Source organism: Pituophis catenifer, unplaced genomic scaffold (genome assembly GCF_029215685.1).
Source record: "Pituophis catenifer annectens isolate HBS135680 unplaced genomic scaffold, rPitCat1.0.hap2 SCAF_1, whole genome shotgun sequence".
NCBI lineage: Eukaryota > Metazoa > Chordata > Lepidosauria > Squamata > Colubridae > Pituophis > Pituophis catenifer.
In genome coordinates, this window is record NW_027256881.1 from 208,709,096 (window position 1) to 208,781,184 (window position 72,089).

The 72,089-nt window shown below is 38.8% G+C and overlaps 1 protein-coding gene across 1 annotated transcript; it reads left to right on the forward strand.

The window, feature by feature from the left end:
* The first annotated feature begins 7,241 nt into the window (after positions 1 to 7,241).
* RND3 (Rho family GTPase 3) lies at positions 7,242 to 34,626 on the forward strand. Its single transcript, XM_070944522.1, has 5 exons — positions 7,242 to 7,607; positions 8,795 to 8,882; positions 23,613 to 23,722; positions 28,711 to 28,845; positions 32,696 to 34,626. Exons 1-5 carry the CDS (start codon positions 7,458 to 7,460, stop codon positions 32,945 to 32,947), a joined length of 735 nt encoding a protein of 244 aa, XP_070800623.1. The 5' UTR covers positions 7,242 to 7,457; the 3' UTR covers positions 32,948 to 34,626.
* The last annotated feature ends 37,463 nt before the right edge of the window (positions 34,627 to 72,089 follow it).

Consider the following 72,089-nt stretch of genomic DNA (forward strand, 5'->3'; position numbering starts at 1 on the left):
AATTCAAAGCAGAGTACTAAGATGTCAGCATTTACCCGGCGAATCTGTAATTGGCCTCTTGTGAAACATCCTTCAGTAACAAGTTGACAGAATTGAACTCCAGCTTGTCGTTTGATCTGTAGTACTCGGAGGTGATCTGAAGACACTTCCTGGATGGGGTGAGGCCAACCGATTTTTCCTTATCTTCAGCAAGGTTGATTCCTTTCATTCATCTTGGCAGCGCTTCTTGTATGCATTGTCATGCCAACGAGATTGCTTCCTCCAAATACTAAAAACTAAAAAGCAAACAGTTCTTGGAAATGAAGCAGAGTGGTTTCTCTTGTGTTCTCCACCCCACCCCACTCAAAGTTGTTTCTTTGGGAGGAGAAAGGCAATCTATCTTCAGCTTCTGTATAAGATTTCCCTCTGCATTTCACAGCGTTTCTCATGCTTTTGACCATAATCAAACTTCAATTCTTTTTGATATGGGAACTCGGTTCAAAATCAACAGTGCAATCTTATCCTTTCGGAAACATTCCCACTGAGTTCAACTTTTGAGGACAGAGAATGGCAACTTTCAATTGCTAGAGTCTCTCTAGCATAAATGTCAGCAGACCTCATGTTTCCCCTTTGACCACAGTTTCTGTTTTAATTTGTTTATGATATGGAAACAGAGGGAAAAAAGAGAGAAATCCATAAAAGAAAGATCTCTCTCTCTCTCTCTCTCTCTCTCTCTCTCTCTCTCTCTCTATCTATCTATCTATCTCTCTTCCTCTCCCTCTCTCCCTCCCTCTCCCTCTCCTATATCAGTTACCTTAAAAATAGTCAAAAAGAAGAAAACAACTCTACAAATTAGTTTATATTGCCTTAATTTCCTCCAAATGGGATTCTGAGCCATAGAATTGTTGTTTAAATATGTAGAGGTGAGCTTGATAGAAAACAGACAGCCTCTCACTGTATTCATATAATATTTACTGCAATCATAAAAACATACGATATACATTTATGTTATCTCCTCTTTCATTTCTCAATTTTTGGCATGTTCAAAAGGGAACCACTATAAGTAAAGAAGCATATCGTAAAAACCAATGTTACATTTCAAATAAGGAACTAAATCTACCATTTTTTTCCATAAAGTTTCCAATATCCTCCAATTAATTTTGGATTGAATTGTACTTTTAAATTTACAGTATAGTACTGTGGCTATAGGAGATGACCAGGCTGAAACAGAGGGAGGAATCAAGGACATCATCAGTTTGGAGTCCCTTCACATCCACAAAACATCTAAGTCCAACCCTCCTTGAATTCCATTGACTCTTATCTACCGCTAATTTGCCCTGACTGCTAGTAGTTCAGATTCTTGTAGTGAGCTAATATAGATTAAATTTGTACTCACTTGAACGGCTTTGGTTCCTGATTATTTGTACCTACATTGGCCTATTAATGGTAACTGTTAATTCATTTGTTGTAATTCTTCATTCTATTCTTCTCTATCCTTTAAAATCTAGATTAATTTAATGCATTACATATCACACATAAATAGTGCAGCTCTGCAGCTCTCTGAGGGAAATTTTGTTACATCTCTGTAGGTGCACCATCTAACCAACCATGTCTGGACTCAGAAATTAAGCAGGGTTAGGCCTGGTTGGTATTTGGCTGAGAGACCTCTTAGAAATGCCTGGACTAAATTGGGAAGTCCAAAAGACATCCCAGGAAAACTGAAGGACAAACTTATTTTGTAATTCTGCCAGCAAAAACAACATGGATATGAACATGAAGTCACTAGAATAAAAGGATTTTACTTCCTTTTATTTATTTATTTTTTTGTTTCATGAAGCAACAGAGTGCACTTCCGATATAAAACTGGTCTTCAAATGGTCACGTAATTCTCATTTCCCTGTTCTATTTTCTCCAGTAAATTCAATAACTGGAAGAGACTTTGTATACGTATTCCCAATTCCTCTTACAAGCCTTGAGTTATCTTCTAATCCAGAGGGGATCCTGAAACAGAGCTACCTGCCTATATATACCTGATTGGCTTCCCTTAAAGTAATAACCACACACCCCCGTTTCTCTTTTTAAAATCTAATACTGTAGCAGCTTCCCGGCTTTATAATCTTCTTGCTAAATCCAGCATTCTCACCCTCCCAACTCTAAGATTAGGCAAAGGTCTGCACCAGAAGCATTCCTCTTCCATCCTGCGCAGACGCACACACACACACACACACACACACACACACACACACACACACACACATGGTTTCCACATCACACTAAGAATATGATTTAATTTATTCTGGAAACCTAGTCATTGTGGTTTCTAAATCATGTTTGATGGCTTTAGTCCAAAGTATGCATCTAACTATTGTGGTTGAGTCAATGAACCACAGGCAGAATTATCAATGGCTTCATATTATGTGTAATGCTAGCTATTTTTTCCTTCCAGCCTCAATGAATCAGCTATAGTTTGACATTTAACCTATGTTCCAGAATTGTGATCCTCATACTTCACACAGGAGCCATGAATAAAATATTGAAAAGTCTCTGCCTTAGGAACATAGGCAGTAAATTGAATTCTAAAGGGGGAAACAATGCAACTGCTGACATTTCGATAACCTATCCTCTTTCAATAAATTTTGGAGAAGAAACTCTAGGAAAAAAAGTCTTGCTTTTATGGAGGTGGGACGACGAAGAATTTGGCAAGTAGTTTGAACTGGGTTCTGGCTTAAATAGGCAGCCTTGTGATGTAACAAAACATGATAATACCCCAGAAGGTCCAGAGCAGATTGAATGTATTTCAGACTAGGATCGAAAAAACAGAAAGGAGAATCAAGAACAATTGCCTGGAGACTATTGCAGTAGCATACAGTAATCTGATTTAGATTGCAGTAATATAAAATGTGATGCAGTCAAGGCATCACCAAATAAAGGACACATATTCCTCTCTCAAAGGTCTTTGGATCCTATGAGTTACTCATCAAATGAAAATTAGTGATTGATAAATAGATGCAATGTGAATTGATTACCAATCATGCCCTGAGATTGTGGGCAGAGAAAATTGAAAAAAAAAATCTGGAAATCTTAGAGACAGAAAATATGAAGGACAGTCAAGTCAAAAGATAACAATATGTACCTTATCCAGCTTCAATTTAAAATGATGACAGGACATGATAATCTAGTTGTCTAGAAGTTGTTACAAGTTGTCTAGAAGTTGTTACAATAATAACAAAAGGCATGTTGACCAAGGTACATAGAACAAACGTACACAATATTTTAAACACATTTGCTATGGCACCCACTTCTGTGTATTAGAAATCAACTGCAGATGACAATACCATCTTGTATATGTACTGCAGATGTATATGCACCAGGAACCTGGTGGTGCAGTGGACTAAACTACTGTTAAAGTAGTATTTAGCTGCCAGCTGCCTGCAATTACTGCAACTTCAATTCTCACCAGGCTCAAGGTTGACTCAGCCTTCCATCCTTCCGAGGTAGGTAAAATGAGGACCCGGTTTGTGGGGGCAATAAGCTGACTTTGTATAAAATAGAACACTGCTTGTGGGGGGGGGGCAAAAGCCCTACTAAGCGGGTATATACAAAAGTATGAAGGCTATTGCTTAAAAGCATTGTAAGCCACCCTGAGTCTCCAGAGAAGGGCGGCATGTAAATCAAACTAATAAATAAATAAATAAATAAATAAATAAATAAATAAATAAATAAATAAATAAATAAACAAACAAACCATCTTGTATAAGCAAGTGGTTCATTTAGCTGGTGTTGTCTGATCTTGAAAACTAAGCAAGATGCTTCTGGCTTAGAATTTGCAGGGGGGAACTACCCCAAAATCAGACTGATGATTTTCTTCTTGCTGTTTTCAGAATGTCTTCCAGAAAGACATTCTGGAAAGAAGCAATGGCAACTATTTCTGTAATGCTTCCTCAAAGTGTCATCTACTAGGAGCAATTTCCTCTAGCAAGGGTCTCACTCTCTCTCTCTATTGAGTGCAGCTGAAAAGGAGACTGGACTAGAAATCATTTAAGGATGATTTTAGCTCCAATTTTTGTGGATCCCTTTCTTTAAGATCTGGTTTTCATCTTGTCTAAGATGGAAATAAATTGGATAAATTGTTCTCCCTCCACGTCCACAAAATCAGCATATGTAGCTTTGGGGGAAAAAAATCTCAGTAAATAAAGGAAGAAGTATAATATTTTTGACTCATTTGTTCAGTTGGGGCTCTTTTCATCCACTTGTTTTAGGACTTGTGTGGATAACATATTCATTTTATATCATATTTATGCAGAAAATATTGAAAATTCAAAAGTCTACAAACTTTTAAGCACCACTGTAAGTTGAGCACACTCTCTGCAAGGGAATTTCTGGGATGTAATATGTGAACATTGAAAAGTCAGGTGTCTTCTGCCCCACTGCGCTTAGGATGCCAGCTGGGATGCATGGCTGTGTGATTTTGGCCCTGGTCTATCAACAATTATCTATATCGCTACAAGTATTTTTCCACTTACGACCACAATTAAGCCCCAAAATTTCCATTGGTAAGCAAGACAGTTATTAAATGAATTTGCTCCATTTCATGACCTTCCTTGCCACAGTTAAGTGCAGTTGTTAAGCTAGTAACACGGTTGTTAAATGAAGCTGGCTTCCCCATTGACTTTGCTTGTCAGAAGGTCACCAAAGGTGATGGTGTGACCCTGGACATAAATATGAACCAGTTGTCAAGCATCCAAATTTTGATCCCGTAACCATGGGGATGCTGCAACGGTCCTAAGCATGCAAAATGATCTTAAGCCACTTTTTCCAGTGCCGTTGTAACCAAGAGCCTTGGTAGTACAGTGGTCTAAGGCACCCTGTTATTAAGCTGGTTATTAAGACCAGCTGCCTGCAATTACTGCAGGTTCGAATCTCACCAAGGCTCAAGGTTGACTCCATCCTTTCTAAGGTAGGTAAATTGAGGACCCAGTTGTGGGGGCAATAAGCTGACTTTGTATAAATATACAAAAGGATGAAGGCTATTGCTGAGCACATTGTAAGCCGCCCTGAGTCTCCGGAGAAGGGCGGCATATAAATCAATTTAAAAAAAAAAATGGTCACTTAATGAATAGTTGTAAAGACTGCCTCTATTTTCATCCCTATGTGACCGCATGTAAAGAGACATGTACATTCAAGACAAAACTCCTTCCTCAAAGTCTCTAAATCAGGAGTGAAATCCAGCAGGTTCTAGAGAACTGGTAGCAGAAATTTTGAACAGTTCGGAGAACCAGCAAATACCACCTCTGGTTGGCCCCCGAGTGGGGTGGGAATGGAAATTTTGCAATATCCTTCCCCCAGGAGTGGGGGGGTGGGAAGATTTTGCAGTATCCTTGCCCTGCCATGCCCACCAAGCCACGCCCACCACACCACACCATGCCCACCAAGCCACACCCACAGAACCGGTAGTAAAAAAAAAGTTGAATTTCACACTGCTCTAAATCCATACTGAAAGGTGAAGAGCAAAACCTGCGGTCACTGAGCAAGGAAGGTAATCATACCATTGCTACCATATACTACAACATTTAAATTGAGATTCCAACCAACCAGATTCTGATTTTTTTTTTTTTTTTTTGGCCAGAAATATGCCAAGAATTTAAGCTCAACTCTGGGTTATTTCTGTAAACTCACTCCAGAGTGCAGGCAGATGATCCCTCTTGGTTGTACTTCGAGTTAAGTCACTGAAATCAATTCCGTTTTTTAAAAAAGGAAAATATAGGTAGTCCTGTACAATGGCACTGAAAAAAGTGACATGGCCATTTTTCATACTTATGACTGTTGTGGCATTGCCATGGTCATGTGGAGAAAATTCAAATGCTTGGCGACAGACTCATATTTATGACAATTGCAGCGTCCTGAGGTCATGTGATCTCCTTTTGCGACCTTCTGAAAAAAACAAAGTCAGATTCACTTAACAACCCTGTCACTAAATTAAAAACCAAAGTGGTTCGCTTAACAAATGTGACAAGAAAGATCATATAATGAGGAAAAACTCATTTGTCTTCATTTTATTAGACTCATTTTCATTTTTCATTTTATTAGATTTATATACCGCCCTACTCCCGAAGGACTCAGGGCAGTGAACAGCCAAAGAAATAAAACACCCAGACTACAAAATTTAAAAGACAATATAAAAACCCATTAAATAATTTGGCCCCAGACAGATTAAAACACCCCCAATGTTTTAAGACAAATTTAAAAATTTATAATTAAAAAGGGAAGTTAGGCCAGGCTAGCCTGTTGAAATAAAAAGGTCTTGAGGGCACAGCGGAAGGTGCGTAAATCCGTGATCCTCCATATCTCCAGGGGGAGCTCATTCCAGATAGCAGGTGCCACCACAGAGAAGGCTCTCCCCCTGGGGACCGCCAGTTGACACGTTTGGCCGACGGCACCCTGAGGAGCCCCCCTCTATGAGAGCATACTGACCGGTGAGAGGCTACTGGTGGCAGCAGGCGGTCCTGTAAGTCTTGCTGAATATAAAAAAAATTTGGGCTCAATTGTGGTCGTAAATCGAGGACAACTACTATAATTGGTACAGGTAATCCTCAATTTACAAACATTCGCTTAGTGACCATTCGAAGTTACAATGGCACTGAAACATGTGACTTATGACCGTTTTCCACACTTATGACCGTTACAGTATTCCCCACAATCACGTGATCAAAATTCAGGTGCTTGGCAGCCGGTTCACACTTACGACCGTTGCTGTGTCCCAAGGTCATGTGATCCCCTTTTGCGACCTTCTGAAAAAGCAAAGTCAGTGGGGAAGCCGCATTCACTTAACAACCGGGCTACTAACTTGTCCACTGCGGTGATTTGCTTAACAACGGTGGACAAGAGAGGTCGTAAAACGGGGCAGAAGTCCCTTGACAAATGTCTCGCTTAATAACCGAAATGTTGGGCTCAACATGTTGGTCGTAAGTCGAGGACCTTCTGTACTGAGCCGAGGTCCTTTGTCAAATAGCACCTGATCGCCGCTTCCTAGCGGGCTGAGGCGAGGTGATTTCTCCTTCCCGCGGTCGCCGCGTTACTCCCGGTGGTTTCTCCCCTAGAGGGCGCGTCTCGGCCGGTTGCCGTCGGTGCCTGGCCGGCTTCTAGCAACCATAAAAGGGCAGGGGGCGGATCGCTCCTTTCTTTCCTTGAGCCTCGGATTGGAAGGCGGCGGGGCATATAAATTCCGGCAGGGCGGAGTGAAACAAAGCAGTTTGCCTTAGGATCCGGCGCGGAGAGGTGGGAGCCGGAATAACTGCGATTCAAAGGATCGGCGAGCGAGCGCCCTTGTTTGGCAGGAGATTTCCTTTGGCGCTTTGGATCGTCTCCCCACCCCCGCCCCCTTCCTCGAAACTGGTAACTTGCGTGGTTGTTGGTTTTCTTTCTTTTTTTTTTTTATAATCAGAGAGAGAGGAGGAAATCAAAAGATTACGGACATCTCAATGAAGGAAAGAAGAGCTAGCCAGAAATTAACCAGCAAATCGATCATGGACCCTAATCAGAATGTGAAGTGCAAAATAGTGGTGGTGGGAGATACGCAATGTGGGAAGACGGCGTTGCTTCACGTCTTTGCCAAGGACTGCTTTCCCGAGGTAAGTTGCCACCCGCCAACCTCGGGGATCCCTCTCGAAGTTTTTTTTTTTTTTTTTTTTTTTTTTTAAAGCATCGGTTCGGCTGGGATTTCCTGGCGCTCGGTTAACGAGAAATGCCAAAAGAAATGCGACCTGATCCGGATCCCACGGTCGAGAAATTAGCCTGTCCCGAACCCGGGTTGGGGATAGTGAAGATGTGGGTCGGGGGAGACTGCGATCGTCAGGATCTCAGCTTTTCAATGAAGCGGCTCTCCAAGTCTTTCTTCTGAGAGACTTTAGTGTAGCTCTCGATCCCGATTGTGCTGTCCGGATTAAAGCCGCTTCCTCGCTCGGGATTGATAGTGTCACCCAGCCACCCCGGTGGTGACATAAAGCCTGTCTCCTTGGCTGATATATTACCCCGGGACTGCTTCATTGCCTTATAAATAAATCACTAGTGAGGAAATGGATTGGATGCCCGCAACTTCTAGCCTCTGTCCTTTATCCCTCCTCCACTCTTTAGAAACCATGCTCTGAGTAAAGCTTTGCTGAACTTATGTATTGAGTTAAATTTAGTAGACCCCTGGCCCCTTGATTTAGTACATTTAACTTGTTTAAGTGAGGGGCTGAAGCCCCAAGAATCTGTTTAAAGCATACTTGTGCATGCAGAAAAACTCTTAGCAGGACTTTGTCAAGCTACACTTATTGTATCTTTCTCTCCTGAAAAGATATTTTGTGAGGGATGAGGAAGGAAAGAACAATGGGGGGGGGAGGCATCCAGACCACTGCCCCATCTGCTACTGCAAAGGAGGCAAGATTCCTCGTTCAGGAACGGAATCCATTTTAATTTGTCCTTCCCCAAGCTGGTGCCCACGAAACGTTTTGAAGAATGACTCCTATTAGTCCCGTCTATCCTGACCTTTGACCAAGCGTGAACAACCTGAGAGGCTGGGTGGACTTTCAAGATCTGAGAAGTATAAAGTTGGTTGGAGGGAGGTGAACAGAGCCTGATGCCGCAATGTACATACATAAGGGAAAGTGGTATAGAATTAAAGGCATGGCCGGTGGCTGAGAGATCCCGGGAAAGATTTGTGTTCCTTTCCAAGTCTCTGAATCTTCCAGAAGGAGAAACAAAAAAAATGTTAAAAGCGATGTGGTGTTCACTTTCAAGCAACCATAACACTTTTCTTCTCTCTTTTGTTGCCTAGAATTATGTGCCCACTGTGTTTGAGAATTACACCGCCAGTTTTGAAATAGACACGCAGAGGATAGAGCTCAGTCTCTGGGACACTTCGGGTAAGAGCCTAACTGTGTAGCAGGAATTCTCTCCTTCTGTTTCCATGCCATTCCAGTGACTCATAGCTGCCTTGTGTCGTAATTATAAGGCTTCACTCAAACCTCTGTTAACACCCTGTTGATGAAATAATTACTTGCCATCTAGAAAGCTGCCTTTTTCAGAGGGATATGTGCGTGTCTGTGTGTATGTGTCAGATTTTGACATAAAGTATTGTGTCCCCTCCTCCCTCCTTCCTTTGTTTTAATTGTAACTCTTTCTGCAGTGTGGTTAATGCTTCCATCATGTTTACCTGACTTCCCCTCCTCCCTTCCCTCTTATTTTTAATTCTCTCAAGGGTCTTAGGGTAATTAGCTGAACAGATGGGAGAAGGTTATACTGGCCTATTGTGAGCCATTCTTTTTAATATTTGCCTCCACGGATGGGGGGAGCCGGCATGTGTTCTCCTTCTGGTAATATGTAATTTATACAGCCGCAAGAAAATGAGTAAATACACATATGCCAGCATAGATTGGAGAGGGGGGTGTACGTGTTTCTTGCTGAATTTTTTCCCCCCTGCCGTTTCGGCATGCATTTCCCACATATTTTCTTCCCCCAAATACTCTCCACCGCAAAATGTGTAGGAAGTCCTTCACTTAGTGGATATGAGGTGATTTTGGCACGGGGGTGTAATCCCTGGAGGATTTGACAATATATCCAGCAGGGGGTGGAAAAGCTTTTGAAATGGAATTTGACAAAAAGCTGAAAGAAGTTTAAAGGCAAACGTGAGTTTTATGCCTGAGCGTAGTTCAAGATCCAGTTAGGTAATTCTAGAAAAGGGGTAGTGACAAGATAGAGAATTGAGGAGTGGGTTGCTGAATTTCAGCAGCTGAACAAACTTTATACCTTCCAGTTGTTTAACCAACAGTTAAGAAAAGGGCTATTCTGTAAAAATTGTCTTGGGATCTCTAATAATTTGGATGTAGACTTGAAATTGTCATATTCAGGTCACGTCAGTTTGTAAGGTTTATTGAGGAAAATAAATGACAGGATTTCTTCTCAGCTGAGCCATTATTGTTGTGTACCTGATATAATTTGGTCACTTTTAGTTGCTGCTTAAAGTAAAGTAGGCCCAGGAATCCTGAAGTCTGGTTTGCCAAGTCTGGGAACCGTTGTTTTCTAGCAAGACAGATCGACATAGCTTGAATTGGCTAGCAATGATCCTATGGCTTTCAAACAAAAATCATTCCCACCCTACATGGGGATATCAGAGTTTGAACCATGGGCCTCTAGCGTCCATTGTTTGTACTTCTGAATGATGGTCCTTCTCTTTCCCTGCCCTCCACCTTGCTAAATTGCAGCACTGGAAACCATTGCTGTTTCCCCCCTTCTGCTGTGCACCAGATTGTCACACAGTCCTCCAAATGAATTTTCTGCCCCATAAATCATCCTCTTGAGACTTTGCCTTTCCGCTAGGCCATTCTGTGATTTAATGCTAGGTTTGCAGATACTGTCATCTCAGCCCATGTTCTATCCTAAGGCAATAACGTTGAGATGGTGGGAGAAATTAAAGAAAAAGTGTACCTGGATCATTTCTGAGAGACTGAGACAATAATCGTATAAAGAGAATAATCTGTGTTTTCTGGTGGTTGTATACATACATACATACATACATACATACATACATACATACATACCCTATTTCCCCTAAAATAAGACATCCCCTGATAATAAACCCAATCGGGCTTTTGAGTGCATGGCAATAAGGCCAAGCGCTTATTTCAGGGTTCAAAAAAATATAGGGTCTTATTTTCGGGAAAACACGGTATATATTTATTTCCATCGTGGTTTCTTGCTAAATGAGTATATTTCATGTAAATATAGAGCAAATTTATAACTTCTTTTGGACCTTCAGGCCAAATCTGTGAAGAGCTTTGCAATGAACTTTGCAAGGAGATAGATGCTAGAAGCATGTACACAGATACACTGATGCCCCTCAGGACTTGCATAAGGCTAAATTATCTTCTAAAAGAAGTGGCTGGATTTTGTATTCTCAGGAACCACTGCAAATCCTAGAGTCTGTAATGGCCTAATAAAATCATCTCCATTTAGCAATGAAATTCATTCAAGCACAGCATTCCATAAAGAGCAAAACCAGGGAATGTTGGAATGTGTTCCTTTTAGTATTTTACTTATTAAATTTATATGCGGGTGATGTAATTAGCAGAGTAGCTTAGAAGCCTCTTCTAAGGCCATAAGGAATGTTACTTCTCTCTCACCCTCTCTTCTGACTGATTTTATATATAAATCCAACCACTGAGATGAGACCTATAAAATCCTGCGTACAGAACAAATAAAATCTTCCTGGTTCACTGTCATTTATGATGATTAAAAAAAGATGCTACTGAAGAAGGCAAGGGGTGGGAGGCAAAGACGGGTACAGAATGATGAGAATGAATGGCGAGACAATCTAAACTCTTGCCTGTATTGCCTTAAGCCTGGTGTGTGTATAAGACCACCCAGTGGGTTAGTATTCTTCCGAGGCAAAGAAACCCAAAGAGTTGCTGAAGAGGACGCCTGTTTTACAGCCTAACACACAAAGTACAAAGTTCTTTCTGGTTTTAAAAACACTTTTAAGTATTAGAACAAATGTTTGTCTGCCGGTTGCAGGAAGCAACATTATGAAATCACATTGTGGCACAAAGAATGGTCCGATGGGGAAAGGATGTTAATAAAAGCCCCAAATGGCAAGTCTGCTTGTCTTGTACATTGGGCAACGTTTCTACAGCTCTTTTGAAGACACCACAATTAAGTCCTTTCTGCTTTAGCAATCTTCACAGCACATTACTGCTGTTGGCATCGTTGGAATGCAAGCTTCCAGATGTGGATGACAGCTGGGAGGCCCGCAGCTCTGATTCCCTTTCTCTTTCCTCCTCCCCCTACAGAGGAATGTGTGCTGATTTTCTCCCTCCACTGTGATAGAGCAAAATTAAATTCTCTCCTTCTGCCCCATAGCAGGAGAATGAGCATGAAATGGAGAAGGGCACTGAAGGAAAATTAACACAAAAATCTCAGAATTTGTGCTTTTATTCAAAGGTGGAGATCTCCTAAACTATGGTACATGTTTAGGGTGGTCTGTAGAAACATTTTGTTTTTAAAATTAATGATGAGTGAGAATTAAATTCCATTAAACCCAATGGGCCTTATTCTAAATCTAAGCAAACTACTTCAGATTAGGCTCCTACTGACATATTTTAGTTATTCTTGGAGTTATAAATTGGTTGTCAAGTATCAGCTGCCTAGATATTTTGGGCTGTGGTTCCCACTGTTCTTGGCCCGATGCCCTATTAGCTGGAGGCAAAGAGAATTAACAGTTTAAAAAACCCGGCATTTACTGGGTTAATTATCCCAGCATTTTTATAAACAAAATAGAACAATTTCTTCCTGGCATGAATCAAACATAGCCTTCTAATTCCAACAGGATATGATGAAACAGACTTCAAAAACTTTCATGGGATTGCCTTGACTCTTAATTATTATGTTTCTGTATCTTGAGTTCTTTTGCTCATCGGTGTCCTAAGATCTCTTCTACACTGCCCTCTGGTATTTTTTAGATGCACAATAAGCAGGGGCTATAACTCAGGAGGGGGGGGGGGAAATAATCTTCATCTGTATTACTCACACCTGTGAATTACTGGGTAGAGAAACCTTAGTCTGATATTATCCTTCTCATCTTCGTTAAAGATTAGCATATCTTTTGCAAGCCTATTATAGAGGAAAGGACTGTTCTGTTTGCTAGACTAATTCTCATCTAGAGATTATAGGATTGCAGCATGTCTCCAAGTCACAATCTAGGCCTGCTTTGAACTGCATAAACTTTGCATTAAAGTCTGACTGCTTGAGTAGGACACATCTCAAACATCAGAGTAATGATAAATATCAATATAATGGTCTGAAGTAGTCAACCTTTGATCCTCATAGTGGAATCCAACTTTCATCATCATCTTTATCACTTGGCTGTGCTGGCTAAGAAATTGGCTTTCAGCACCTACAGGGCTACATGGTTAACCTTGTTAATCACATAGGGGAAATGCTTGCTTGACTATAGATGATAATTGGGGCAAAACAGAATAAAAAGAACAAAAGGACAATTTCCCATTGGGAAATCCCAAAGTTGGTATGAGTTTATGTATGGGGAAAAATGTGATGTTCCATTATGTACTTTATTTACACCATACAACTAAGTAAATTGCTAAAATGCAGTCAATTTTTATAGACTTCGTGTCTACCAGAACTAGTCTACACAATTCAAGAAAATAATGCCTCACTTTTAATGATACCACTTGGGTAGTCTCATCCTTCAAATGTTAGTTGAGGCTCCCAAAACATTTCAATATGACTTAGCCTCTTGTGTTCTCATTAAGTGAGTGGGTCTACTTTATTTCACTGTACATTTGGGATGAGCATTCCTGAATAAGCAGTGTTCTCAATTAACGGGTTAATTGCTGTTTGACCAAATCTATCCATTTGGGGTTAAAATTCGTGGAAAGGTTTAGAAATCAACAAGTACAATAAATATCTGAATGTTTTATGCTTTAATCTATCCCTAGCTACTAGCTGCACAGGCCGCATACGGGCCACAACACCTGCTGGGATTGCAAACATTCAAATGGAAACCAATAGAGTTCCTTTAGAGCCATTTTTGTGAAAGCCAAGGTCTCATTTTTAAAATGTGAGAGAGTGCAGTCCAGCCTTCACAGTGTTTTTGTGTCATAAATCTAGTAAATTAGGGAATAGGCAGCACTGGTATTCTGACATGCTTAATAGAATAGAACAGAATTCTTTATTGGCCAAGTGTGATTGGGCACACAAAGAATTTGTCTTTAGTGTATATGCTCTCAGTGTAAAAACATCTATACTGTGAACAGGCAGCCTAACAACTCTCTCTTCCCATCAAGGTGGAACCCAGCTTCTGATTATGTGCTCCTGACTTGGATTGACCACTTACGACAGGGGTGGGCAATCCTTTAGAGACCGAGTATGGTGAGATATATCTATAGCAAAGTTGACGAGGCTCCATTATTCATCTGGGTGACCTTGATTTTTTTTTATGGGAATGCTATTGTTTATTTTTAAACCATCTTCTGCCTCTTTTATATCTTACTTTAAGGTTCTCATTATTTCCCAACTCAAAATTGTGCAGAATTGTGTTATCTTGCTCAGAGGAGACACCCCCACAAAAAATGGAGTTACATACAACCCTGAGGTTGAAAGTTGCCAATCTTGACTTTTGATATGCTGTTAGATGAGAGCCAGTTTGGTGTAATGGTTAAGGCATCAGGCTAGAAACTAGGAGACCTTCAGTTCTTGGCCCACTTGGCCCAAGTTGGGTGACCTTGGGTCCATCACTCTTTTTCTCAACCTTAGGAAGGTAATAAGGGCAAACCACTTCCAAAATCTTGCCAGAAAACTGGCAAGCTTTGCCCAGGCAGTTATGAGGAGTCAACATGATATACAAAGGTACCAAAAAGAGAGAAAAAAAACACCTGTGAACTGTATTAAAATGTATTAATTTTACACTCCACAAAGTACCCACCCTAGGAGAGCATTCTAATATTGTCTCATTAATCTAAATTGCACATGAAGTGTGCTAGCCAGATTGGACAAATGACTCTCTTCCTTGTTGCAGTTACTGGAAAATAATTTGCAGTAAATTATTTATTCTTCCATAGTCGTCTTATACAGCTTGTTGCCACAGAAAATGAACTCATTTTAGCAGCTTTATTTTGCTATACTTTATTAAGAATTCAAAGCACCTGAAAGGGGGAATCCAATGAAAATCATATGTATGTTTACTGGGTTTTTTTCTTATGTTAAATAGCCTATCCATTAGTTACCTAGTGCTAAATCATAGGACATTGAAGGTGGCTAATATGTGAATTTTGATTAAGTTTAATTACAAGAAAAACATGATGGCATACCAAGGGGCCTTGACAACTTTCAGATTAATTGATTTTGATATTAATCTGCTAGGGTAATCCAAACATAGTCTTCCTAGATAGGTTGAATTTCAATTCCCATAAATCCTCAAAGAATGTTATCATAGGTCGAAGTAATTTGTCTTCTGAAACATTCTGTGGCCTTTTGGAATGTTGGAGTAGCCTGCAAATATTGTATAATTTCAGGGAACATTTCATCTTCTTGATCAGATTAGCAATTAGCCAGTAGTTTCCCCAGATAAAATATTAATCACTATGGATTGTCAGTCTTCCAAAATGTTACCATATAGTCTTGGAGAAAGGGCTTAATAAACCCAAATTGGGTAACTCTTTCTGCTTCCTGAAAAGGATATGGTGAACACCATCTGATTCCTTTGCAATAATCAGGATTGTTATATGGGCTACATTTGATTATAAAAACCACCCATGATAACTTAATTGAGATTAAGAAGCTTTGTCATGAATGACATCTGGGAGATAAGTATATAAATTTATCACCACTCAGCTTAGGGAACTGGTACTGGAGGCAATGGGTCAACCTTCCATTCCTACATCAGTGGCAGATCCCTGATCAAAATAGTGATCAACAGTTATTACAAGTTACTGTTACACTATCATGCGCTACTTCTGCAGCAATGGTATTTTCTGCTGGTCTTAGTGCTCATTTTATATTTTGTGTTTAAAATTAAAGGTGGTGGCGCAGTGGTTAGAATGCAATATTACTGGCTGACTCTACCCACTGCCAGCAGTTCAATCTTGACCGGTTCAAGGTTGACTCAACCTTCCATCCTTCCAAGGTCAATAAAATGAGGACCCAATATGCTACGGCAATATGCTGACTCTGTAATAAGCTTAGAAAGGGTTGTAAAATGTTGTGAAGTGGTATATAAGTCTAAGTGCTTTTGCAATTGTGCTTATTAGACCAACTTTTCAATGGTCCTAAAATGATGGACAAGCTTTTGAATGTTTATTAGAAATATTGATCAGGCAACAAGGGAAACTTTTATCAGGCAGCAAGAAGGAAAACCTGGGTGAGAAATGGTTGGGATGAAGCTAGAGAACCTGCATTTAGCCACGTCAGGTTGACAGGTGGAATCAAGGTGTCAGCTATAGAGAAGCCTAAGTGTCCTTTCCTAATAACAAGGATATCAACCTATGGAATGCATGTTGTGATGTTGTGACATAAGATCTGCTCTCTCGCATTTGTGTTGCAACTTGTCATGCAAATACATAAAGAACAGAGTTTGTGCTGTGATGCCACGACACATTTCCTTGCCTCCCTTCCCTTTATGGATAACTTTCACTATCAAAAATTGTTCAGGTAGTAACTTTATTTATGACCAAAAGATCCAAACAGCAAAGTGCAAATCTGATCCAAAATTTAGCATTAGATAAAACAGTTTCAACGGATAAAATAATTGATAAATATTACAGAATGCGTTGAAAATTCTAGCTTGTTGATGTATTACAGTTGATATGTTAGCAACAGGGTTGTTAAGTGAATTTGGCTTCCCCGTTGACTTTGCTTGTCAGAAGGTTGCAAAAGGGGATCCCATGACCTTGGGACACAGCAATGGTCCTAAGTATGAATCAAGTATGGTCAAGTATCTGAATTTTGATCACATGATCGTGGGGATGCTGCAATGGTTGTAACTCTGAAAAATGGCCATAAGTCACTTTTTTCAGTGCCATTGTAACTTCGAAAGGTCACTAAATGAACTGTTGTAAGTCGAGGACTACCTGTAATAAGTAGTCTACAGCAGTGATGGCTAACCTTTTTGCCATCAGTAGTAGTCTACAGCAGTGATTGCATGCCAGGAGTGTGGGGGGGGGGTTTCACGCATGCGCATGTCCACACCATAATTCTATGCGCCCTGCCCCCTCGCGCGTGCAACCCTCCCCCCACTCCTGGCACGCGATGGCATGGTAGGCCCGTTTTTTGCTCTCCCCAGCCTCTAGAGCCTTTCTAGGAGTCTGGGGAGAGCAAAAACGGTCTTCCCCACCACTGGAGGCCCTCTGGAGCCCAAAAGCAGCCTGTTTCCCTACTTCTAGTGGGCCCAGAAGGCTCGAAAATCATGCATGCGCTGGAGCTGAGCTCACGTGCCCACCGATATGGCTACATGTGCCACCTGTGGCACGTGTGCCATAGGTTCGTCATCACGGGTCTACAGTATATGATGTAGATTGGACAGAGAATGATTTTTGCCTAGAGCAACCCTCTACCCCACCCCTTCCCCAAATGATTACTGAAACAAATGTGTTAAGGAGGCAAGCTTGACATGGAATGTTAGCTTCTCAGCAGTAAACTTTGACCTCAGAAGACCATATCAACACTGAACACAGATTCCTAATCTTTGTGAACTTCATTGATGTAATACATTCTGAATCCAAATATTCATCGGATGTACAGTGATCTACTCAATCTGTGCCATTTCTCTGTTTTGGGCAGGGTTTCAGGTTTCTTTAAACCATCTTGGGGAAAGATTGAACAGACTGCTATTGAGCTCTCTTGAAAAGAGACTTTTTAGATTTAGCACACATTCTCAAGATTCCTCAGCTCTGAGGATTTTGTGCTAAGTAAAAATGCCCTATTGAATTCCATCTTGATGCTTTTGTTCCTAACTGCTGACTTACTTGGGCAGAGATAAAAGATGGCTTTTTAAAAAAAAATACATTTCTTGGGAAGCAAAATGTAACTATATATTCTTAAAAGATGCAGCATACAGTAACATTCCTCAGGCATTCCCTCACATTTTTTCCCAGATAAGGACGCCCGATTGGTTTCCACTATCGTTGGATTCAGCAAATTTATAATTAAATAAGGTAACTCTAGCGTATCAGTATATCATTCATAGACATGTACATATATGGTGTGTAAATCTCCTGGGTGATGACTGAACACTTAGGTATGTGTCTAAAGAATTGTTATTATATTTTTGGGGCGAGGTGCTTCATTCTTCTCTTAGGCAAGCAATATCTCTATCCAAAGTTTAATGAACCTTAGAAGTTAAGGGTTCATCATGCCCGTGCCTGTCTTAGGAATGTTGAGAAGAGAAGGTGGCACCCATGCTAAGAGCTACACAATAGCTGTAGGTCGGAAATTAAAATATTGTGCATTTCCCCGAAGTTAGTCGAGTTTTTTTAAAGCATGATGATAAAGCATAATATCTGGTTATCAGTGGGTTGCACTTGAGAGAACAGTGGTGTTGGAATATCAGCTTAAAAATCTGTGATCATGGTTACATTCTTTAACTGACAGTAGGTGTGCCATAAAAGCATAACTCAGATTTTGGCCAGCTAATTAATGGTCACCAATCCACGGCCTTGCCAGGTAAAATATATCTAATATTGAGTTTTAGGTATGTTGCTTAAAGGCTCTTTTATCAGGAGAGGGCAGGTGGGATCAGTTACTTTGTCCTTTAAAGCAGGGGTGAAATCTACTTACCTTCCCAACCGGTTTGGAAGTGCAAACCCTTCTGCGCATGTGCAGAGGGTAAAAAACAGGTTACTTTCTGGTTAAAACCAGGAAGTATCGACGACTGGGTGGGTGGGCGGAGACTTGCGCCACCATCGCTCCCGGTTCTCCGAACCACCGGCCGCCATTGTTTCCGGTTTGACCGAACTGGTCCGAACCGGGAGCATTTCACTCCTGCTTTAAAGGTATGCAAAGCAGATTGTAATGGCCAAATCCAACAGTTTGTGCCTTTTTCTTGAGAGAAAGCCTTGGTAGGAGCAAAGAGTGATCTTCTGCTCTCTGATTATGGCTCAGGAAAGGTCAGCAGAAACTTTTCACAACTACACTACTGAAAAACAGACATGCGAGGCCACTTCAAGGCTGAGTTCGTCACAAGAAACCATGGTTTGACAGTGCATCTGAATACAATATAAGCATTTGTAGTATGTCAGTTGCAGGTGCCCGATGAGTATATCTCAGGAAGGGCCAGACAAGAACATTTTTGTCTTAAAAGTAGGTTCAGTACAGCACTAACTTAATTGCAAAAGACTTCAACTTTCATATCCCAGGGAAAAGAATTTGGTGGCATATTATAGAAAAGAACTTGGCAAGATGTCCTCGATAAATTTGTGCTAAGCAGGGTTAGTTATGGTTCTTTAGATCTGGAGTGGGGAACTATGGCCCTTTACAATTTATGCTGGTTTAGGAATTCTGGGAGTTGTAGTTCACAGATCATAAAACGGTCATAGTTCCCCACCCCTGGTTTAGATGGACAAATAATCTCATTTGATTTAAGACAATCTGTATACTCCAAGGGTAAATAACTTTTTTGGGGTGAGGGCTATATTTTAGCATGTCAGGTCATAAAATAGAGATGGGCATGTTGTCTGTCTCACTGTTCGCATTAAAGCTTTAAATAAATACATTATTCCACAGATGTTTAATGGCTATGAAACATTAAGAATTGTAATGTGGTAGGATCCTTTGGAGTTACTTTGGCATAGGCTTTCTTTCCTAGATGTGAATTCTTTGGCCAGCTTGATCATTCCTGAAAATTCTGGGAATTGTCTACACATCTGGACAACATCTAGATTTGGGATAAGTCACTCTAGAAGTTGCATCTGAAAGTCTAGCTTTGGGGAAAGTGCAGATGCGGTCATATTTTTCTCTTTAGCAACCCTCTTGCATTAATAACTCTTCTACCTCTGAAGTATTTGGCCATGTTGCCAGGTTCCAGCAGGAGCCAGTGAAGCAGCAGTGAGATGCTACAGGTTTATTGTTCCCATATAAAAGTTAGCTCTGGTGTTGACAGTATAAATACACATCTTGTAGAAGGTCATTTGAGATGTCCAATTTCATATGTTTCTCTTTTGGGGTACCTCTTCTCTGTTCCCTAATCCAAAACCTGGAGTAATACTACAAGAAATGATGAGAAAATTTTGCCATCAACTGTCCTCATTGTATGTAGTGTTTGTAGTGTCAACCATTTAAAAATACTTAAGCCATTGACTTAATGGAATTGTGTCATGTACAAAAAAATAACCCTAAGGAAATTTCTTCTTCCTCTAGAGCTTTAGCTTATTTATTTATTGTTTATTTATTGGTTCGATTTATATGCTGCCCTTCTCCGGAGACTCAGGGTGGCTTACAATGTGTTAAGCAATAGCCTTCATACTTTTGTATATACCTGCTTAGTAGGGCTTTCGGCCCTACCTAAGCTTGTTGAGCATTCGATTCCCACAATGGGAGTGGTGCCTTATATATTAGCTTATGTCCAGGAGCAACCTTCTCCAATCAATACATAGGTCCAAAATTAAACTTGAAAGGAAATTGCAGATCAGCTTTTCCTGGCCGGGGCTTTGCTCCATATGTTCCTGTTTTCTTCAAAAGCAGCATTCCTCAAATTCCTTCCTTCTGGTCCAGCTGCCCTTTTCCCCCCAGATGAGTTCCTTTTGCTGTTTACCTTAAACACCCTGAAACAGCAGGGAGGGGGGCATTTTGCAGAGTCCTCTTTATCCTGCTCAGTTATCATTTTATACAACCCCTAACTCATCTGCAGCATGCTGCAGATTTAAAATATTAAACATTGCTCGTTCCCCCAGAGCCAAAGGCGATCTGATCACCAAATGTTTGTGTGTCATCTTCCAGCAAACAGTATGCAGCCAACTCTCCAGCACATTGATAGAGAATGTCTGCCAAGAGAAGACCCCCCTGGTAGTCAGCCCGGCACCATCCCTGCTAAGATTTGGCTGGCTCTCAAAAACCCTAGGGTTTTTTATTTTATTTTTATTTCCCATACAAATAAATAAATAAATAAATAAGGAAAAATAAGGATCCATCAGGAAATAAAATATAGCTGGTCTAGGACTGAGCATATGCAGTAATCACCATATGCTGATTGTCATTTATTTATTTATTTTTTAAGAAAAAGGATCTGAGAGAGGTATGGAACAGATTATCCTGCTGGTTGAATGAGCTCCACAAAAGGACATTTCGTTTTTGCACCGTTTTGTGGCAGGTTAATGATAAGCAGGAGTAAATGTGTTTTTAAGGATGCAGTCTAATTCTTCAGATTCCTGGGGGAGAGACCACTCAACCATTTAAAAATACTTAAGCCATTGACTTCTTTAAGAAACAGCCAGTTTCTAGCAAGCTTTTAAATTTCATGGGAGCTGCTTGCAAAGACTGTGTGGCTGGAGGCGATGTGGAGTTCTGCATTCCAGAAGACCAATTCTCTCTAATGACCTACCATAGATTTGAGCAGGTCATTAAACTGCGGGTGCTCCAAAGGATTCTTTTACTGATGTATGATGGAAGTGACCCTACAGATAGGATGGAGAAAATTAATAGTTACATGTAAAGGCAGGCCAGACTTATGGCGACTGTGGCCAGATAACTGTAGTTAGTGTAGGGACTTAGTTACACCCTTGCTGCATATCTGGTGACCTGCAAAGCTGTGGGTAGCCTGATAATTCTATCAGTGTTATCATGATGACTGTATAGAGTCAACTGTACAGAGAGAAGCAACCTGGAATTAAGGAGAAACTTCCTAACAGTGAGAACAATTAACCAGTGGAACAGCTTCCCTTCAGAAGTTGTGGGTGCTTCATCACTGGAGGTTTTTCAAGAAAATACTAGATAGCCACTTGTCTGAAATAGTATAAGGTCTCCTGCTTGACTAGAAGACCTTCAAGGTCCCTTCGAGCTCTATTCTGATTGACTTTAATTGCTGAGCTTCAGCAGAAAAGTCCTATCGTCTGTGTCTCCAAACACATTGCTTCTTGTTGCCCAATCGGTGGAGATGGGATGCTCAGCTAAGTGAATGATGGCTTTGATCCAAGAGAGTTTTTCTCTTTTTGTAGACATCTCTACAAAAGGTTGATATCAGTTATAGGCAGGAAACATAAATGAGTTGTTTATTGAGTTTCTGGTGGTTGTATTATCGGGTCACAAGTTGTGACAAGCTAAAGGGGCAAGTGCCTAGAGCTTTACAAGGAAAAGTCTTTGTTTAGCAATGGCAACTGGTAGCAGCAGCTCCATCACTTAAGCAACACAGTTGTAAAGTGCAGGGTCACATGACTGCACCAACCTATGACAACAGTTGTAGCAGTCCCAGTTGATGTATTAGGTCAGTGTTTCTCAACCTTGGAAGCTTGAAGATGGGTGGACTTCAACTCCCCAGAGTTGAAGTCCACCCATCTTCAAGCTACCAAGGTTGAGAAACACTGTATTAGGTGAATCCCATGCAGTTGCAGCCTCTTGTGGTCATGTGATTGCTATTTGTGACCTCCTGCCAGCTTCCCTATTGACTTTGCTTGTCAGAAGCTGGCAGTGAAGGTTGCCAGTGGTAATCACATGACTGTGGGTTGCTGCAGCGGGACCCCTCGTTCAGTGCCATTGAACGGTCACTGTATGAATGAATGGCCATTCAACATGAAAACAGGGTACAGCTAATTAATCATCCAACTGATCTCTCAGTACTCGTCTTTGCAGCCACAAAGATCTGCAGAGTGATGAAAAGGTTGTCTGTCTCAGGAATTCTGGGAGTTTTAAGTGCACAGGTTGTAAAAGGGCCACATTTGCCCACCCCTGTCATAGGGAGATAATGCTTGGGAAGGATTTATGGGAACAGGCTAAAGCATTGTATATATTTTCCCATTTCGGAACATTAGGCTGTCTTGGGTATTGCGAAAGTAACGCTGAGCGTATATTTCTCTAGGGTTCAGACTTGAAGTGAACCTAATATAGAGTTTAGATCTAGAATTCAATCAAATTCTGAAAAATGCTGAGGTAACAAACTGAATCTTACTACATTAGTCATGGAACAGAAAATTAGAGGGGTGTGTCATTTTACTACAGCTGTAGACCTTTTAAAAGAAGGCAGACAGCTCCTGGGCTCTCTTGACATAAGTGTAAGAGATTTTAGTGAGCTTAATCATGTTTTAATTCTCCCGAGAGATGAGAACAATTTCAAATTGTTGTTTCCCTTCCAAACTGTATGTGAGAGCTGTTTCTGGGTAGCCGTGTAAGGACATGCTTCATTTATGGGTAGGTGACTTAACCATAAGAAATGGGCTGAAGAGGATCCGCACGCCCATTGGTTACCCTATGTGGTTAATCCTTCTCTATTAGTAAATGTAAAACATGTTCAAAAGATGGTGGCCGTTTCATCTGAAGCTAGCCTAAATGAAATGACCTTTAATATGGGGTTCTACTGAATCTAATGCAGGGGTGTCAAACTCAAGGCCCGGGGGGCGGATCCAGCCTGGGGGATGCTTAGATCTGGCCCGCGGAGCCACCCTGGAAACGGTGAAGGACTGGCCCTCAGTGCCTCTGTCAGCAAAAACAGAGCTCGGGAGGGCCACACACTGGCAGAGGGTTGCAGGAGGAGAGCCCGTTTTCTCTGGCAGAGTGCTCAGGCCACCACAGGTGCCCCCAACACGAGTGACATCAAGCTGGACATGCCCACTCTGGTCATTCCTATTCTGGGCCCCTGAGGTCAAACACAACCCTGATGAGGCCCTCAATGAAATTGAGTTTGTCACCCCTGTTCTAACGGATGAAAGAAACTTTTAAGTTGAGGATCAGGAAATCATGATACATGTGACATATGACAGTTCTCTAATCTTTCCAAATTGGGTTGGGTTGCATTGTCATCAGAGCTGAAATCTAATGCATTTGGGGAGCACAGGATTAGAAATGATTGTCATGTGCCTTGATTAAAACTCTTGGGGCACATACATTTGTGATATGTATGTGTTTTTCTACTGTATAACCCTGATTTAATTTATTCTTAACAGGGTCTCCTTATTATGATAATGTCCGCCCACTTTCCTATCCAGATTCTGATGCCGTCTTAATTTGCTTTGACATCAGCCGTCCAGAAACTCTTGACAGCGTATTGAAAAAGGTAGGTGTTTTAGAAATGTGCATATCTATGAAACGCTACTGTTTTCATTTTTATATATTTAAATATATCATCCAGGCTGGGGATTGCAAAAATGCAGCATCTACTGTATTTTTTGGACTATAAAATGCACCAGAGTATAAGACGCACCTTAGTTTTTGGGGAGGAAAATAAGAAAAAAGCTAATTGGGGGTGGATCTGCCTCCCAGAATACCCCCAATCAGCTTTTTCCCAGAGGTGAACTTTAACAACAGGTTCGTTAGTTGTGAGCTCTGTGCCTTACTTTTTTTTTCAGCCTCTGAAATCCCAGATTTAGAGGCTTTTTTTTTTCAGCCTCTCAAAAGGAGGTTTCAGAAGCTTTTTTCAGCCTCTGAAACCTCCGTTTCAGAGGCTGGGCGGGGCTACATTTGGTGTATAAGACACACCCAAATTTTCACCCTCTTTTAGGGGGGGGGGAAGAATAGTTCCTCAGTTTCTCAAGCATATTCAGTTCCTGATGGTAAACATTGGGCATCCACTTTTGTTTCTCTACTTGGGATTCAAACATTTAGCTTAGTGCTGAAAGGGATCAAGGAAGTATCTCTTGAGCTATATGTTGCTCAGGAATTATAGGTTAGTAGAGGAACATATAATCTGAATCTTGGAAAACTAGATTGTCAAAATCCCAGCATCCTTACCATTGGCCAAGCTGATAGGAACTGCTGTAGATTATCACTGAAGAACATTTGAAGGGGAACGGGTTCCCCACTGGTTCTGGTTTAGTGTAAAGCAATTTTATTGTTAAACTATTTATTGACAACAAAAAGAGTCACTGCCCTCAAAAGGAGGAGAATACTGAAATTAATATCTGACTCTTAATCAAATTACAACCCATGTCTTTTTTAATTGACTAATATAGTGAATTTTGTACAGCTGCTTACTTCTTAAAGTAAATTGCTTCTTCATCTTTCCTTCTTAAATATAACATTTGTTTTTAATTGTTTCCATATTTTATGATGTGTGCCACCCAGAGTCATTGTTTCAGATGGGTGGCTACAGAAATCAGATAAATAACTCATGAATTAAAGACTCAGAAGCTGAACTAATTTGGTTGACTCAAAGAAGGTGGTCAGTGTAGGCCCCAAATTAACCACTGTTAGATTTGGATAGAATTTTATCTATTAATTGCAGTATGATCTGACTTTTTTCTCATCCCATACAGTATGAAAAATTGACAATACATCGAATTTCATAATTTCCTATATTTCGATGCCTATCTTGTTTCTAACATTATGTAACATTTTAATATAATATTAGATCAGAGGTTTTCAAACTTGGCGGCTTTAAGACTTGTGGACTTCAACTCCCAGAATTCTCCAGCCAGCATAGCATAGCTGGCTGGAGAATTCTGAGAGTTGAAGTCCAAAAGTCTTAAAGCCGCCAAGTTTGGGGACCCCTGTATTAGACTAACTGGAAACGTGTGAATAAATAAAACATACTAAGGAATGTCTGCTTTTGGTGATTATTTAAAACAATTGAAGATGAATGAAGAAATGACACAAAAAAGATCTGAGCAGACAGAAATGTAATTGAAAGGGAGTAAAATTAGAAAGATCCATCTTCATTTCTTTGAATTATGGAGGAACCAAGAAACACTGTTTGAAGAACCTGTCTAAAAAAGATGGAACATTCTCCTCTTCTCTATGCTATTTATAAAGAGGAGGAGGATATCTAATCAAGCCTTTGTAAAACTATGAAGGTGGGATCTCAAGCCAATGAAATACAATGAAACATTATTTTCTAGTTTTCTTGGATGCTTTTGCCTAAGAACACTGTTTCCCTATATTTATGAATGCAACAGGATAATGGTTAAGAACCTGTGTCTTCCAAATGATATTCTGTTGAGATTCTCAGCAATCCTGGTCATAGTTGTCTCAAATATGCTTTTTTTTCTTCAAAAGGCAATTGGGACTGGGGTTTTTTTTCCCTTGAGGAGGAAGAAGAAAACATTTTGCTTCTCATCCAAGAAGCTTCATCAGTTCCATCCCCCTTCCATCACAACTGATGAAGCTTCTTGGATGAGAAGCAAAACATTTTCTTCTTCCTCCTCAAGGGGAAAAAAAACCCAGTCCCAATTGCCTTTTGAAGAAAAAAAAAGCACCTTTGTGGTTTCCAGATGATACTGAATTTCAACTTCCCAAAGCACTAAAAGCCAGCTGAACCGAGCAGTATGGTGAAGAATTCCAGTTCGACACCATCCAAGTTCCTCTTGCCTGATATATTACATGGAAAGTAGATCTCTCATTACTTTCCAGAAAGAAATATTTAGAGAAATGTTAGTGCTTAACTCCTATAAGTTATGACCCCCTCAATTGAATATATTTTTACTGGGAATGTAATCAAGCAAACTGAGCCTATTATATTCAATAGGCCTTACATATAAATAGATGGGAATCCCAGGAAGTAAAGGATTTGGAAAAGCAATATATTTGTGTGTATTAGGTATCCTTTAGTTTTAAACAAACCTTCAGCTATAGAGAGAAGTAGGAGAATGCACATATGATCTTCTACATATATTAAAAGAACAACTGCCCAGGCCTTGTATACAATTCAATTAACAAATGTTTCGCTTAGCAACAGAAATGTTGGGCTCAACTATGGTCGTAAGACGAGGAGTACCTGAACAGTGTTTTTCTGTGGTTAATTGTGACTAAATTGGATTACATTCTTTTTTTTCCCCTTGCTGATACGCATTTTGTAATGTAGCCCATTTCTAGAATTGCTGCTGATCTAACACATTCCACCTTCTGCTGCAGTGGGAGGAAGTATACACCTAGGCTTGGTGCTAAGCTGCTTTATATTAAAAATCAAGTCCGTTTTCCCACTTTACAGACCGCATTTTGTGTATGTGCGTGACACAGGTTAAGACCACAGTTTAATCTAACGATTACGGTACATGAAATTTAGGGAGCAGTTGAAACTTGCTCTCTCAGAAACTCCCTTGATTAGATCTGTGCTGTCGGTTTGATGTGATGACTCAAATGCAGGGCAGCTGGGCTATCTTCAGGGGATGCTGAGCTTCATGTTGCCAGCCTTTCCTCCTCAGCCCTCTGGAGTTGGATGGGTTTAAAATTAGCAGCACTAATTTTCATGTAAGACTTGTCCTGACAGGCCATTCGCCTTAAGATGGCTTCTGATCTTTGGTGAACCATAAGAGACAACTCTGCATTAAAACACACTGGTGGTGGTAGTGACAGGTAGTAAAGATATATAGATAGATACTAGATGTAAATATCATAAACACACATCCCTGCCTACTATGTGTGTGTGTGTGGAGTCCTTGGTGAACTCTGAGCTTGGTTGTTTGCTTGTAGACATTTCATTACCCAACTAGATAACATTATCAGAGCTAGTAGGTGTGGTATTTGCTCCCAGTTTATATACAGTAGTACCAAGATAGGATGGTAGCTTTTTAGATACAGTGAGCATCAAAGACTTCAGAGTTCAACCCTGAGCATAGCATTATCCTTAAGACATATGTACATCCAATAGCAGAGAATATATACGTATGTATGTATGTATGTATGTATGTATGTATGTATGTATGTATATGTATATATATGTATATATTCTCTGCTAATCGATGTACATATGTCTTAAGGATAATTAAAGAAACTGGAAGGTATTATAGACTAGTTCTCTTTCTGTCCTTCCCTCTCACACACATGTATATCTCTAACCTCCTGCTTATCTAAAGGTTCTCATCACATCATGATACAGTGGACACCTCTTGCCATCCTTCACTTTTCTTCCTGGGGCAAAAGTTAGGGAAATAAAATTCCCATTTCAGAAAGTGCTTGTTCCTCCAACATACAGCATGATCAAACTCAGCCAAGATTGCACCCTTTGGGGGGGGGAGCAAAAGAAAGAGGTATAATGACATCATCATACAGGGCTGCCTTGGAATTTTCAGTCCGTGTTTCTCATTTTTAGGGAGCTTTTTAAAAAAAAAAACTTTTCCAAATCTATATGAGGTTTTATACACCCCTTTGTTTCAGAGCCATCTGCTACTGTTATTGGGCATTGTGCATGGTTGGGAGATTTTACATTGTGGGGGGGAAAGGACGAAGAGGATGAGGATGAGGATGAGAAGAAAAAGATATTAGGGTCACATCTGTGGGATGAGAGGTAAAATAAAATGTTGAAAGGGAGATCTTGGCAAAGCAGTAGTATACTACTGTAAGCCACCCAGAGTCAGTCAAGATAATGTGATGGATGGCATATAAATTGAATAAAAAATAAATCAAAGTGCCACACTTTTTACATACATGTACCAAAGGGACAGGACTTTGTTCACCACCACTAGAAGACCTCCAAGGTCCCTTCCAACTCTTACTCTATTTATTCTTTTTATTACACAAAGCACACAATATTGATATACCATGCTGGGACTACTCTTTGATTTTTTAAAACCTCTGTACCTTCCCATGGATGCTACTGAGACCAAATACGGTCCATGGACTGTACTAAACCTTCACTCTTTTATATATCTGCAATTGAGAAGCTCAGTCTGTGGCGGGGGGGAGCTATTGGCATCTAGATCATATGTACTTAAGCATTCATATAAATTTGACTTGAATAAAAGGATTTAAATGATAGACATCTTCACATGCAGGTGATGTAAATGATGCAAAAATGATTGAATGTGCATCCTAACATCACAAGGCAGACATTTATGATTTGAGTCCAGAAGAGAGCTGAACCTTACAATCCTATGCATGTTTGCTCAGGAAAAAAAAAGTTTTATTACCTATGATTGATTTTTCTCACAGATAAGGGTGTGTAGGATTACAGTCCAACACTATTTAATACTTTAATTGGATGCTTTACTGTTACATAGCACTTCAAGTATACAACTAATCATGATAGGGATTAGCACTTTAAACTTCTCAGTGATGCAAGATGCTCTACTTTGTTATTATGGCACGATCATGAATGTCTTATTTTTACAGTGGAAAGGAGAAATTCAAGAGTTTTGCCCCAACACCAAAATGCTTTTGGTTGGTTGCAAGTCCGATCTGCGCACAGATGTTAGTACGCTTGTAGAGTTGTCTAATCACAGACAGACACCAGTGTCATATGATCAGGTAAGTTCTGATGATTCCATATTTTGCTTATTACTTTCAGATTTTTCTAATGATGCTTTCCATCACTGAATTTGTAATAAGAGTGTAGTAAAGACAGATATATATGCCAGACCGATTTTCACCATTCATAATTACTACAGGCACTGGGAATTTCATGAAACCAGAAAATGGGAATTATTGGCTCATGGTGCTCGTAGAGTCATTGCTTACTTGCAGAGCTCACCCTGCAATTAAGAAAGCCCCGGTTCAATTTGTAGAGTGTCCAGCTGAACTCTGAACTATTAGTGCAATAGTGGACAGTCTTTTTCATTTGGGCGGCTGCACATTTTCTTTGAGTTCTGCTTGGGAAACAGATATGGATATGGACCCCCATTGTCCTTTAAAGACTTCCCCCAAACATGAATGAAAGTCTACAATTTTGGTCCCGTTCATTCTGGTGGCGGCTGCAAATAAAATCCTGAAGGAGAGTAAATTTGAGCTTCAGGTTCCCCAAATGTTCCTAATGAAATGTTGCCCAGTCAGTTAGCAAAATGGACTAATGGTTTCACTCAGGGAAGGCAGTCCTATGCTACAGGCTCTACATTGGACCAGAAGACATGAGTGGATGATCTTTTGTAGGAAGGACTTACTTGAACAATGCTAGTATCGCTACATAGATTGTGAAGCTCAAATAAAATAGTCTATGTGTGAATGATTGCATGTTGCTATGCCAACACTCATTAGCATGTTAAGTGAAACCCAGTCATGGTGCTTAATATGAACCAACCCATTGCTGCTTATTCCATAACTCATGTTGAAATCAAGCTATGCAATATATAAAGGCAGCATAAATAGCAGAAATGTGTTTGCATGTATCCTACCGCAATCCAATTACTCACAACTGAGGTCTTCATGGAAGAGCTTTTGTGTGAACAGAACCCACTTCAAAAGGAATAGGGTTTGCTCCCCTTGATAACTCAGGGTATAATCTACAGAATATGTTATCAACAACTGCAGGCTTTCTGTCCCCCTCCCTCTTTTCTGTGTTGCTCAAACTGGATAGCTAAACCGGGCAGGGGTCCATTTGGCTTTAAAAGGTTCTCCTTCCTTTTGTGGAAAGAGTGAACTGAATGTGTATTTCCTTTTGTCATGATAAGCAATAAGGCAGAAACGGCTGTTTGTCTTTAAAGAAGCAAAAAAAGTCGGGAGTATGTCTAACAAATATCTCAAACTGGGAATTACCACCCTTCTCCCCCATGAAGATGGCAGAGGACTTTTCTGAATTGTTATAAAGCTGCATCAACCTAAATCTGATTTAACACAAGCATCAAATAACCCACTTCCAAAACATTTCCCTGAAGCAAATGGATTCAAACTGCATTGAAAACAGTAATTATACTTTTAAGAAAACTTGATTTCAGCCGGCATACAACTGGTTTACAATATGTGGATTTCTGTTTGTTGTTGAATGCCAAATCACATCAAGCCTAGCCAAATGGTTGATAGTGATGATGTTTGGAGCTGCAGTCCAGCTATGTCTGGAAAACAACATAGTTCCCTGCCAGTCTTCAGTTTCTTCAAATCCTACAGCCTCAGGATATTTGTCAACCTTCTTTAGGTCTATCACATCTGATGAGATCTTGGCAATATCATTACAAAATGATACAAAATATCATTCACAAAACTTTCACATGAAATGTTGGCATTTCCCCCCCTCCCCCAGTGTTTACATCTCAAAAGTGATACCTGCTAAAAGCAGAGAATCAAAGCAATAACATAGCTTATGTATTAGTCCTCCCTATTTATTTATTTTTTTAAATGCAGATGAAACCATTTTTGTCCCGAAGACACAAGAATTAGTTCCATTTGAATTGTCAAGGAAATAATCAGGGCTTTTTTTTTTTTTTCTTCACACAGCGTTTGCTTTCTAAATTTATCAAGCTGGGATTGAGTCTTATGAACAAATTTATTCCTCTACAGAATCTATAGAATAAATGGGAGTAAACACCTACAGTTGACAATATTGATGAATACTATGATAAAATGGGGGAAGGGTCTTTTTTTGGTTGATAGAGGTGGATTGATCTTGATAGTAGTTTCAAACTAGAATCATACGGTCTTGAATCAGGGCTTTATGGTGTACAGCATGACCACGATCTTATGCCTTTCAGAACTACATTTTTGTGGGCACCAAATTGGAGCTTTGTAAAATAACATATGAAACAAATACTTCTCTGTGGCTTCCCATGTAGCGCTGGTGAGTTTAACTTTCTCACTGCAGATTGATTCTCATGGATAATCCAGAAGCTATCTGGTTGCCCCTTCGGTTGTAATGAGACAAGCCATTTAATTATCTTGATTTATTTTTCTGCCAAAACATGTGAGTTTGCACAAAATTATCCAGCTTTCCTTCTGAGAGTCAACTCAAAGCTCCAGCTCTTATTATCTAAAGAACCGACAACCTTTGGTTTCTGAATGTCTTCCAGATCATTTCCATTAGGCATAAAGTGACAAAGTGCAAGAGACTGTTCCTAACGTCAGTAGTGAGACTTGTATTTGTACAACTGGAATATGCAAACTGTTCTAAGTTCTAGTTGAACAACATTTTTTCCCTGTCCAGGTTGAACAAATAAGCATTATTACCAAACAGGAAAGTCAAATATTTGTTTTTCTTCCAGTTTTAAGTGGCTTGTACCCCTCCCTGATGCTTTAGGGCACTAAACGGCTCAGAGGAATACAATTATAAACCTGATTGATAAACAACATATAGCTTTCTTATTAATTGCTGGCTTAGTGAAAGTTGAGGGTTTCCAGAAAACACTGTTCTTTGCCTACATAGTATAATGCTAGACTTTTCTATGTCGAAGCATATATGGGTGGTTTTAGAGTCAGGTTACAGGTTTTACCAGTTTACCAGACTAGTGATGAAAAAAGATGCCATCTGCTGTCCAGAATCTTAGCTCAAGGAGTTCTACCCTATTCCTTTAAGAGAACAGAAAAGGTGGCTTAACTTCACCACATTTGGATGGCTTGCTTCATCTTTTGAAGTCCGTTGGGTTTTTAAAGTCAACAACTATAGGTCATAATTTAAACTAGCTGAACTATTCAACCTTGTATTTAGGGGGAAAGGTAGCAGACATCCCAAACCCAAAAGCCTACATTGGTTACTACATAAAGAGCGGTCTGTACCGCAGTAGTTAAAACAATTTGCTCCTCATGGGAAGGAAAATGTATCCTGTCTGCTGTGTTGGGTTTATGTATATCGTACAAAATTGTGGTAGGAGTCTTTAGTTCTTTTTTTTTTCTCTCGCTGTTACTTGTTGCCAATCATATCTAATCCACTCCATAAACTCTGCTAATGAGAGGACACACAGACACGTCATTGTAGGACTGCTGAGAGGAACATGAAACATTCAGACCATTGAACCAGAATTTAGGACCTGATGATTATTGCCTATCATCTGACTTTGTTACTTCTCTATAAGTACATTCTCTTGAAATGGCTGTGGTTCAGTAAGAGCTTTTTTTTTAAAAAAAATGTGGCTATTGTTTGACTATCAAACTGCTTAAAGATTCCACTGTCCAAATTGCAGTCAAAGATCATTTAAGGCTGTGATGTGGACAATAAGACTAGGATCAGCCTTTATTGGTGGAATGATCTCCAGATTCATTGAGGTTAATATTCCTAGAATTGGCTGTGCTGGCTGGGATTCTGGGAATTGTAGTCCTAACCACATCTGAATGATATCCAGGTGTAGGAGTCTGTTTTTCTTTGGCTAAATGCTCTATCTAAAAGCAAATATGACTTTGTTTAGGTTTGAACTGACTTACTGAGGGCTAATATTTGCCTCTCCTTTGTCTTTCATCCTAGGGTGCAAACATGGCCAAACAGATTGGAGCAGCCACTTACATTGAATGCTCAGCCTTGCAGTCCGAAAACAGCGTACGAGACATTTTTCATGTGGCGACCCTAGCCTGTGTGAACAAAACTAATAAAAATGTTAAGCGGAACAAGTCGCAGAGGGCAACAAAACGAATTTCACACATGCCAGGCCGGCCAGAACTCACCACAGTCACCACAGATCTGCGGAAGGACAAAGCAAAGAGCTGTACAGTGATGTGAAGACTCAAATTTCTCACTCAAGATGGCCAAGGACCATGTGTTTGGGGGGATAGATGATAATTCAACAAGAAGTGTCCAGTGAAAATGGCCTATTGTATGGGCATGCCAATGCTTAAAGGCCACAGTTTCCCCTTAGTAGGCAAGAACTGTACTTGAGGGGTCAGTATGTAGGGAATCAGTGGGAAAAGATGGATCCTGAAGGGTTGTTGAAGCTACTTGGATGAAATACCAAATATTAATGAAGCTATTTGAATGTGCTAAAGGATTAAGTAGCACCCAAGGAAATGATGTTCTGGAGGAAGCTTATTTTCAGTCTATTTTGAATACCAACTTCAATTCTGATTACATTCTAAACAATACTCTCAGATCTAAAGTCAAGATTTTCCTACTCCTTTCATTGTGAATTTTGGCCTTGTGATGCAGTTTTAGTTTTTTCCAAAGAATATATCTTTGCCTTTTAGTTGAACCTTAAAAATAGGAAGAGTTATTCCGGAGAAGAATGCTCTTAGACTTTAAAAATATATGTTGTGTGAGAGGACTAGAGTGATGGAAGAAATTAAACACTTTTTAAAAGCTATTGTTATGAAAACACGGATGGATAAGGAAGAGGGTTTTAAGAATCTCTTTTTCAGAGCAGATCTTGGATATGACATCTTTCCCTTCATGCTTGACCCATCATTTTGGATAATGGGCTGAAAATTAATTTGGATTTCAATGGCTTCTTCAGGAGTTGTCTGCAACAAGAATGGCATAGGTGGAAGAGTAACATCCAACAAATGGTGCTAAGAGTTAGTTATAAAGGAGCTTAGTCTTATTGCCCTCCTAACCCTCTCTTTTAGTGTGAAGGAGGCCAACCACAGCACTGTGTGTAAGAGAGTAAGTGCTGTTTTGCTATATGACCTTTTCTACAGTTCTGTCCTGGGTATTTTCTGTTTCGGCTAGCACATGAGCCAACCTTCTCCAATTAGCTCCATTAAAATGTATCTCAGAGAGAGAGAGAAATGGCTGCGTATGGATGACCGTCTCTTATTACACATTTCTGTTTACTTGTAATGAGCACTCTGAGGAAATGGGGGAGGAGGGGCCCAAAGAATGGTGGAGCCTTAACAGGTCCCATGTGGAAACAGGATATTGCATTAATCCTGAAGGTCTAATGCAAGCATATCCAGACAGTGATCATTAAACATTACTTGGGCGACCCAGATTCTGTCAAATTCCTTTTCCCTGACTGATGACTATTGTTACATCCACTAAGCCAATCTCAAAAATAGTTTGCAGATGTTGTTGCGCTTTGGAAGACACTGCAGAGCTCTGCCGAGAAGGTCTCTCTGGCTTGTCAAAAGCCAGCGTTTTTCTCCAATGCTTCATTTTTGAAGTACTTCCACACGAAAGGTCCAGATCTATTGCCACCGTGATAACGCTTTTGATTGATGCAATGGTATGCTTATGGCAGTATTAAAACAAACAAACAAACAAACAAAAAAGCTGGCAAGTGCTTTCCGTATTTAAGTATTGTAAAATGAGAAATAAGTTAACTGTTTCAGCAGAACATCACTTTTTAACAAATGTTGGTCACTTTGTATGTTTGGTTATTGTTTCTGCAGTATTTATTTTTCTTTTAAATAAAAAAAAATGTTTAGTCGTTGATTACATCTGTGTTCCTATGTTATTTTGTACTGTCCACCACTGATATTTCTGAAGGGCAAAGAACAGAAAGAGTAATTTGGATGACCCGGAGATAAAAAAATCTTGGATCGGTGATCAAAGGGGAACTTATACATGTTTCAGTGTTTGAAGAGAGGTCAGGACGAAGGGTGAAAACAGTTGCAGTCTGGTTCCTTGTTACTTTATGTAAGAATGTTTAGATGGTACCAGAACACTTTAGTTAATTTGTGGTAAATGCCTGGCGTTTTTGCCTGACTTGCTGCGGCTTGGTACAGGATTTTTATAGATGCTGTTGAAAAGACACAGGCAGGAGAAAGAAAGAAGAAGAAAGAAATAAGGGAAGGGAAGGGAAGGGAAGGGAGGGGAGGGGAAGGGGAAGGAAGGAAGGAAGGAAGGAAGGAAGGAAGGAAGGAAGGAAGGAAGGAAGGAAGGACAGTGATATTGGGAAAAGGTAGAGAACCAAGCCTACAAGTGGATTTGGTTCTTTTTCCAGGGAACATTAAAAGTTTTCATCATAAATGATGATGATGATGACGATGATGGTAGCAAGTTGGGATTTTGAGATTTGTTGCTTTTACAATTCTGTAAAAACAGGTAATGTAGAGAAGGGGAATAAGGATTATTTTGCTACTGTGGGATTTTCCAAGGCAGAAGACAATGCTTCCTTAGTGCTATCCTAGCTCTGCTAAACTGAGTAGTAGAACTTTAGAGCGGGGAAGTTATGACAGCAAACACAATAGTATTTTGAGAAGCTGTAATTTTCCTGAATAGCTGCTTTGAACATACTAAGCCTAAAGTTACTTTTTAAAAATGTTCAGCTAATTGCATGAATTATGTATTGTCTTGGTTGGCTTAGTAGTACGGCTGTATTATGAAATAAGACTGGCTAGTGAAAAAGAAAAAATTGCTGATCTGTTGCAAATTATCAGTTTATTTACTTTGCTCATGACTTACTTCATCCGTGCAAGAAAAGTAACTTACATATTGAAAAGATTAGAAATGGCTATTACACATAGTTGACATTCGTAATTAAAATAATAATACTTATTATGCCTGAAATGTCAAGATCACCTTGTCCAAACTGGCCCTTTCAGATGTGCTCAGTCACAACTCCCTTCTGCCATAGTCATAAAGTCCCCGTGAACCATTGCTGGTTGTAAATGGAACTGATGATTTCTCACTGGAAACCCATTCTCTTAATTTATATTTTTTAGATCAACTTGATGGAGGCTTCCCCCCCCCCCCCAATGATTTTGAGTTGGGTGAGGGAGAGAAATGACTCATTGAGATTTAGTCTGTCAATTTTTTTGAAAAGAAAAGTGTCAGGGCCAAAGAACCAGGACTGTTTATAAGGTTGCAGCATAGAAGACTAGCCATGAAAGATTAGCCATTAGCCATGAAAGCCAGCTGAGTGATCTTGGACCAGTCATTCTCTCTCAGCCCACCCTGCCTCACAGGGTTGTTGTTATGGGGAAAATAGGAAGAGAGAGGTGTATGTTATATTTGTATAAATAATAAAGGTGGGATACAAATAAATAAAAATAAAATAGAAGATGTGTTCAAGTCTATACCCAAGAATCTGAGCAACTAAAGTTCAACACTAAATGGATGCTAGATAAGGATCAACGGAATCCAGAAGAGATTGGATATGGAGCGCTTGAGGGAATGCAAATTAGTTTAACGGTGTGCTTAACTCCCCCCCCCCGGGTTTGCCTGCTCTTCTACAAAGGGGAAGAAATGGCCTTTGGGGATTCCATTCCATCGATTTCCTTGCAAGGAAGTGGATTGCCACCCAGATTTTACAGCCTAAATCTGCAGCAAGCAAAAGGATATAAAAACAGGAAAGCTTGCCAACTCTGGGGACTGGCACTATTACCATCATAACAGCTTCCATCGCCAGATGCAGTATTAGATAGAGCAGTTGTGTGTTAGCCAATTAATCATAATCTACAGTGGGACTGCCTAATCATAGGTAATCACAGATGGCCAGACATTATTACTTTGCTTAGTAACCAAGGGATGCTTCTGGCTAAGTCAGAACAGACTTCATCAGGTACCACTTCTTTGGATGAAATGATGGAAACGTTTTGGAAAATGTTCTTCTCAAATCCTATTGTCAGCCCTGGAACCTATTACGAGTTTTGAATCTGATCCAGTTACAGCCTGTTGATAAGACATTTTCAGGCCTGCTACTTTACCCTTTTCCATTTGAGTCATTTGGGACAAAATCCTAAGTCTGATCCCGAGGGCGGAGACCATACTGAGTATACTATCTCTACACAAAGGCTTTCAAGGAAATAGATTTACGATGCTTTGTGAAACAAACAGCTATATCCCAATTATGCCGCTGGCAGAGAGAATACAAATACAACAAGAGGAAATAACATCTTCTTAACCTGAAGCTTTTTCCCATTAAGGAGCCAATTCAGCCATAAAAACAAGAAATGAGCAAAATGGTGAATAAAAGCCGAGGCCCTCAAGAGTTGATATGTAGCCTAAGGGGAAAGGAGATTTAAAGCAGAGGTGTATGAAAACCAACTGGACAAGGAAGAAAGCTTAAAAACTGGTTGTATACCAGAATGGAGGTTGAGCAGAAAGAGGAAGAAGAGCGTTCAAGATTAATTGGTCAGGGCAGGTCCTACCAACCAGCAAAATGTGGTTGGGTAATACTGGAAGTGTTGAGAAATAAGAGTATTTGTGTAATACCTTGTCTTCTTCAGGCTAGACCAAAGTCCGCAGGTGTGATGGGTGAATGTTGTGGTGCCACCAATCTTGACATGACATTCAGTTAGCAGTCTAGTCAGTTTCTATAGATAAGAGTGGGATGAGTTGATGCCACCTTGCCTTTTGCCTCACGCTGTACCTCAGATTAGGCTTTGATTTGGAAGGACTTTTAAGATGAAGGGTGTTTAGAACAGTCACTGAATGTACCTTTTCTAGAAGTTTTAGATTTTGAGTTCTACCGTATATTTTATTTATTTGTTTGTTTATACCACCATTATTTTTTTATCAGTATCTTAAGGTGGAAAACATATCTAGTTATTCCTTCCTCCTCCCTATTTTCCCCTTAATAACAACCCTGTGAGGTGAATTGGGCTGAGAGAGTGTGTTTGGCCCAAAGTCACCCAGTCAGCTTTCATTCTTTAAGTGGGACTAGAACTCCCAGTCTCCCAGTTTCTGGCCTGAAGCCTTAACCACTAGACCAAACTAGTTTTCTTTTGTCTTTCCCTTTATTTTTTATATTTTATACTTGATTCAATCAGCAAAGTGCCTCAATCTTGTAAAATAAAAACAAACAAACAGAGGAAGGCCTGAAGTGTAATCATTGTTTCACTCACTTTTCATAGAAAAACACACTGACATTTTAAAAATGCAGTCCACAAGCACATTTATTTTTTTATTCTCAATCCAAAAGAATTGATATACCGTAAACATGGGAAATTGACATTGGCAGTCATATTGTGAGGACATTTTTGGTCAACAAGGTTTTATAATGTATTGACCTGCTTTCTAAAATATAATCTGCTTGCAAATGGAAAGAGTTCTATAACAAGAGTCACAATTACTACAATACTAGAATTTTCTGAAACGTCCAACTGTTTTAATGTTGCTAATCGTTTATAATTAGAAAATCAGAGAAGCAACAATTGAGTTATGAAGTGTTTATGTGGATTCTTTGAAACTCAGAAATGTTTTTGTCAAGTCAAGAAAAACTATTTCTGCTCTATTTTTTTTTTTTTTTGGTTCTGTGCTAGAGGAACCAAAGAAGAAGCTATAACATCAACCATTTCCCTGCTTTTAAAGTTGAAAAAAAGTGCTTAATTTTCTTCTTCCAACTGAATGACCTGTCATTTTTTAAAAACTATTTTTAGGAGAAGAAAAAGAAATGCAAGAAACACATTTTTATTTTTAACATGAGAAGCTAGAGTGATTTTGGGATTCCCGTGCAAACTTGCAATTAAAGCATTGTGTTTGCCTTTTCCTTTGTCAGGAATTGGAAAATGAGACCTCCAGAATTCCCAGTGCAATCTTTAGCCTTGAGGGAACTGTCATGATTTTGTTTTTCTGCTTGTTTTCCTAATGCTAAGGAGAACAACTGTGCTAGGAACACATCCTTCTTACGCACTCACATCTGACTTTTTTATTGTTTTACTGGATCAAACAAGGTACGTAGCCAACTCTTTATCTTCAGTAACTGGCCAGAAGTTGGTGGGAAGATCATAATTGTATGAGATGAATATGATTGCCTAATGTTTGTTCCTAGTCTCTTATCTGGAGTTAGAACTATGACTTCCAACAATTGGAAGTCATCTGAGGACTATCATAACAACCCAATTTGGTCCTCCAGCTGCCTGTCCATCAAGATGCATTTTTGGTTGTTCGCTTGAGCCAGAAAAAGTATGGTTGAATAAGCTTGATCTGTTTTCAAAGTGGTTTCCGATATAATTAATTGCTGACCAGTGGCCAAAGTGCATTGAGTTTCTTTTCTTAGTCACATTGAAGTCTTACAAGACAAACAACTCAGAAAGCTAAATAATTTCTCCCTGATAGGAATATAATAGGAACTTCATGATTCCATGAATATACATTTAGATCTAATATCAACTACAGGTAGTATCCAAAATTACACAAATACTTTTTCTACACATAAACTGTTATAGATGTATAGCTATATATTAATGACTTGTGCATGTTTAATTGAATTCAGTAAGTTCACTTTGCTCCTAGCAAAGTGACGGAATCATATGAATTTCCCTATACATTATACTGCTATTATTTACAAATAGGCCAATTTTTTAAAAATGCAGATTTAATGAGCCAGGAAATAATTGTATACTCTCCTAGCTAGTGCTGATAGTCTAACTTTCAAAAGTATCTTTGCCACTCTTCCTCTCTTGAAGATAATTGATATCTGAAGACAGAGGATGAATCCCTGCCAATAATTCTCTTTCAGGCTGATGTTACCATCAATGTTCTATAAAGCTATTCTAGTGCAGATTTGGAAGAGACAAGATGGTTACCATGATGGCTTATTTGGATCTGGATTTCTCAGTTCAAAAATATGAAAGCCGTTGGGTGGGTTGGTGTGGGGATGTCCTTGGTGCTCTTTGAGTTTGGTTGTCTCAAAGTTCTTCAGTTCTTGGATGAGAAGTGAAACAACTTCAAAGAAAAACAAGAAAGTCCAGTTGCCTTTTGAAAAAGCACCTTTGGGACAACCATGACCTAGATGACTGAGAATCTCCATCGATATCTGGGCTTGGTTATTTTCTTGCAGACATTTCATTAACCAAAAACTAGGCAACATCATCAGGACTAGCACTGAACATCTACAAGAAACATCTGCAAGAAAACAACCAAGCTCAGAGAGCACCAATTACCTCTCATTTCAATCCTGGGGTACAAATATTTTCTTTTAAAGTGCAGGCGCTTTCCCCTACCATTGACATTAGTTATTTAAAACATTTATGCAGCAGTCCATTTTAGTTATAATTACACATCCACATTTAGGGGGAACATGGCAAATCTTTTCCTTAAAGATGGATTTTTTATCATTCAGCTGCTGCAAAGCAGACCTTTTGTACTACAGTACTGTGTGTATAAGCATCCTTTTAGATTCAGGTAACATAGAAAGATTTTAGTATATACATTTATTCAATTGTTAATACATTTAGATTTTAGATTCCATATGCACAGGGACTATCGTGGACGAAAAAAAAATGATTCACTCTAAATTGGCTGAGGCCTCTTTGATGTCACAACTCTCCTTAATTGGCTTTAGTTGTTTGGGGCTTCTCTCCAGGCATACATTTAGACAATTATCTGTAATGACAAAGATTTAAGCCAACCTGGTTCAGATCATCAATTGGTCATATTAGATAGGGATATGCTGAAGGGCTGCAAAGCCTGAAGATCAAACCTGAAGTAGTAATCAGAGATTACCAATCCCATAAAATCCCTCCATCCCATAGCCATAAGAAATAGCTGTTTTTTTTCATTGGGAAGTCAGGCCATCCTGGGGGAAGAGTGAGAAAGTTAGAGTAAAGGTAGAGTAAAAACAATTCTTCCCCCAATCCCTGCCCATTCTCTTGAATTCTAGATTACTGATCAGTTTGAGGCATAAAAGACACTTAACTTTAGAAGGACACGATCTTCAACTAGGTTGGCATGCTTTTTTATAGAATGGGAAGAATAAGATACATAGTTACTTTCAAAGACATTATGTTAGAAATGCACTGTTATCAGTATGGCTTAAAATTAAAGAACAACGCTACTTGAACGTCTGGCTTTCCACAATGGAAGCATTGATACATCCTAATGTTATTAACATGGAAAAAATTGTAAGATGTAAAGATATTTTGAATGTAAAAGGGGAATTAAAAACCAAGCAGGAACTTAGTCGTCAAGGGATGGACATCACATGGTGGCCACAAATGCAGATACAATCTCGATATGAGAAAGATGCTAAAATGTATGGTTTCAATAAAGAGTTAACAGAATTGGACCAGATATTAACTGGAATGGATGAAAAATGTATAAAGAAAACATATTGTTACTGATTAGGTATCAAACTTGAAAGTGAGCAGGTAAAAGAGACAATGATTATTTGGGCTAATTTTGAATATGCAATAGAACTAGACAAATGGCAGAAATTGCGGGATAGAAATGTTAAATTGACTATGTCAACTGCATATAAAGAAAATTTGTATAAAATGTTCTATAGATGGCATTTTGTACCAACAAGACTGGCTAAAATGTATAAGGATAGATCTGCTAAATATTGGAAATGCAACCAAATACCTGGTTCATATTACCATATGTGGTGGACATGTCCAAAAGCCAAAAAATTCTGGACGAAAATACATACTTGGTTGGAAAAAAATGATAAAACAACATATAGACATGAAACCAGAAATATTTGTATTGGGCATTCTGACGGGAAGATATGAGAAAGGGACTATATGCTTGATTTTACATGTATTAACTGAGGCTAGAATTGTATATGCTGAACAATGGAAGTATGACGAGATCCCAACAGATGAGAGTGTAATTAAGAAAATATTAGAATGTGCAGAAATGGATAGACTAACACTATTAAGGACAAAGAAGAAACTGAATACTTTTTGACATGGGACTTATTTTACCAATGGTTAGACAATAAAAATAGAAGTTAGAAATGCAGGGATATAAAAAGGATAAATGTTAAAATTTGATAAAATAGACAAACAAAATGTTATTGTTATTATATTATCAATGTTATTGTGATGAATGTTAAACATTTTGATTACGATTGCCTAAAAACAACTGTACCCACACAACATATTTTTTGATTGAAATGGATTTTTTATATATTATTCAAATAAAGTAAATAAAATGGAGGGGGAAAAAACACTTAACTCAGTGAACTCTTAAATTACTCCTGCTTGGCTTGTCCCTGGAGCATTTGGTCAGAAACAAACAAGGGTAAAATGTCAGGTAGAGGAGGAGGAGGAGGAGGAGGAGGAGGAGGAGAATCTATATCCTAAATTGGTATACTGAGATTGCAGTATTTTACCTACAGATAGATATTTGTAGGTCATTTTATACTGTATGTATCTCTCTCTCTTTGTCTCCCTCTCCCTCTCCCTCTCTATTATCTATCTTTGTATCTATCACCTCACTTTCTCTCTGCCTTATTTGTCTTCTATCTATCTGGTATCTATCTATGTCTATCTTTGCTACCTATGTATCAATCTATCTGTCTATCATCTTTATATCTTTCTATTTATAACCATATTTCATACATTAAGATTTGATTTACAGTATATATTCAGCTGAAACTTTCTAAAAGCAGGAAAAGGAGAAAAATATAAGAAGAAAATTTCAATAATTTTATCATGGTTTGGATATGCCATTTGCCTTATTGTTCAGTATAGGAATGCCCTGTCATTCTACCATCATCTGATCAGCAGTCTACAGTTTCATAGTCTTACTATACTTCAGATGGGTCCCAAAGAAAGATAGCAGGAAAAAAAATTTCTAAAAGGCTTTTTTGAGCTAGAGATTGTTGAAAGACATGGAGACTCCAGAAGACAGACAGGGATATAACAGAAAAAAAACAAAGCTACCTCCACATTTTTGTAGCAATAATGTTAACTCAATATCAGCTAAAGAAATTCTAATGTACCTCAAGAATTACTTGGCAATCTAAAGGAGACGAAAATAGCCCAAAGATCAAATTCAACAGAATATTCTTTTTCTCCCTCCCATACAGAATGTCTTTTTATTGGGGAGAGGGTGGGGTGGAACATAATGTAGTCCAGAGTGTCCAATTTTGGCAACTTTAAGACGTGTGTCTGGCTGGGGAATTCTGGGAGTTGAAGTCCACAGGTCTTAAAGTTGTCAAAGTTGTCCACAGGTCTTAAAGTTGTCAATGTAGACATTGTCTGTTTGCTGGAGTTGGATTGCCCTGGATTGGATTCTAGACATGTCACAACCCAACTATATTAATTGAGCATGGTAGAGATTTATCTGCTCAGATATGAAATAAAAATCTAATAATTCTTTCTGAGTTATTTTAGTAATATACATCATAATCACCCATTATTTATCATCTAATTCAGTTTCCTATACTCACCAAACTGCATTAATCATGCAGTTTCTTTTGAGCCATCGACACTCAAAGGATGACTGGAGAAAAGAAAGAGGCTATCAACCTTTATGCTATATTTAAAGGATCAAATGATGTATGAGACACTTTTAGTTCCTGTGGACCTTTTGAATTATTTTACCTATTCTCTCATCCACCATGCAGTGAATAATCAATTTCAATCAGCAACAGAGAATCACAAACAGGTGATCTTTTGCTTTTAAAGAGAAACTACAGTACATGTAATGATTTATATAATATTAATCCATCCAGGGCACTCCTATTAACCCCATCTCTATAGAGAGCAAATCTGTTCAAACAGGCAGCTCAATCCTTTTCAACGTTACTTTGAAATAGACCAATTTTACTTTCAAATAAAATTTCAATGGAGGTCTATGCAATATTCTTAACAATGGCATTCTCCTTGAGTTAGTACAGTAGTCTTAGTACAGGGGTGTCAAACTCACAGCCCGCTGGCCGGATACATCACGCACTGGGCACCCCCATCCCCAGTTAAGCAAAGGAACAAAAAGTCATGATATGTCATGTGATTTCAAGGTGATGCTGTGAATTTGACATCCCTGTCTTAGTATATAGTTTGGGGTGCTTTTGAATTTATCATTATCATTAGATGTTTGAGTAGCCTCCAAGAAATTAAGATTGTGTTAACTGCTCTGGAGTTGGTTGGATAATCTAGCTGTAGTGAACATTGTGTTAATTCTCTTCTACCTGGGTTACTGCAATAAGCTGGATATTGGACTCTTTTTGAAAGCAGTTTCAGAAACTCCATCCGGTACAGATGTTCAACTGATTCATATGTAAATCAAAAGAACAGGAAGCCTAGCCCAATATAATGCAGAAAACAATATGGCTGTGCATACTGTATTCTTCAAAGCAGATATAGGGAAATGGATACAAAGGAAGAAGTTCATCAACATTTACATATATACCAATTGTATAAAGCCAAAAAAATCTGGGAAACCTTAAAAAATCTGAAAAATCAGGAGCTGAAAAATGCAACTATATATAGAAGTCCTCAAAATGCTAGTTAAACAGGGTTAACCTTGCTTGCCTAATTTCAGTGAGAGAGTTTATTGGATGTTTGTACTGTGTTTTTAAAATATGCTGACTTTTATAAGTTTGCATCTTTTTATGTCTATGTAACACAGTAGAGTCGTGCAAGCTTTTAAATTGCTTCAGAAGAAAAATGTCTTGGGCTCAGAAGCTTGATAAAAGATGGACTACTTTAAAGAACAGATATGCAGTACTTATGCTTTACGAGTCTCGTAGTGTGTCTTCTGAATTGCTTTTGAAGCCAGCACAACCAAACAATGTATTATATAGGCGGTATGCTATCAAGCGTGTGATCATCTTGAAAACTGCTGTATTTGTATTTGTGGAATGCTAGAAGCCATGATATATGCATTCAAAGAGAATGGATAAGTTGAAGGGGAGGGGTTGGGTGGAAGACTAAAGTGTGCATTACTATCTGTGTTTGAGAGGAAGGTTTACTTTGATGGCAGTTTTCATCAATTAACTACATCGACTAGACTGCTACCCGAATGGACTCACAGCCCTGCAGCAAGATTGTAAATACCATTAGAAATAGTGCATAGTGATTACTGCCCAATACAACCTGTCTTGAGAAGAAATTAAGTTAAAGATGAATCCAATAGGAAGACGGTCTTGGAACAGATTCCAAGCAGTCAGCAAAACCCTTTCAGAATTCAGCCAAACAATGAAGAATGCATTGTCAAACCTCATGCATTATAACTAAATGGGCCAGGCTGCTAAGAATGAGAAGACAGATTAAATATTAGGTCCTAGGAATGGAGCCACTATGCAATCTAAGAAAAGTAGAATCGACAATAGAGAGGCTAATAATAACTTCTAAACTTTTCATTAAAGTGTTAGATCATGAGATTCGTTGGAAGCAAACCACCTCTGGGATATTATAATAAGAAAAGTACACTTGGGTTTGAAAATATATTGGGTTTTTTTTGTTTTTAACAGAATTTATACTAAAGAAAGATGCTTGATTTAATACTCATGTCAGATGTGTTGGGTTTTTTTTTTTTTAAATCATGGAGCTCACAAATACATACTTCCCCTCTTTATGCACATTAAAAAGGTCTGTAGCGGGTTGTTCTTTTTTCTTATGGGTATAATGGTAGATCAGAAATCTAAATTGGGTATCATAGAGGAAGCACTATCAAAATTCATTGATTCCAAAAAAGAAAAGCCACCATACAAGAAACCATACGAAAATGTAAACATTTTTGCTGGGGCTGTTGTAGCAATGCTGTAAAATGAACAAGCTAACAATCAAATGGCAGAAGAAAAATAAAAGATTTGGACATAATAAAATTAAAAGGGAAAAGTAGAACAACCACTAAAATATGTAAGTTTAATGGAACGCTTCACTGCTGGAAAAGAGAGACTAGTCCTCCTTTTGTTCTGAACCATCCTTCGTTATTCTTGAAGTTGCTCACCTCTTTTTTTTTTTTTTTGTTAAAAAGTTTTTTATTTTAAACACATTAAAAACAAAACATAGACATACAACATTTATAGAAAAATAAAAAAGAAACTATCACTTTTCTTTTCAGCTAAATGCAGTGATCCATTCTTTCTATATATCAATATTTACAGATATTTTAGTATTAACTCATTTAACATTCATTTTCTGCTTTCTATCATTCCTTCTATCCTATCAGTTGATCGAACACCTTTCCCCCCTCCTTTCTTCATTCATCTTATTTCCTTATTTTTCAACCATTCATACCATCTACTTCATACCTTATAGTATTTGGATTCTTCTTTTCCCTTAATTTCTTTAGTTAGTTTATCTAATTCCGCGCATTCTAGAATTTTCTTAATTAAATCCTCTTCGGATGGTGAGCTTTCTTTCTTCCAATATTGCGTGTATATAATACATGCTGCAGTCAGTATATGCAATATGAGGTACTGTATTTCTTTAGTATAATTTTCTATCGAGATTCCTAACAAAAACTGTTCCAGTTCTCCCTCAATTGAATTCTGAATTATTTCTTCTATCCAAGTTTTAATTTTCGTCCAGAATTCCTTTGCAATCAGGCATGTCCACCATTGATGGTAGAATGTTCCATAACTAGTCTTGCACTTCCAACACTTCGGGGAGTTGCTAGGGAACATTTTCGCAATTCTGGCTGGGGGAAGGTGCCATCTATGAAACATTTTCATCTGGTTTTCCTTGTATGCCATCGCGATAGTCAATTTCATATTCGTTCTCCACATCTTCTCCCACTTCTCTAATTCTATCACATGGTTAAAATTTTTTGCCCATTTGATCATCATGTCTTTCACTGTTTCCTCTTCCATTTTATACCATAATAGAAATTTATATAATCTACTGATTGGTTTTCGTTCATTCCCTAATAGAATTTTATTTAATTCAGTTTGTTCTAGTCGGACTTGATCCTTTTTTATCTTCTCTGTATACTTGTTCTTATATGTAGATATACTCACCATTGCACTTCCCTACCTAAATCCTGTTCCAGTTCGTATTTAGTTTTTAGTGTTCCCCTCTCATTTATTATGTCACTATATCTGATTATTTTAGTCCAATCTACTAAATTTGGGTGTGTTAGTGTTTCATCTGGGGAAATCCAAAATGGTACTTGTATATAATGTTGTTTTTTAATTTTATTCCAAATTATTAATAATGAATTCCTAATTGTATGTCTTTTAAAATATCCATGGGTATTTTGTTTCCCGCCCCCACAAAAATGCGTGCCACCCTATAGCCAAATCATGTCCTTCTAATATTAGCAGTCTTTTATTTTCTAACTCTATCCAATCCTTTATCCAGACTAATCCTGCTGCTTGATAATAGGATTCCCAGTCCGGGAAGGCAGCCCCCCCTCTATCTCTAGTGTCTTGTAGTACTTTTAGTCTAATTCTAGGCTTCTTCCCTTGCCAAATAAATTTTGTAGTCAATCTATTTAATAAGTCAAAAAAAAATTTCTATTCTATAACCTGGAAGAGGAATAAAATTTTGGGCAAGATGTTCATTTTTATCACTGCCACTCTTCCCATCCATGAGATCTGTAACTTTGTCCAGTTTTCCAGATCTTTTCCAATTTGCTCAATTAATTGATCATAGTTTTCTTTTTTAATTGAGGAGTTTCTTGCAGTCATCCAAATTCCCAAATATTTAATTTTTTTTGTTACTTGTATATTCATAATCTTTTCTAATTCTGTCTCCTGTTTTTTGTAAGGTTTTTAGTTAATAATTTCGATTTATTCTTATTAATTTTTAAGCCTGCTACTACACCGAATTCTTCTATTTTTCTGATCAATTTGGGGCCTGATTCTAAAGGTTCTTCAATTATAAATACCATATCGTCTGCATATGCCTGGACTCAAGAAATAAAGGGATTCTCAAACCCTTTATTTCTTGATCTTCCCTAATTCTATTTAAGAGTGGCTCCAGTGATAGAATAAAAAGAAATGGGGAGAGGAAGTTGCTCACCTCTTAGCCTTATCCAGAGGTGGTATTCAGCAGGTTCTGATCAGTTCTGGAGATCGGGTAGCGGAAATTTTGAGTAATTCAGAGAACCGGTAAATACCACCTCTGACTGGCCCCGCCCCCATCTATTCTCTGCCTCCCAAGTCCCAGCTGATTGGGAGGAAATGGGGATATTGCAAGAACCTTCCCCTGCAATGGGGAGGGAATGGAGATTTTACAGTATCCTTCCCCTGCCACGCCCACCATGCCACGCCCACAGAACCTGTAGTAAAAAATGTTGAAACCCACCACTGCCCTTATCTCTGTCCTTCATCCTTTTTCTTTTCCATCCATTGTTTAAAAAATAAGTCTATTTTCTTGTAGGCAAACCTATTTGTCCTCAGAAACAGCATATCAGGTTATTAAAAAAAAACCTCCTCGGGAGTTGCTCTTTGCTCTCTTTTATGACCTTCAGGGAAGAATATAAATCTTCTTCTTCACTCAGATCTTTTCAGTATAGTTAGTCATGTTTTAGTTTTGGAGTTTTTTTTTTCCTCAAGTGGATTTTAACTGTCACAGATATTACTGTTAACTGCTTTGAGTGTCCCATTAATGAAAGGGGAGTTATAGAACAAAACAACTCTGAATTGCTTCTAGAGGACATCTCTTTGGGTTAAGATAATTCAATCAGCTTTTTATCCTTATGTGAAGTTGTGAACTTGGTTCTCCAGGTTTAATATGTACACTTAGAAAAGAGTCAGTTTTTATTCCTTCTCTTTTCTCCTTTCCTCTTCTTGATCTCAGGAGATAATAATCTTGTTTATCTTGTTTATGGTTTGAATTTGGGGTCAGGCTGAGTTAGTACTTGGCTGAAGATACCAGGACTGTAGGCTAGGCAGCATGGCTGGCTGCAGAATTCTGGGAATTGAAATTCACAAGTATTAAAGTTGCCAAGTTTGAAGACCCCTGGGCCAGTGGTGGATTTCAAATTTTTTTACTACCGGTTCTGTGGGTGTGGCTTGGTGGGCGTGGCGTGGCATGGCTTGGTGGGCGTGGCAGGGGAAGGATCCTGTAAAATCTCCATTCCCTCCCCAATCCAGGGGAAGGTTACTGCAAAATCCCCATTTCCTCCCGATCAGATGATGGGGTGGAGCCAGTCAGAATTTTTACTATCGGTTCTCTGAACTACTCAAAATTTCCTCTACCAATTCTCCAGAACTGGTCAGAACTTGCTGCAACCCCCCTCTGCCCTGGGCTAGACTGAAGAATATCCCAGAAGGAGCAGGGATAGACCACTTCCACAGATGCCAAGAAAATGACATAATTATGTCCACATAATCATCAGAAATGAATGTGTTTCTATTCACTTTCAAGCTTCCTGAATAATCAAGGAGAAAAACATCTATCAGTGGAATTGCTCCACGCATCCATTAAGACCATCCCAGAATGAGACAGAATAATGTGTGTTAAATAGTGACAAAATGCTTAAATGAAGATGCCAAACTGAGGTCCTTTTCTTCCTGTCCATCAGCAAAACATGACAGCCAATTGCATTGGAATTTAAGGATTAGGATGATACATGATAGAATTGGTCAAAGAGAATGTAGGAACAAGGAGACCTTTCCTTATTAATAAAGTACATAAAATTTGATATCTGTCACAATATTGTTGCAGGGACCAATTTAAATCTCTGCTGAATTTCATGAAAATATGCTGTAAGTGTGTTTGGTTTGAAGTTTATCACTAACCATCACCCCAGATCAATTTTCTCCATTTTTATAGAATTGATGGTGTTATAATAAACATGGCTGAAGTGCTCATAAATATATTTTCTGACACCATAATATTTTGCCTGTTTTATTAAACCAGGAACTCTTACTTCCCAGTTTATGAATCCATCTTTTCAGAATGTCAGCAGATACTTACTATGGATGCTGAATGGGACACTGTGTTGACAATGTCTGAGCATCAGAAAAGCCTGGAGCATAATCGTATAGGAAATGTCACTGGACAAAAGGATGGCTGGCAAATACGAATCTAAGTAGATGGGTTTGTGTTTCATGATTAAACACTGCCAGGCACACTGCTCAGCAAGTGTTAAATTGACTTTCCCAATGTAGTTTACTCATGATTGCGTTAAATCAAGGTTGCAATCTTGGTGGCTATGAGGACATTGTGTTTTCTAGATGAATAATGGGCTAGAAATGTCCAGCTAGTGATAGAAATTTTGACATAATCAACAGAGCCTACCCCCTCCTTTTTCCTTGCCCTTTTAAACCTCATTTAAGGAACAAAGGTCCTTCATTTTGTTCAATTATTCCTGTTTCTGGGGTTGCCCAAAATTTATTTAACACTCTTTACGTTGTGGTATTGTATATCATTTAAAGAATTGCTTGACAGTATTTTTTTTAAAGATTTTTTTTAAAAAAAAAATGCAGTATCTTCTTTCTGTATATTAGGGCATTATTTCAAAGAACTAACCAAAATGGTTTACTAAGGTTAGAGAGACAATGAAATTTCTTGGACAGATAAATACATGCAATCATTAAGTCTTTAAAATAATGATTTTATTCTAAAATGCACAATTGCCAAATTAGGAAAAAGCTGGTAAATTCATAGCTGAACATAAATGGACAGCATTTTCCTTTTTTTAAAATGAAGTTCTCCAGTTTTGGTGATGTGGATGAGATTCATTGTTAGCAATGCTGACGGCATACAACTGCTTTCCTCTTCGCTATATTTCCCCACCCTGTTTTTCTTAGTTTGCAAGCTGCTAGTAATTTCACTGGCATTCTGGCTATCATTTTGTAACCTCTACAGAGTCCCACACAATGCATTTGGAGGAACAAGAACCTGACATCTGGTACACATTTTTTCAACCTGGTTTTCATTTTCTAGAAGGATGGGAAAAAAGAATAAGAAAATAGACAAATTTAGTCAGAAAATGTCTTCTGAGAAATTTGAGTTCTATTAAACCAGTGTTTCTCAACCTCAGCCATTTTAAAATGTGTGGGCTTTAACTTCCAGAATTCTCCAGCCAGCATTGCTGGTTGGGGAATTCTGGGAATTGAAGTCCAAATATCTTAAAATGACTGAAGTTGAGAAACACTGTACTAACCTACTTCTTAGCTTCAGCAGATTTGGAAGGAAAAGTTCTCCCCAGAGTCCCAAAGCTTTAATGGCTTAAAGTCAAGAATTGATGCCAGGAATAGGAATAAACTACTGAAGTATCTTTTTTCCAAGATACTTCAGTCTGTTCTCTTTGTTTTTTCTTTGTTCTTCTGAACAATCAACCATCATTTCATGACTAACAAGTATATTCAACTGTCATGGGCTTGTCTATGTACAGTATATCTCCCTTATTCTCTGTGTGTCGTATGTACATTCTTTATAGTTTCAAATTTTGGAACTATCTAAAGTCTACCGTTATCCCCCTTCTTGTCATGTGGCTACAGTGCCACAGATCTATATTTGGAGAATGATTTGACTGTCAATGTATAAGCCAAGGATAATTGGAGATTAATACCAACTGCGGGTAAAGCTATCTGATAACATAGCTATTGAGCAGGAAACTGAACTATCAATAACGACAGCAGGAACATAATCAAAAATACTATGTTGTTATTTTACAAATTACTTTGATTTGTTACCATTCTGATTGAAGTTGGTCAGGTATAATATTCAGAATACTGAAATGCATAAATGTTTTCAAATGCATAAAATACCAAGACTTAAGAAAAAATGGGAAAAAGCATTGATTTTGGTGGTAATATCAATATTCAAAAATATACAATATTTTGTTGAATGTAAAAGATCTTCTGATTTTACATCTTACGTAGTAATTTTCATTGCTTTCAAGGGGGCTTATTCCTGAGTATATGTAACCTTGACAACTTTAAACTGACTTAATCATCATTTTAACATTTTTCCAAATATTATTACTATTTTATTCATATTTTTAATTCTGTAGGCAAGGCTGGAATTAAATATCTTCAACAAATTCAAATTTATCAATGTCTCATATCTAATAGCATCTGATTGGGATAAAATTATTTAATATTTATTTTAAATGAGATTCATTTTTAAAAAATCAATGAAATGCAAAGAATACCCTATCAGGAAATCTCCTGTCTGCTAATAATTGTTTAGGATTCAAATTACATTAAGAAAAAATAAAGCAAATTGTAAAATTAGCAATAGCACATACATAGACTAATATAGCAATATACCACTTCATAATGCTTTACAGCCCTCTCTAAGCAGTTTACAGAGTCAGCATATTGCCCCCAACAATCTGGGTCCTCATTTTACCAATGAAGGTTGAGTCAACCTAGAGCTGGTGAGAATCAAATTCCTGGCAACGAGCAGAGTTAGCCTGCAATACTGCATTCTAACCACTATGACACCACAGCTCATAAATTAGTATTTTGTGAACTCTTTTTGGTTAAAAAAAATACTGAATAACATTTTTTCTAGTGAGAAGTTTGGAGACTAATATAAGGGTGTCAAACCTTGGCAATTTAAAGACTTGTGAACTTCAGGGCTGGATAGAGAATTCTGGGAGTTAAAGTCCAAAGGTGTATAAATTGCCAAGGTTGGGTACCCCTGGGCTAATGCATTCAGAGGTCCATCCCCTCTCCCCATCAGGGGTGGGTTCCACTTACCTTTGCTACCGGTTCGCAACGGGAGCTCACACGTGGCACTTCTGTGCACGCGCAGAGTGTCCGTGATGATGTCCGGGCGGGTGGGCAGAGCTTCCCGCCACCGTTACTACCGGTTTGCAATATCCGGACCGAACTGGTAGCAACCCACCACTGCTCCCCATGCCTAGATTTTTGGCTTCATAGTTCATTCTTCTATGATGAGAAGTGAAAATGATTCTTTGGTTTCAGTCCTTCCTGGAATAGATTGCTGAGAATATGTAGAATTTCATTCACTCCCCACTCAAAAAGATGCTATAATGGAAATACTAGGACATTTGAGGATGCGGTAAAAATTGATTGATGGCAGAGCGAGTAATGATTGGATGGAATTTTCATGAACTTCTACCACGAAGAGGAAGTTGGGCACCTTTAATTTTATAAACATAATTAAACAGGGTTATGTGTTTTTCTAAGTATAATATACTCATCTTGTTTCCAAACGTATTCTACTTTGTGGGGATTTTTTTTAAAAAAAAATCATTTAAAAAGGATTTTACAAAGATTTTAAGCACTGCAAAAATATAGAAGAAGAAATAGAATAACAGAATAACAGAGTTGGAAGGAACCTTAGTCCCACCTCCTGCTCAAGCAGGAAATCCCATAAAAAAAGGTTACAAAAGGATAAAAGAAGAAGAAAATAACAAAAAGCAAGAAAAAGAATGATAGCTGAAGAAGCAAATTCCAATCTTTTCTACAGCAGTTATAAACATGGCATTTCTACCCTGCCATATTGCGTATCATAATTCCTTTCTTCCCATAAACTAAACTTTTTAATCAATAAATCCCCAAATCAGCATTTTTTTTCACTTTTATCTGTTTTCAGTAAAATCTCCACAAAGGGTTTCCAGTTTTTTATAAAAGTAATTGTAGTTAGATCCTTAATCAGACTAGTTAATTTAGCCATTTTTGCAAACTCGGCCATCTTCACATCCATTCCTTCTTTATTGGTGTTTCTGTAGTCTTCCATCTTTGTGCATATAATGGCCTTTATGTTCTTTAATTTGCTTTTCTCCATTTCAAATCTCAACAACAATGTATTCATTTTAGCAATCATCATTGTGAGGTGTGGCATATTACTCCAGTATCTTTACTATGGGTCTAGAATTTTGGCCAACATTTCTAATAGAATAACTGAAGCTGTTCAGTTGTTCCTATTACTCTTCTTTTGTTCCTTCCTGTTATCATTTTCAGAGATCCTCACTGCTAAAACGTGGGCAGTAATTTTATTGAGTTGAGTACAGAACTATTAAATCCAAGTTACTAAACCCCAAATAACAACTATATAATAGCAGAGAGACCAATTCTAGTGTTGATTGCATTATTGCAACCCTGGTGTGGTAGTCATAAAGAAGGAGTACCTTTGGTGTTGTTAATGCCATGTTTTATACCTCATACGTAGTGATTTAATCACAGAAAATTCTCACAGAAATCAGCAGAATGTAAAAGAACATGCATATCCCATCATGCTTCAAAGTCCCTGCTGTACCAACACATATTAAAGACTTTAATGTATAACTCATCTTGGTTTGTGTTGGTTGATTTTTATCAGAGTATATGATACAACTCAGCTTTTGAAATAACCAATCCTTGTAGAATGCTTTTACACACCATAGTAACTAATATAGTGTAGGACTAGGTTGCAATGAATGAGGAAATATAACATAGATATCACCCTTCAGGTTGCAGTTATATGGTGAAATTGAAAAAAAGATGGTTGGCACGCTGTAGTCATTACACACTTGAATTTTTATCAGCTCCCGCACCAAGCTCCAAAATATGAATTATGATCCTTGGTGTACCTGACTATTGTTTAATTGCACTCAATTTGAACAAACCTACATCTTTTCTTCGAGTGCTTTGTGACTGTTTTCAATGAGTATTGGTTCACAAATTTAAACAGTTGTAGGAGGTTAGCACCCACCCCTCTCCTAGAAGAATGAAATGTTTTAGGAAATATTAAAAAGGCAGAATATTATATTTCCCTGGATGAGAAATGGAGAAACATGTTTTAAAGACAAAGCAACTTCCTGCATTCCACCACACCCCACCTTTGTCAATGGGCCAGAGGCAGAAACTCATTCTCCCCATCTTTGTCAATGAGTCATTAAGGCCTCAGCCAAGCTCACACATCCCCCCCACCTTTGTCAATGGACCATCTTCTGCAACATAATAGGACCCATCTAGCAACAGAAACTCATGGCAAGGCTCAAGCTTGGGAGACAACCTACAAAGTTAGCTAAGACCCCCATCCCCTGGGAGTCTGAAACCAATCAGGATACATTTCTTATACAGGAAACTCTGAGGTGGGGCACAACAGAGGGCACAAAACCAAGGCACTCTCAGCATCTTGGCCTTTTTCTCCTTTTCTTCTTCACCCAACATCTTGAAGCATGTGATTGCCTTTTCTGCTCAGGAACTCAAATCATGTGATCCTGTCCACCATTAAACCATCTTTTCAAGCATATGTCTTTTTCCCCACTTGGAACTGAACCCAGAAGGACATTTCTTCCAACATTAGTAACCCCAATGCCTGAATAGCTTATAAGCGTAAAATATTGACTTCATGGCACAATATTAGAAGATGAAACATTCCATCAGTGGTTCAGGAAGATATTTTGGAATAAAACCTATGTCTAACATATTATGCTGGCTGGCAATGCTTCATGTAACTTTAAACATTATTAATGCAGACTAAATCTGGAGGTAAATATTCATAAAGCTAAATCTCCATTAAGTGGCTAAATCATGAAATTAATTTAAAAAAATATTAGCAGATGAAAAAGTACAATATCTCAAGATAACAAAAAAAAATAGTGATTTTGAACTAGGATACTTCTGTTCTCATTAATAGAAGATGTTAAGAAATGAGTAACTAGTACATGTGCAAATCACATTATTATGTCTTGCTTGTTCTACTACTGTTTTACTCATAACATTCTCCATCATTTCTAGCACCATAGCACAGGAAGTTCTTGCTGGAGGGATAGAGAGATAATCAGATGTTAGAAAACAACCCTATAGCTTAACTGCTTCACAAAACAAGACCAACCTTGACTGGGCATTAAGAGTCATTCGGAATAAAAGATGGATTTATTTAGAAACAAGATCCAAAATGGACGCCCTGTTGAATTGAAACTGCATACCAGTTTTTCTCAAAAGCTTTCCATTTCTAAATAAGGAACAGAAGCAAGGTTTGGGGAGCAGATTGAAAGCAATTTCAATTATCCTTGCAGCAGAAATAGCTTTCTATTTGAAATCTTGCTCAGTGAAGAATTTTGTCCTTACCCTGTCAGACATTCCTATTCACCTTGATTGCAAGGTTCTTGCAATCTTCTAATCTGTACATTTTATCTTTGTTAAGGAATAAGTGAAGGCCACCAGGATGTTTGACTGTCAGACACATTCATGTGTAAAACAGTAACTGAACAGAGCGGGTTTTCTTTTTAACCAAGCTAGCTTTTCAAACCACAATGAGCACTAGAAAGGGTGCTGCGCGCTTGAAGGTTAGCTTATAGTAGTACCAACTGCTGTAACTGCATCTGCTCTCAACTAGCCAGAAATCATGTTTAATAACAAGAAAACCTACTTCGTCCAAATTCCCTGTTGGGAGGGCTTTACCTCGAACAAAAGAGCCCCGTGGGTCGTGATTTCCATAACAGATGCAGGATCTGATGCATGACAGCTCAGCAGTGTTTTTCCCTGCCATTATTACTCTGCATATCCATCTGCAAGGCCTAGCTCTTTCGTTTTATTCATTGTTCCTCGTGTCCCGTGCTTTGTTCTCACAATGTGTTTTTGTGCTACTCAGAGCATGGCAAAGGTCTAGTTGCCTTTAACCATAAGGCTCAAAATGCAGCATCTTGAAGTAGGGATAGGAATAAAACTTTGTAACTAATCCAACCATCACTCTTAGCCTCTGCCGGCCTCGTGCTTAAAGGAATATTAAGTCTCTTCTCCATCAACATCTATGATATTAATCAAACTGAGCTGGTGACATCCAAACTAATGACGTCATAAAAACAGGATGGGGCGGATGGGAAAGAAGATTGTCAGATTGGTCTAACAAGTGGCAACTTCAAATCTCAACCAAGAAATGTTCTGTCTTGCACGTTGGCAAAAAAAAATCAAAACATAAAATACAAATTAGATGGACATGACCTTGTAGATGACCCTTACTCTGTCAAAGACCTTGGAGTACTCATTTCTAAAGATCTAAATGCCAGAGCCCACTGTAACACATTGCCAAAAAGGCATTAAGAGTTGTTAACCTAATCTTGCGTAGCTTTTTCTCTGGTAATATTGTACTGCTAATTAGAGCATACAAAACATTTGCTAGACTAATTCTTGAATACAACTCATCTGTCTGGAACCCGCACTGTGTATCGGACATAAATACAATCGAGAGAGTCCAGAGATATTTTATGAGAAGAGTCCTCCATTCCTCTATCCGCAATAAAATACCTTATGCCACCAGACTCCAAATTTTGGGCTTAGACAACTTAGAACTACACCGACTTCAGTCTGACCTAAGCATAATACATCAAATTATCTGCCACAATGTCCTACCTGACAATGACTACTTCAGCTTCAACCACAACAATACATGAGCAATTAATGGATACAAATTCAAGGTAAACCGCTCCAAACTTGATTGCAGAAAATATGACTTCAGTAACAGAGTGGTCAATATCTGGAATGCACTACCTGACTCTTTAGTTTCTTCCCCAAACCCCCAAAACTTTAACCTTAAACTGTTTACTGTTCACGTCACCCTATTCCTAAGAGGTCTGTAAGGGGCGTGTATAAGAACCCCAGCCTGCCTACCGTCCCTGTCCTAATATTCCTTTTTTACTTACTCTTTTCATGTATTCATGTTATGTTTATACTTTTACCTGCTATCTTATATATGCTTGACAAATAAACTTATGATTTATGACATGCCAAAATCCGAGTGGAGGGATGATGAAGGCAAGAGTATTTCATCAGTGCAAGAAGCAAAAAGAGAAACAAACAAACAAAAACCTTGAGGCTCCTTTTTTTTTTTAAAAAAAAAAAATCATGTTGGAGATATTTATAGGAATTATTTCCTATATTATTGTATCTATTGCCCATCTCAGAGAGCAGGAAATAAAACAAATAACACTCTAAACAGGAAACTGCAAGCTTGCTCTAAAACAGAGAGAAGGTTTTTGTGTGTTTCAGCGTGGAATTGAGGTTTAATTGGTAGAGAACTTCTTCTTGTAACATTCTTTTCAGAAGAAGATCTATTCTTAAGATCCTCCTGCCTGGGCAGAATAAGGAAAGGACAGATGGAGACCGGGACAAAGCTACATAATAATGATCAGGGGGAGTGGCCTGGAACACAATGGGAACTATTGCTGCTACTTTACAGGCCTGAAATGTATGTGATCAAATTTTAAATGCTCACTTATCCCTTTTTTATTCCTCTCACATCCATGCTTTTCCTGCAACCAGTTGGAAACATTAGGAATAGGGATAGGGCAGACTAAGAACTAATTTTTAAAGTTGATGAGAAGATGGTTCGCAAAATTCTGGTCACTACTATAATCTCTCTCTCTCTCTCTCTCTCTCTCTCTCTCTCTCTCTCACACACACACACACACACACACACTATCTATCTATCTATCTATCTATCTATCTATCTATCTATCTATCTATCTATCATCTCTCTCTTTCCCACTATTATTTTTATAAATAATGCAAGGTGGCAAACTTATAGACAATTTCCTTCCTCCTATTTTCTCCACAACAACAATCCTGTGAGGTGGGTTGGAGTGAGACAGAGTGATTGACCCAAAGCTGGCTTTCATGCCTAAGGCAGAATTAGAACTCAGAATCTCCTGTTTTCTAGCCTGGTGCCTTAACCACTACACCGAAATGAGTTCTACATTTATAAGGGAAACCAAGCCATTTTTAGAAGAATCCACTCCAAAGCACAACCGGATAGTTCATTTCACTTCTTCCTAACATTAGGAGTTATAAAAATGGCACTAGCTTCTTCTGATGGAAATTTAGTAGTCATCCAAACATCACAGCATCCCAAATTATATTTATTGTGTTTCTGGTGGAGTTGAAAAGCTCTATAAAGATTTTATGCTTTATCTTTCATTTACCATGGCAACAGATCACAAGGAGAGTATGTCATCGTTTTGAGGTTGACGAAGGAAAAGAAGACATGATTTATCGTCACAAGGATAGTAAGAACAGCTAGTCCAATCCATCTTTTCTGCCATTTCTGAATATTTCCTTTTGCAGGCAGCGCTTGCTCATCTCCATAAGTTACTTTTATGGGGTTTGGTTTTTAAAAACCTCTGATCATTCTGCTTAACTTCCTCGAGACTTGCATCTGTTGGTCTGTGTTCGTCTTAATATTTGCCGCCGAGAACATGCCACCATACTTCAAATACAGTTTGGCCTATGCAAAAAATCTTCCTTCTTATTCTCCCCATTCTGTAATAATGTGAGTGAAGCATAGGGTGCATGAGTTTTGTTGCCTGCTCTTCTGAGACAGTTTTACTCCATTCTCTTGGCCAGTAATAATTATAGGAGATTTCAGTAGGAATAGCAATAGCACCTACTTAGATACTTTATATACTTTACTTATATACTCATAGTGCTTTACAGCACTCTCTAAATGATTTACAATGTCAACATATTGCCCCCAACAATTTGGGTCCTCATTTTACCAACCTCAGAAGAATGGAAGGCTGAGTCATTTTTTTTATAGGTCAGGATCGAACTCCTGGCTGTGGGCAGAGTTACTGCATTCTAACCACTGCACCACCAGGGCTCTCAGCAAATGTGGTTTTGATGGCAAGCAATGCACTTCTTTTCCTTTAATAAGATGGGCTTTTTTATAAAAAAAAAAATTCCCATTATTCTGATTCCAACTAGGATATTACCTTCAGGGATTAAGCAAGATGGAAGAGTCCCCAATTGGCATTTTTGGATCTTATATTTGGATAGTGTGCATATTGTTCTGTTTCTCTAACTTGGTTTAGAAAAACAAATCAGAGAGCCAAGGAGCAAATTTCTCTTAAAAACAAAGAATGAGTGACAACTAGCGAAGCAAATTATTCCAGTTTTAAAAACACTACCTATGTTTTCCATTGTACAATGGCAAACCCAGCTGAGTAACATATTTGATATTATGTCACTGTCTTTTGTGTTGGAGCATTTTAATTACATGAGTAATTGAAGATTGTCAAAAGAATCCCAGGACTTTGGAATGGTTTTCATTACGTATTCGCAAGGAAAACAAAAAGGATACTGCAGCACCATAATAAATCAAAAACCAGTTAAACTTTAGGCTTATCGGAGCCACAGAAAGCTTTTATCTTTAATTATTTTAAGAAAAGACAACAGGGGCTGTAGTATGAATGATCTGATATTCGTGTCAGTCTGTCCTGTGTTTTATTCTGTAAAGTGCTATGTTGGTTTCCCTAAGGGCAGCAAGACAGAAAATTCATATTCCATGCAACTATTGCAGAATGCTTCCTGAGTTTTCAATCCTTTTATTATTTATGCAAAATGTTGAAGAAAAAAAATGACGGCAGAGTTCAAGAATGCGACACAATAATATTTTGAAGCGGCAGAGAAATGTATCATCCTTTGTAATAGAAAGGTAAGTGACGTGATTGATCTGTGATGATTCATTAACTGACATATAGTATACATGCCACCACAGGATCTAGTCCTTTGTATCCTAACTGAAATGTCCGGAAAAGCTTCCCTAAAAATAGAACGGCACATATGTTTTCTGAAATTCAACTAAAGAAAAAAAAATATAAAATGTAGATAATGGTTTCTATTTGAATACACACAGTTGCATTCGGCTGCAAGACAGAAAATGAATGTTCATTCTGCTCTAAAGACATTTAAAATCTTATGCTAAAGATAAAGATTTCTACCTTTCCAGAAGCTGTTTGATTACAACTCCCATTGATCTCAACCACTGGCAATGCTGGCTGGAGTTGATGGATACTGGAGTAGCTGAAAAGCTATCACTTTGGTTCTCCACCTCATGTGTGTACAGATAGTCCTCGACTTATGACCATAATTGAGCCCAACATTTATGTTGCTAAGTGAGACATTTGTTAAGTGAGTTTTGCCCCATTTTACGACCTTTCTTGCCACAGTCGTTAAGTGAATCATTGCACAGTTCTTCAGCTAGTAACATGGTTGTTAAATGAATCTGGCTTCCCCACTGACTTTACTTGTCAGAAGGTTGCAAAAGCTAATCATTGACTCCAGGACTCTGCAATCATCATGAATATGAACTAGCTGCCAAACATCCGAATTTTGATTACATGACCAAGGGAATGCTGCAATGGTTGTACGTGTGAAAAACAGTTGTAAGTCATTTTTTTCAGTGCCATTGTAACTTTGAACAGTCACTAAATGAACTGTTGTAAGTCAAGGACTACATGTATAGTACCATAATGACTAGACTGAACCCTGATGTTATATTTCCTAACTACAGTAGCCTGCTCCCTAGTTTCCACACACAATGGGAATTTTTGGTTTTATATATATATATATATCCGCCCACCCACTGGCCCCTACCCTTTGGCTTCTGCCACCCAGCAATTTACCTCCTTGCAGCAAGCAGCAAGAAGAAACAGCCCATTTCAGCTTCAGCACAGCCTAATTAGCACAAGTTGATTGTCCGTTGGATCGGCCTCCCAACTCTCAGCTGTTTCAGGCTGCAGGGATTGCCATTGCCTATTGCTGCGCGGGCCTTTGCTGCTTGCTGCAAGGAGGTAAATTTCTGGGAACAGATTTTTTTTTTCTTGTGCTAATCAAGCCATGCTGAAAACAAAAATGAAAGTAAAGCAGGCTATTTGCTGTTTGTTGCAACGAGGCAAAATTGCTGGGAGGCACAGGCAGCGGCCGATTTCTTTTTCTTGTTTTCCTCACCAAAAAAGGTAGGTGCATCTTATAGTCCGGAGCGTCTTATACTCCGAAAAATATGGTATATATAAAAATTTTGGATATTACAGATCTGCATTTAGTAAATTTTGCATGTAAGGGGCAGAATTTTAGATAGATCAAACGAAGGGCAGAATCTCCAACACAATCTGACTAAATAATGACATCTATATATCTATTTGTATCCTACTTTATTATTTTTACAAATAACTCAAGGGGGCGAACAAAGCTACTACTACTTCCTACTCCTCTTTTCTCCACAACAACAACTCTGTGAAGCGTGTGTGTGTGTGTGAGAGAGAGAGAGAGTGAGTGACTGGTCAAAATCATCCAGTTGGCTTTCATGGCAAAGGCGGCATTTGAATTCTCCTGCTTTCTAGGCAGGTGCCTTAACCACTAGGCCAAAGTTTATATCATTTGCATACATTTATTTCATTTGTGTTTTGCAAATAAATACATGTGTGCGAATATGGTAAATCTGGGGAATGTACCTTTCTCCCAGTTGATCCATATAAGTGAAGCTTTACATTTGGGGTACGAGATAGTTGATCCAGAAAAATTTTTATTAATAGGAATGGCTCTGCTTCTTCCTACACATTCACAGGCATGGTAGCATAATTCATCCTGTAGCTGTATGTGCCTCATATTAGTTCGTGTAATCTAAAGTTGAAAGATTTGTAACTACAGAATAGAATCCCACTTCATATATCCGCCTTCTAAAGAAAAAGAAGTAGATATATAATTTAGGACAAAATAATCTTGTCCCAAATTGCACATCTTGGTATTACATTTAGTCTGTCTCTGACTCACTTTTACTGCAAAAAGAAGAATTGAAATTGATTTTTACGGAAGCATAAAATGATATGAAACTGGGTTATATTTCTGCTAGCATTTTATCAATAACAATAGCATTTAGACATATACTGTACCACCCTGCACCATTCTCTGAGGAGTTAACAATGTAAACTTTATTTGCATATTGCCCTCAATAATCTGAGTCCTCATTTTACTGACCTCAGAAGAACGGAAGGCTCAACCTTGAGCCCCATCAGGATTGAATTCCAGGCTCTGAGCACAGTTTGCCTGCAATACTGTACTTTAACCTCTGCACCACTGGGGCTCAATATATGGAAGGGATGGTCAGGAATATATAACCTGGCCTGTTCTTAGTCTGTACTACTCAGACAAGTGTGATGAGATGTGGGTTAAGAGTTTTTAAAAGGGTGCTAGTCAGGGGTGGGTTCTACTTACCTTTACTACCAGTTCGCAATGGGGCTCGGTTTGCTCTCGTGTGCGTGCTCTTCTGCGCATGCGCAGAAGCATTTTGATGACGTTGGGGTCGGTGGGCGGAGCCTTCCGCTGGTTTTACTACCGGTTCTATAGAACCGGTGCGAACCACAGGCAACCCACCACTGGTGTTAGTGGTTACTTAAGCCAGATAGGTCCATCTTCTCCAGAGAATGAGGTTGAGCAGGAAATGAAAGCTAGGATCTTGAATGTCAGCCTTGCAGGGTAGTCCAGACAGGAAGCATGCCCAGATGAACTAAATATACTTTATATTTACTTTACAGAATCTTGTATATCTGAAAGTATATTTCTCTCCCCCACCTCCTTTACAGCACAAGAAACTTGGGAGGGTCCCTTCTGAGGCGTTTGCCACACCCACATTCCTGTTCTGGGCTAAGCTGCCTTTTATCAGACTGTTTCCCTGGCTGTGGCTCTTCTCACTGTCTCCTAAAATCATTTCCACATACCATTATATTAAGTTGCATTTTTTTGACAAGGACTGTATTCAGCAGATTCAGTCCCTGTGACCCCTTTGGTCTGAGTTCCAATTTGTGATTGTGATCCACAGGAAGTCCTCAACTTACAACCACAATTGAGCCCAAAAATCATGTTGTTAAGTGAGCTTTGCCCCATTTTACAACTTTTCTTGCCACATTTGTTAGATGAATCACTGCCGTTGTTAAATTATTAACCTGGTTGTTAAGTGAATCTGGTTTCCCCCATTGATTTTCCTTGTCAGAAGGTTGCAGAGGGGGAATCACATGACCCTGGGATACTACAACCGTCATAAATATGAGTCAGTTGCCAAACTTCCAAATGTTATTCATTTGATTGTGGGGATGCTGCAATGGTCATAAGTGGGGGAAATGGTCATAAGTAGTCGCTTTTTTCAGTGCCAATGTAACTTTGAATTGTCATTAAACAAACTGTTGTAAGTCGAGGACTATCTGTAAGCGGAGGAATTGTGGACTAAAGAGCAGAAAAGCACTGGGAATCAGAATCATAAAAAATCGCTACCACCAAAAAACTTTAGAGGACACTTTCAAAAGGCTGAGATTCATCCATTTCATTCATACTGCATGCTGTTCAGAAGTTTTAGCCTTGAACTGGTTCCTTAGATAAGAAGAATTAAGATCATACTTCTAAAGTCATCTCTCTTCTATAAGATATATTATTTTGTGGCATTGGATCTGTAGAATTAATAGCCCTTTGGTTCTATTTCTGTGGGACTGATTTACTGGCACTTAACAGTGGCTGAATATCCTCTCTCTTGCTTTCTGTTTCCCTGAAGGTCAGAACAAAACCTTCAGGCAAGTATTTCTCTGCAAGTTTTAAAATGAAGAGCAGAAAAACCTGATCTACAAGCTTCTGTAGGAGCTACAGGGACTATAGACAGCATGCTAGATGATCGCATATGTTTGTCTATTCCTGTTTTGAAACATAAGTTATCACTAAACTAACCATTCTATATGTAATCATGTAACCACAATAGTACACGATGCAGAAGTTTCACTAAGTAGAACTGGGTATAGTCTTGGCCAAACAAAAATTGGACTTTGGTAACAAGATTTTTTTTTTTTTTTCAGCAGAAGTGTTATCTGGAAGGGACACATGTGGATCCATTTTGCTGTTTTGTTTACTAAATACACAAAAACAAGGTTGTATTATTATTTTTTTCATGCAGAGAATTATAATACCCAGTGATAGCTTTGAGTGGGAACAAGTGCAGGAAAGGGTACGTGTGCTTGTGCGTGAGCATGCATGTATATGAATATATTCTGTCCTTCCCTTTTACAAAGCGGCTCTTTCAGAATTTCTGTGCAATCTCCCTTCAAAAATTGCAACCTTTCACCTTATGCCCAGCAAAGAGAGGTTGTGACATGTGCACACACCAGATGGGGGGCCCAAGGTAACAGAACTAGTCAGGATTCCTTATGAAAAGCACACTTACAGTACACCAGCTGTCTAATTGCAAGGTTGCACTTCATCTGTTAAGTCTGCCCAACTTGACAGAGAAATAAAAAGTCAAAGAAAAGCATATATTGTTTCTCAGGCAAGTTCAAACTGGAGATGGATAAATAATTGCATTCATTTCTTTTTCAAAAGAAAACCGAAACCCCTAGCCAAGCATGCATGAAAGGAAGAAAAAAATATATCCACAATTCAGATAGTCCAATGACCCAATGAAAGATTTAGAAATCATCGTTACTATTTTACTGCTCATCAGTGAGGAATTTACTGCTCATCAGTGAGGAAATACAACAGAGTTTAACTGTTGTAATCTAGTTCTCTTGATTTATATCAAGAGGATATAAACCTTTATTTTTTTCATATGAATTGAGTCCTGAAAAGTCTGATTAGCATTTCTTAGATAAATATTATGTTATACAACAATTGTATGTCCGGACTGAAAAATGAAGAACATTTAGATATTTGAACCAGTGGAAAAACTGCTTACCTACAACTAGTTAGTAGTATTTACTGGAAGGCTTGTCAATAACTCAAAGAACTTTTATTCACTGCTGAATTATAAAAAGTAGGCCTAGTTATCTCCCAAAATGAGAAAGAGACACCAAATATAGCAAATATTATTTACTCAAGAGCACTTCTTCATTTATTCTGGCATTTCATCACTTGTTGCCTGACCCATACGTTGAATATTACAGGCAGGGCTCCATTAAACTAAAGCACAACTGTTTCTGGTCACAGTGAATTTAGCGATATAAATTATACAACAAGTCTTCTAAAAGTTTCAGTTAATTTATTTGGTTCAATTTACAAAGTTTACGTTGACTGCTAAAATGTAAACCAGATCACAATTTATAATAGGCACAGTTTTAGCACAATTTTAAAACCCCAGAAACAAACATGACTCTTGTTCTGATGTCATGTGAATTCAAAAACAGACTTAAGAAAACTTGCAGAATGCTTCCATTCTAGTATCTTTATACCCTGTTACCAGGATAAGGCATCATCCCTCAAGCAGATACCTGGGCAGCTCCCTCAGATTCTGTATCTCAAGATATACAGAAAGAGATCCTCTAAGAGATATCTGGAAAGGGTATAAATACAGATTACTAGAATATAAAAGCAGCAAATATGCAAAAGGAGCATTTGTTGGAAACTGAATATGAACTGTTTCAGGCACTAACTCCCTCATCCATTGGCAAAACTGTAGAACTATGGAAGTTAACTAAAGCTTTCAACTCAAACTTCACGGAGTCCCTGTTTTCAATTCTAAAGCAGAAAAATGTTGAACAGTTTCTGAAGTTTTACTTCGAAATTTTTGTGGTCTCCGATCACCCATTGTTTTTTCTTTCTCTGAAGCTACCTGACTATTAGCAAGAGCATTAGCTTGCCTCTGTTTCCACCATCCCACAGCTGCAAATATCAAAGCAGCCAGAACTACAAGTGCAAAAATAACTCCAAAAACAATTCCAACAATTTTGCCAGATCCAGATCCAGATCCAGATCCTGATCCCACTGTGGGAATTGTTTGTCTTTGGGTTGGAAACATTGGAATGAAAGTAGTCCCATCTACTTCTGGAGGAACAAGGGTAGGGGGAATTGGTGGGGGGCCAGGGGGTGGAAGAGGATCAATAGGAGGGACAGGAGGAACTGGTGTAGAGGGTCTAGTTGGTTTGGTAGTTGCTACAGTCTTGTCACAACGTGGAAGTGAAGGCTTCCATGTATTATCAGCACCGCATCTAACCCAAGAAGCCCCTACCAAAGTATAACCAGGATTGCATTCAAGTGTTACTCTATCACCATATCTATAGTTAGGTTTATATAGAGTTGCCAATCTCCCGTTTCGGATGCTTGGTTTCACACAACTGACTTTTTTACATTCAGGTGATGGTAGATTCCACTGTCCATTCATACCATCAGCTGCAACTGTACAGGTAATTGTTGAATTTCCAATAAGAGAGTAATCAGCATCACACCGGTATACAACAGATGAGCCCACAACATATGTATCGCTAGGATCAGCATCATACCTTCCATTGGAAATTATATCAGGGCGAGCACAAGGAATCTGTTCACAGAATGGAAGGTCTCTGTGCCACCTAACTTCGCCTCCTCTTAGAACACATCGAAGGGTACTTTCACCTACCATTCTGAATCCATAATCGCACCTCAAGGTTGCTGTTTCACCAAGCCGGAGATCATCTGACAATTCTATTCTTCCATTTTCTAAATGGGGAACTGGACATCGCTTTCCTTGGCATAATTCAGTAATCTTTGTCCACGTTCCATCTGCAGAGCATGTCAGAGTAGGACGCGTTCCAGATACAACTTCATAACCTGAGATGCAAACTAATCGCAAACTAGTTCCAGTAGCATAGTTGTCTTTTAGGGGTTCTGAACCTCTTAGTGTAGAATGGGGGGGTAAGGTTGGGGTTAAGCAATCGCAAAAAACAGTGGAAGACAGGAACAGTAGGACCAAGACGACTGTCGGGACCCCATTGGAACAAGAAGAAAGACCCATCGGAATACTTAGAGAATCTGGAGACACATCCTCTGCCCCTATAAGCAAAAATAGTTGAGGTTTGTGGAAGAATTGAAGCCGTTTGAATATTAACAAATGTTTTAAGCAAATATTTAGAAAGCACTACAAGCAAGTGGGTACATAACACCAGTTCTATATTACATTTGTGTTATAATATAAATATATAATGTATCTGCCACAGCTTCAGCTAGGTGTGACCAATTTCTTGGAATCTGCAAGTACAGTATAAATATTATATATATACCATACTATATTTATAATATATTTGCAGACTCCAAGAAACTGGTCACACCTAGCTGAAACTGTGGCAGATACATTTAGCAGACAAAGCTTAGCAATTTGGGTCTATTTTAAAATTTGGTCTTTTTATAATTTATACCCAATCATATTTGAAATCTTGCATTTTTAAAAATTTGTCATCTTTAGAAACTGCCCATCTCCCTCATAGAATGAATATACCGTTTCCTGTTGAATTGGGGTCTTGCCCATGGAATGTTACCAAACACGTTCATGTGTGCTTAACCTGGCTTTGCAAACCCATAATACATCTTGGAGAGCAAAGTCCTCTAGTGTCCCGCTTGCAGAGATGAGATGAATCGCATCTTGAGAAGGAAGAGAAAACTGGCAAGTTGCAAATGGGAGGGAACAGCTGTTCTCTCTTACAGACTTTTCTCCAACAGATCCTAGAACAGTGATGGCAAACCTTTTAATTACCGAGTGCCAAACAGGAACATGCTTTACGCCCTGCACGCACTCGCGTGCCATCCGGGGTAACACGCGGCTCCTTTCCACGTGCTGCACGTGCAACCGCACCATCTCGCATGCGCACAGCTTTTGCATGCGCAATGTATGTGCACAAATGCTGTCTGCGCATACGTGCACAATCTCGCACACATGTGCAAACATATGTGCATGCGCAGGAGAGATCCGAAGACCAACTGGGTCCCCTGAATTGCACGCTTGTGCACCAGAGGCACGTGCATTCGCAGTTAAAGGTGAGCTTGGCGACGGCTCGCGTGCCTGGAAAAATGGCTCTGAGTGCCACTTCCGGCATGCGTGCCATAGGTTCGCCAACACGGTCCCAGAATATGAGGACCGAAAATGGAACACCGCCACTTTTCTGCTACAGGGACATGAGCAGCTTTGCACTCAGTGTGGGACCTTCAAAAGTCCCAATGTACGGGGCTGGCATTTTGTGGCATGCCCTGCGTCACATTTGAGTTGACTCTTTCCAGTGAAACTTTGCAAAGGCATGCTCTTCTGGAGCTATGCAGCAGGTGGTGGCCCACAGGCAGGAACGCTTGCCACGTAACGTCCCCAAATCAGTGGCAGAAAATGACAAGAAAATGACAAGCACTGGAGGCCTTCCTCTTTCACGACATAATTCCCTTCTCAAGTTGCCTTTTCGGGATCTAGGCCTGGCCTGTTCTGGTTAGCTATGGTGGCTCTACATGCCAGTGAATTAACTGGGCCTACAAGGCTCTCTGTGAGCAATTTCTAGGGAAATCCTTCCCAAAGACCTCTTCACTTGTCCTGGTTTCTCCCAGGACACCTCCAACTGGAAGCCCTTTGTCCCAGGCCCACTACAACCTGTTGGTACACACCTGGATCCTCCAGGGTCCAGGTCTCTGACGGGCGTCAGTCACAACTCCACTTATGTCTCCTGCTGGGCAGCTTCTGGTCTCCAGGGCCTATACAGCAAAGACCAGCTGCTGCTGGACTATTTAGGCCTCTGCTTCCCTCCTGCTGGGCCTTTTCCCCAGTTCTGCACAGCAATACTAAAGCAGCACCAGGCAACTTTTTGGTAGTCAAGGCTGTTCTTAACAATCTTGTCAGGGGCGTGGAGATGCAAAGTGGGCAGGATTATGTATGGCTGGTGTTAGAGTTTGAGCCTGATTTCATAGATTCTTCTCTTTTTAAAGGTGATTTTTTAAAAAAATATTATTGTGAAAATGGCTGAGTTTGCAGAAATGGCTAAATGGGTTCATTTGATCACAGAGGGAACTACAGTTACTTTGATAAAAGACTAGAAATCCTTTATGGTCTATTTTGCTGAAAGTGGATACAAATGAATTGCTGATTTAGGGGGTTGATTTTTTTAAAAAAGTTTGTTTACGGGAAGAAGGGAACTATGGCAGAATGTAGATGGTAATTGCTACGTTTCTGGTGCTGCAAAGATTGCAAGTCGCCTCTGTAAATATTCTTGCTCTTTTGTTATTCATCATTTCTTTTACCATGTTGTGATCTTTTCTATTTCTTCTTTGTTTCTGTGGTTTTATAACTTCATAAAATTTTCTTTTAGGTGATATTTCAGAGCTCAGGCTAGCATTTTCATTTATTTCGCATCTCAGGGGAAAATCAATCTGAGAGCAGGTCAGTGAGGATGCACGAAGCATCAGTTGGGATGTAGAACTGGAGTGGAAAATGCTACTTAGCAGCTGCAAACCAGTGGAAGACACTGCAATTGTTGTTACACAACTTTGTGAGGAAGTGAGCCAGGAAATGAAATTAACCGCTGTGGGATCTTTACAGGCCTACTATTTAACTGACAAGAACAGAAGTGTGAACTATTATATTTCAAATGCATCCTCAAGGTGATTGGAAAACTTGGCAGACCTCAGTGTGAATGCTGGAATGCAGGAAGGTTAGTTTGGAAGATGTTCATGGCTGACATTCTCGGGCTTTGCGAATGTAAATCAAAAAGCACAAAGAATCAGTGGGGACTGATCACATAATATGCTTCTCAGTCTACAGGATGTATTGTTGTCTGTGCATCAGTCTCAATTCCTATGAAGTTGGTGGAGAGCCTGGAGTGTTTTTATAGCTGCAGGCAAATCTAGGTCCCCAATCTAGCTTTCCAAACAATGATGAAAGGATCATCTTTCTGTTCCCTTTGTTCTCAGGAAAAGATATGGTTCTGTAAGGATATAAATGATGTATGAAATATAAAGAAAAGCCCCAAATGAACAGAGTAAAGAAAGCACTTAATGCTTTAATGTGTTATTTATCTATTTGTTAATTGGCACTGTCTTTAGACAAATTGCCTTTGTGAAGCAAAAACAAAACCTCAAGAGCCTAATAAATAATCCCTTATTTCACCCACATCTTTTCTTCTCAAGCAGATGCATGTTCTCTTTCCATCACACCAGATTTGCTTGTGTGTGTGTGTTTGTGTGTGTGTGTGCACGTGCGCGCGTGCGTGCCTTCTCGAGAGTCCCTTCTTTTTATCCATCTGACATATTTCTTCTTTGTTGATGTGGTAAAATGAAAAGCTGTGGGAGACACACAATCAGAATGTTTTGTCTCTGGAGACGAAACATTGAGAGGAACTCCAGAACATTCTGTTCTTCCTGAATACAACACCAGGATGGCCATCCTGGGGTGGTCCAGCAATTTTCCAGAAGTAAAGCTTTCCAGAAGAGGAAGTGGGTTTTGACATGAGCAATTACTTTCATGGCACACAAAATTCTTTCTCTTTGACTGGGTTTGCAAAACACACTACCCGTGGTTAATTAAAACTATACTGTATTGAATGAATACGATTCCCTGAGTTCTTCATACAGCAAACAACTGAACACAGACTATAGTGAGCCACAAACTAACAAAGCACATCTCATCTTGATCTGGTATTACAAAGCCAGCACTGATTACAATATGAGAAGAAAGCAATAAAATTAGCCTCTCTAAACCTTGAGAAGTTCTCCATCCATGTCATTATTTTCCAGCACACAGGGAAAACCAATTACTGCCAAGTTGTTGGAAATACCATGAATTGAATCTCGGATCTTTTGCACAGAGAAAATGTCATCTAAGCTGTTCAGAGGATGAGAATGGTGTGATTTAGCTAGGTTACAATGTGAGGTGGGCCTGCCATAAGCTTGTAGAAATACCAAACTCATTGCACTGGGAAGCATGACTGGTGACATGGATCTGGTGAAAAGCATGTCCAGTTAGTTGCAACTTCACATGAATGTATGGGATACAATGGTCCTTACATTCAAGGAACAAAAGTTGAGAGATAGCCCTGAAAAACCTAGTGTTGACAGGAGATGGTGGTGGTGGTGATGATGATGATGATGATAGGAGCAGTAGGATTTTGGTCTTAAACATTTGAAATGCCTTAATAAGTGTCTTAGACTGTTATGTTTCAAGAATAACTATTTTTATTCTTGAACTCTTTGATTCTAAATTACTTATGAGAGAACCGATTGAAGTAGTGGTTGAGGTGTCAGATCTAAGCAAGGAAATCATTTTAGCCTGTTTTGGGCACAAAGCCAGCTAGGTGATCTTAGGCCAGTCACTCACTTTCAGCCCTAGGAAACAGGCAATGGCAAGCCACTTCTGAAAAACCTTGCCAAGAAAATTACAGGGACTTGTCAAGACAGTTGCTGTCAACACTGATTCAAAGGCACTGATAAATAAATAAATACTTACTGGTTTAATGATACCATTAAAATCCTGCCAAGTGATCCTCTTTCTAGATTCATCTCTTTCTGGGTCTCAGAGTCTTTTAAAAATATACTACAAAATATTTGTAATAAGGCAAGAAATGAGGATTCAAGGCAGCATTTATAGAAGCAAAATTAATGAACAAAAATTATATAATATATATAATATAATAATTATATATAATTATATAATCAAAGTGGACTTTGTGGTTTTCACCTTCACTTCTGGAAGGTGATTTGTAATTTGTACAAATTTAATAATTTGTAGAGAGCAGAGGAATAGTTTCCAATTTTCACACAGAATTTATTATTATTTTAGTGCAGTTTGTTGCCTTCAATTGAAACAAAGCTTCCTCACTCTGTCTGGGACTGTTAGCAGCTGCAGATGTCTTCCAGACCTGCAGTGGGCTTTTTGTAAGCATGAGGAGGGACATTATATTTCTTTGTTTCTCCTGTTTCAATTTC

What these genes read in the sequence shown, in the direction of transcription:
- RND3 (XM_070944522.1), top strand. Translation starts at nt 7,458, where the DNA reads ATGAAGGAAAGAAGAGCTAGCCAGAAATTAACCAGCAAATCGATCATG. An exon ending in CAGTCTCTGGGACACTTCGG is followed by an intron (nt 8,883 to 23,612) that starts GTAAGAGCCTAA and finishes TATTCTTAACAG; the next exon opens with GGTCTCCTTATTATGATAAT. An exon ending in CACCAGTGTCATATGATCAG is followed by an intron (nt 28,846 to 32,695) that starts GTAAGTTCTGAT and finishes CTTTCATCCTAG; the next exon opens with GGTGCAAACATGGCCAAACA.